General features: G+C 40.7%; 1 protein-coding gene, 1 non-coding gene and 1 pseudogene across 3 annotated transcripts; 1 reads left to right on the top strand and 2 right to left on the bottom strand.

The window, feature by feature from the left end:
* Positions 1–40,259: 40,259 nt before the first annotated feature.
* TRNAD-GUC (transfer RNA aspartic acid (anticodon GUC)) lies at positions 40,260–40,331 on the bottom strand. The gene has a single exon. It is a non-coding gene; the product is annotated as a tRNA-Asp (tRNA).
* A 2,400-nt stretch (positions 40,332–42,731) lies between these two features.
* On the bottom strand, positions 42,732–44,952 carry LOC147432482 (glycine-rich RNA-binding protein RZ1C-like). 2 transcript variants are annotated; one of them, XM_086492411.1, is made up of 4 exons: positions 44,841–44,952; positions 44,449–44,504; positions 43,968–44,160; positions 42,732–43,575 (listed from the first exon to the last, which is right to left on the bottom strand). In XM_086492411.1, the coding sequence occupies exon 4, from the start codon at positions 43,567–43,569 to the stop codon at positions 42,973–42,975; it is 597 nt and encodes a 198-aa protein (XP_086348537.1). In that variant the 5' UTR covers positions 43,570–43,575; positions 43,968–44,160; positions 44,449–44,504; positions 44,841–44,952; the 3' UTR covers positions 42,732–42,972. The 2 variants fall into 2 exon arrangements, with proteins under 2 accessions (XP_086348537.1, XP_086348536.1); XM_086492410.1 differs by having other exon boundaries at positions 44,039–44,160; positions 44,841–44,941.
* A 1,995-nt stretch (positions 44,953–46,947) lies between these two features.
* LOC147432481 (chaperone protein dnaJ 15 pseudogene) lies at positions 46,948–48,460 on the top strand (annotated as a pseudogene).
* Positions 48,461–72,089: the final 23,629 nt, after the last annotated feature.

Here is a 72,089-nt window from a genome sequence, read left to right as displayed (position 1 = left end):
CACCATTACTTGTGGTGTATAGGAAATTGTCTTTGAGCTAGTTGTAGCAATCCAAGGGAGTGAGGGATTCATAACTTCCAATCAAAGTTTTACCTGCTCTTTTACATCAATTGAATCAATAAGTTGGGTGCAAACGTGGTTCAAAACTCTCTTTTGAGTCTCTCCAATTCACGCTTGGGAATTTCATCTCATTTGGTTTAAGGTGACACATTTTCATTTTAAGATTCTTTTTTAGTATTTGCTTGTATGTGACTCAAGGGCTCTTGTGTTCATTTTGTTGCTTGGTAAAACATTATAATAGGGTTGTATGGTGAGATGTTTCCCATAACCCTAAGATAATGTGTATATCACAACATCACCAAATTTAATTGTGTTTCTTAACTCTCTTCCAAGCTGTTTAAACACCTGTGTCAATCATTAAAATTGAAGCTAGATCTTTGCACAAAATCTCTCTCTCTCTCTAGGTGTTTGGTGTGTGTATTTGTAGCATTGATATTAGTGTTAGTGTCTTCTCACTTGTGTTGCTCAGGGACTCTCCTCTTTTGCATCCTAGTTCACTCTCTAACTAGGTGGCACCCCTTCACTTGTTTGTTGACTATGGGTTTGTTGTTGTTTCTCTTGTTTGTAGTTGCCACAACCTCAATTGAGTAGCACATGAGGCTTGAGGGGTGTTTAGAGGTCTCCTCTCTTGTTTCTTTCCCTGGACCGTTTCACTAGTATTTGCAGTTTGGAAGCTATTGAAGTTTTCCTAGTGAAGGTTAAAGATTCTTTTTTGTATTTGAGGATTCCATTATCACGGGAGTGATGGTGCTCTCAATCCATCAACTAATACATTTTGCATGTAGAATCACACTTGCTTATGCTTTCTAAAGTTTTGATTTACGTGATGATTTGATCAATTCATGTATGTGTTTCTTCTATTAGTTTGATTTCTATGATGGTTTGATCAATTCGTATATGTGCTTGCAGTTGACGTTTGTTCCACGCTACCAGGGATCTAAAGGAGAAACTTTGAATTGTGTTTGAGCCAAACGTTGTTCTACACAAGTGAAGCCTCTTCCTTTCACTCTCTAGGAAAATTGATCTTTTCCAGATATTAGTGTTGAATTGGCACATAGGTAAACGAATTAAAGTGAACCACGTCCATCTTGTATTCTATTGGGTCTTGTGAAACATCGTTGTGTTGCAAACTAGTGGAGCTACTATCTTTAAATTTTATTCTTGAAGTCTAGTTCAATTTTTAGGTGTGAGCAAGGTCTCCTTTCATTTCTTTTTTTAGATCTTTCATTATAAATTTATTATCTTTGTGTTGCACGCATGCAATTTCTTTTCATTCTCCCACTATATTTGAAAAATATAGTGGTTTCAAGTCTCAACCACTATATTTGAAAAATTTACCAATATTTGAAAAATTTGTCAATTGACCCATGATAGTAAACAATGTAAATTTGAATCCATGACCTCATCATTCGCTTGTCTTGACCCTATGAATCGCTTTACATTCATTACAAGTGAGTGTGCATGTTTTGTGATTGAAACGTGTATATCAATTGTGTCTTTGTGAGATGGTATTTTTATTGTTGAACTACTCTGAGACAATAACATTTGGTGCACTAAATATGATTAAGATTGTCTTCATTGATTGGTACTTTTTACTTTAACAATAATGATGCCTTGACTACATCATGATCATGTTTACTGCAATGGCATGGGGTAGGTAGCAAAAACCATCTCTTCATGAGGCTCAAGAGAGCATGCTTGAAAAATACCTAGTGTCAAAATTTGCAGGTGGGATTTGTTTTTCTTTAGCATTGCCATTACACTAAGGACCTTGTCACACACATAGACACCCGGACAAGTGGTCTTGGTTTTTAGCGGGCAACATCCCAAGCACCTTCACAAATTGGGAAACCACACGAGGCGTCGCACGCAAGTGAACAATGTATGGGAAATAAATGGCGCCAACTAGATTTCAACTAAAGAGCCTTAATATGTAGCAACCAACAAATTCATGCTTCACACAAAAAGGTTTTCTTCCTGTTGATCTTGAAGAGGAGAAAAAGAGAGAGAAGAAGATCAACATTAATAAAGAAACATGAGTATCATCAACATTAGTAAAAACATGGCAAGATGTCAAATCCACAGCCAAATACCATCTCCAAGCTTGAGATGAGAGAAATTTGCAGCTGTTGAGATGATCACATTAGTTCTCCCCAATTTGGATGGTTGCAACAAACAATTAGATTGATTTGGCGACCTTAAACTTGCCAAGATAGATATTTTTTGCAACCCTGACATAGATGAATAGGTATAACACAACCAAAAATAGGTATAATTGTTTAGCCAATGCAATTGAGACAAGCACCTTCCTAGTTGATCAAACCTTGTCAAGACAGTTTTTAATGTAATTCATTCTATATTTTTTTTTAAACCTTGTAATTGAGTCCACGTATACATTGAGCTATATTATTTGATTATGAACTGAAAACCATCTGAGCCAGCCATTGGCCATTTCAAAAAGCCATCGGTATACATCTCAGCACTTGTAGCTCTAACACACCATTGTAACCTTATCTTTTCAGTTTTGAAGAGCTTTTGGATTATGACTCTAAGCGGCTACTTAGCTATAGCTTCTAATCCATTTTTCTCATGATCTGATAATCCAAATTTGATTATGAAAAGTGTATTGTGTTTCTCGTCTCTTGATCTTTCAATTAAGTATAAGAATTTCAAGTCTCCTTGTCATTCACGATATGCGTTTGTGAGTATTATATGCATATTTGAGTGCTTAAAACATTGTTTTTTGACATTTTGACCACATGAGAGTGTTATTAGACCTTAGGCCGACCTACCTTGGCTATTGTGTTGTAGTTGTTTTGAACTTGGATGCATGATGCATTGGGATTTTGGTACCTTCTTAGATGACCATTAGGCTTGGTAGACTTGTATCCCTATACCTAGTTTAGCTTCCCTTAAAGTTTCGTGACAATCCAAGTTTGTTTAGTAAAAAACATGGCGTAATGATCTAGAGTAGCAAGACAAGACATGGGTAGAAATTCAAATCAAAGAGTGATGGTTTGCTGGACACCCTCAAAGACACTACAAGGGTTCTTAAGGCTTGTGAACGCCCTTAGTGACAAAAATAAATGGGGATATTTTTATCCCCCATGTTGCTAAGGTCGAGCTATGAGCATCGCAACAAAATCGCTATGGGTGTCATTATAGGCATCTCTATATAGCAAAGCCCTATAGAAATGCCCATAGCAATTCTACAAGCTCCAAATATAGCAACGCTCTAGATCCCAAAATAGTGATGCTTATAGCTACGTCCGAGGATAAGAAAGTTTACTGAACATATTACATCCAAAAATGAGATGCAAAATTGACAAAAATGAACAAAAGTGAGTTAATAAAATCATAGCGTAATGAGTAGTAAATCATGGGCAAAAAAACTTGAATACATTGATTGATTGTTAAATGGATCAAAATGTACGAGTTAAATACAGTTTCCATTATGAAAAAATGTAGAACTAAATTACATTGTTGTGAATCATTTTTAAAATTTACGTATGCATGTCATATCCTAATACTCAGGGAGCTCATCATTCAGTACCCTTCTATATAACGTGCGTTCACAGGGCATTAAAAAAACCTTTCTTTTAACATGTTTGAAAGAATAAAATGACCCCCTATTTAAGGATTTTTTTTAAAGTTGAATATAAAAACCACTCATTTTAATGTATCTATGTTAAATTGCCTAGTTTTTTTTCATTTTAAAACCCCTCCTTTCGAGCTCTTGTTATACATTAACACGATTACATAGTGCACCCCCCGAGTCCTAATACTTGCTATATAGAAGTAAGACTAGTGCTAGCTAGGGCTAGTCTGACGTCGGCTAATTTGAACTCTCATCGCGTGTCAACGATGTATTTATTGGATTTTGGAAAGAAAACAATAAGAATTTCTATAAGTATAAACATACAAATGTATAAAAATCTAGTAGCTTATTATTAAAATACAATAAATGTTAGAGCATAAAGTTAAGTAATTACCAAGTCGGGTCGAGAGCTTAGAATGTCTATAAGAGAATTTAAGCCCTTTTTGCCCCCATACTCAGGCTCGTATGGTATGGGGTCACGTCCGTTCAATCAACCATTGTTCATGACATACAAAGAAAACATTGTGTTAAAATTTAAGACTACAAATACCCAAAACTACTAAACCTAGAGAGAAATATAACAACACTTACAAAGTTGGCCCAAATGACGCCCATCGGCCAAGTGGTGCAAGCTCCATGCCTCTACTAGCACTCTGGCCACGTCCCTTTGTTGCTTCCACTTGTCCGGATCTTATGTGCTTCTCTCTCATAGAGTTTTTCTTGTGTCACATTGAGACTTTAAAAGAGGACTACAAATAATGTTCTATATGTCCAAGTTTTTCATCGTTGTCCACAGATTTAATCACCTTGACTCTACATTAACCAAACCCAAATTAAACAAATTAACTATTTAAACTTACCACCTCTAGAGATCCGACTATTGAGTCGAATTGCTCGCGAGAGATGCGATGGTTCTCCAAGAACCATAGCCAAGTATCAAATTCTATGTTCCCCACCAGATGGTCTCTCATCTGACATCTACATTAAAGGTTGATAAGTATCAAGACCTAGCATTATATCTAATCTGCATACCTCTACATGTCTACATCTAATCCTCTCTCTACACCTAAACTTACAAGTATACCTAAACCTAGACATATGTATTCATCTACCTCTTTATATCTCTCTCTATATCTACCCCTTTCCTCTCTCTCTCTCTTGATCTAATGTATAGAGAAGGTAGAGACAGATAGAGAATAAAGCTTCAGTTACTAATTCTCTTAGCATCCAAAAAAATGTACTCAAGTAACTCCACCCGTGGTTTAGAATATTTTTTATTGAAAAGAGTAGAGGAGTGGGTTTAACACTGTTAAGTTGGCACCGGTTCCTATCAAGCTTGTTAAAAGCTCAATAATGGTTAAGCCATCGCCAAGTCTAAAAAGACTCCATTATTAAGACCATAGTTTTTGACAGTGTCCCTCGAACCCTAGAAACAGGCATGCCAACTGCGACCGAGAAAATAAATCTCTCTCCCACTTATGCTATTGCAATGAACAACTTTAAACTTTCATAGATTAGAGACGTGCATCTCTGCTCAGGTAGAGAAGAAATAAACCTAAGCTCTAATCATTAACTATCTTTCTCTACACTCTCTTTATGGGTTTAAGCATGTATTGGTGGTACCACTATTTCACTTTTTGGGGTACTACCAAGAGACTAATTTGAGAAGGAATTTGGGGTACTACCAAGAGACTAATTTGAGAAGGAATTTGTGATAAATTCAAAAAAGAAAAGGGGAATTTTAAAATGTTAATGGCCTTAGTAGTTGGAAGGGGCCATTTATTGTAGGGAGGGGAGTCTCAGTCATCATTCCAAGGTATGCGTGATGTGACTTGTCATATGAAGACGTTGACGTCAACTTTTTCCCTCTTGCCAGGTTATCTCCCTGAGCTTCGACACAAATGCTAGTCTCATTCACTATCGCCCTTATTCTGCCTAACTAAGAAGGTAAACCCTACTGCTAAGGTTTGCAGACATCTCATTCACTCTTGCCTCTACTCTGGTAGACTGAGAAGGTTAATCTACTGCCGTTTTGATCTCCTGAGGTTTCCATGTCTTCATGTGTCATTTTTCTGCTGCTTTTGAAGTGAAGCTTTGCATGCATCATGAATACTGCACTTGGACCTACAGGTACAAAAGCATTAATCTTTCTCCTTGTGATCATAACACATGCATTGTTTTTGCAAACAGAGGTCACCAGCCGTGCTCATAAATAGTTTGCATGTCCCGTTTTGCCTATCTGCTTTACCAAAGTCAAGCTTTGCATGCATCATATTGTAGCACTTGGAATTGTAGGCATTAGTCTTTCTCTGCATGCTCATAAGCTCATCCTCTTTACTGTACAGTCAAGCTATATGTTGCAAGATGAAGTCACCTGCATGCGGTTTACAAAGGCACAAGACTGGGAAGGGCACAATGTCTGAACCTAAACTTCAACATCAAACCCCTCCAACCAATGAGCTGGCGACGCAAAGAAGTGCATCAAAAGTGGGGGTAAAGGCTCTACCTGGCACTCTAAAATGCGTTGCATCCAACTCGAAGCTATCAAAAATGAATTCATCAAAAGGTATGCATGTGTATGTTTTGCATTGTTTTTTTCCATTACTTCAGTGTTTGCAAAGCTGGGATTTCAACAAACTCTATTTTTTGGTGTTTACAGCAATGGATTACCCACGGCTATCAAGATTTTGCTTCTCTGCGGAGGAACTGAATGAGGAGTACGGGCTCAGCCTAGAGGGGAAGCTACCTAGAGAGCTCACAGATAAAGATATCCTCAATGAGGAGTGGCTGAGTGTCTTCAAGTGTAGGCACAAGAAAAGCACAAAGCTATTTCTCAACCATGTGAGGTATGAGTCTGTTGACGAGTGTCGGGTTTTGTACCAAAAGGTGTATCAAGCAACCCCATCCAATGGTGAGCTGCTAGCTAAAATTTACACGAGGTTTCGTGTATGAGAGGTGTCTAGCAGTAGCAGAGAGTGATCCGACTGGATATTGGAATGCATGGGCAAGGTTTGGTGGCAGTGTCCTTGAAAACTGCAAAAAAAGAGGGTTTGGAGCGGATGATCAACAATTTACGCACCGATTATGGCTTGACAGGTGTCATTCACATAGAAGCATCTATATGTGACGGTGCCTTGTCATCAATACCAACAATGTCAGCAAGAAAGCTGCAGCCATTTCAGAAAGTAGAGACACGAATGTATATTTAGCTGGTGCTTAGCATGGCGGAGGGACTTAGTGGCCAGGATAATGAGCAAAAAAGGCTATTGGGCGAGGTGAAAGTGCAGTTGCAACAAATGAAGGGCATTTTTATGCTTTCAATGACTTCTACTGGGAATTGGACAAACTAAACAAGGAGTTGGAGGTGCTCAAGACCTCACCTGATTCAGATCCACGGGAGGTAGACTACAAAGAGGTAGAGGTCACAACTATCACCAAGATGTTGTCCAACGTAGGTGTAAATCCTGATTCAGGGCGGGTTAAAGAAGATTTGGACTCCTTGCAGGTCAGCTTACTGCTAAAAGTGACTAGAAGTGCTTTGTGATAAATTCAAATTGCTTAATAGAAAGGAGATTGTGTTGACCAATTGGTTGGAGTTGAGACTAGATATTCCTCATGTTATGAAGTGCTTTGAGATAGGTCTAAACTGCTTACTTGTAGTAGGAATTGCTGACCAAGTGGTTAGAAAAGGCTTCAGAGTGCCTAGAAGGTGCTAATAAATGCCTTAAAAGCAGCTAAAAGTGCTTTGAAGTGCTCAATGGTGCCTACAATATGCTTGAAAATTCTTGATATAGGTGGTAAGAAAGTGTTTCAAAGTGGTGAAAGGGTCCTTAAAAGTACTTTGAAGTGCTTTGATATAGAGCTATACTGTTTTCTACGTGGTTATGAAGTTTTCACCAAGTGGTAAGTTTTTCTTTATGGTTCAAAGAAAGTGGTAGTAGCCAGGTGGTTAGAAAGTGATCCACAATACTGAATGGTGCGCTTAGAAAGTACTTCAAAGTGCTTTCAAGTAACCAATCTACAATCTAAATCACTTTAACTTCTCACAAGGAGTAAAAGTGGTGTCCAGGTGGTAAGAAAGTGCTTTGAGGTGCTTATTGTTGATCAATAGGTGGTCAGAAAGTGATTTGAAATTATTTTTAGCTAAGAAAGTGGTAACCTGCGCCTTCTACCTGCATGTCTTTGTAAAGCCTTTCTTTGACTTGGAGCATTTATGCATTCATTTGATTGGGAGTGAGTTGTGTGACATTAAGTAAAGAACTCTCAACTCCCAATCCATCGCTGCCTTCCACTGCTCATCTACCTCTTGAGTAATATTTTCTTTCAGTTCATCTTTCTCAGTCTTTGATAGCTAGAGCATTGCCACACTGTATCCGTTTTTGTTATTTGTACTTGAAATTCGTGACCGCAACCTAGCTCTACAACTGGCTGTGTCTCCATCTCAATGAAAGAAACTGAGGGAATCTCTATGTGTGGCTGCTCTGAAGATCATGCCTCTTCTTGTGTTTCTGGCCATCCGTCTCTCAATAGCTGGTTGACTCTTTTAAGCTCAACTATTTCTTTTAGCAGCTCGTCTTGTCTTTGCACCCGTATTAAAGCGAGGTCTCTGTGTTGAGACTGCTCTAGTTTTAGCTCTAGTTCAAAAAATGTATTCTTTTTCTCTAATGCTTTGTAGACCTTGTACGTTCCTTTGATTGAGGCCACTACAGGATTTTCTCTTATTTGCTACAAGAAAATTACCTGATCATTTATTCTCTGCTCTAAGTATTGCAGGGAGGCGTTTGCTACATCTAACTATACTTGCATCTTTTGAAGTGACAGGTTTGTAGTTAGAATTTCGTTGGTAACTTCTGTTAGTTGTTCATCTTTTGCTTTGCAAGCGTCTGACAACTTTGTAAGAAGATCACCGAGCTCCTCCATCTCTTTCTGTTGTTTATCTGTTGCTAGATGATGTTGTTCAACTTCAGCTTTCAATTCCTACACTTGCCTTTGTAGGTCACTGCTAACATTTAATATGTCGTCTAGCTCTCCTTGGAGAGCGTCAATCACCATCTCTAATTATTTAGCCTTTGTGTTGCAGCTAAGTGCTGTTGTTCAGAGTCTTTCTGTCATGTCCTGCATTTTCTTGGCATACCCGTTGACTTGTAGGATTACTTCATTGTTTGATTGCCAATATTCATTTCATGCTAACTGCCTTGATGTTTCTACAGTCCCTTGTGTATCTTTTGGGTGCATCATGGCGGCTGGTTGTTGTTGCCCTTGAGGTTGTGGCTAATCTTCTTTTGTTGTGTCATCCTGAGGCTTCGTGGATGCCTTGGTCTTTTCTTGTTGTGTTGAGGTAGAAGGTGTTTTTTCGGCCTCTTGTTCTCATGTTTGCTCAAACTTTGTGGTGACCTCTGGTGTAGGACTCGCTGTTGTTTCTAGCTCTGGCTCTTGCTCTTTGTGTTGCTCTTGCGTAGTAGCAGCTGCTCATTGTGCAGATTCAGCTACTTCTCTTTGTTCAGGCTCTATCTCCTTTGTGGGTTCAGTTTGTGTGGCTTTATTTGCTGGTGATGGTGGTGGGCTAGGCATGGGGTGATCATGCTATTCTGAAGTAGGTGAAGAAAGTTGGGGAGACATATCACCTTGATCATAATGTGCTTCTTCTTGTGTAGTTTCTTCTTTGCTTGCTTTTGCTACTCTGCTGCCTCTTGAACCTTCCCTTCTGCTTCTTGGGCTTCTTCCAACTTCAAAGCTTCGGCTTCCTCATACATTTTTTCTAGAAACTCGGTGGGATCTTTTGCTTGTTTCCTAGCATGGTGCTTTGTTCTTTCCCCTTTGAGTTCGATGGGTATCCACTTTGCTGGGTCCTTGCCTTGTGCTTGGTGATTGCATTTGTAAGAGTGCTTTTCTCTTTCAAACCTTGCCTGTTTCCGTACCAGTTCCTCCTGGTGTGCTGCCACAACTTTTCTCTTCATTTCTTTGATCTGTGCTCTTCTTTCAAGGTTGTGGCAACCACATGATTGGGTGTTGTATACCTTGGCGGTGGTGGTACAATCTTGCGGTCTATTCCACCTATTTTTGGATGAGATCGACAAACATGGAAGTAGTGGTTTTTTTGGTGAAGGTTTGCGCCGTCTTTCTATCTCTTGCCCTCATTGTCATTCCTTCTTCGCTCTTGAATCTTCCTGTGAACACTATGGTGTTATGCTATTCAATCTATTCTCTTCACAGATAGGTGGCTTTGGCAGTTTTGACTGAACTAGGGTCCAGGTGGGATGGTGGCAAGTCTTGCAGCTTCTCCTTTTGTAAGAGCTTCTTCTTGGCTCTCTCTGGCTCCTGTTCAGTGAATAGGGTGTCAAAGTTAGCAAATTTGACAGATTTTCTCTGAAATGTCCTTCAGTCTAAAATGCTGACAAATTTGGTTCAATATGCTTCAAATCAATTTTTGAATATGCATAGATGCATAAAAACATGTCAAGATCAAAATTATGAAGCCCAAACAAAAAATTTCAACAAAAGTAAATAATCTCGATTATTTATACCTGAGTAATTTTTTCAACTTTTTGCATAGTTGGCCTTATAGGCTTGAAGTATATTCCAAATAGTGAAATATGGGCTCATTTGGATGCACTAGGTAAAAATGGTGCCAGATTTTGAATTTAAGTCTTTAAAACAGTAGATGTAAAGAGATTTTGAGATTTTGAGCTCCAAAATTGTTCAAACTTGGCTAGTGGGCTTAGGACATCATGTACTTTGGATCTATGATGGGAAAGTTGCAAAGTTCCTCCATCTTGACCAAAAAGTAAATAATCACAATTATTAACTTTTTCATCAAAATGAACATTTTTTGGTGCAACTTGGTTCTAGGCATGGTGTAGACCCTGTGTATGTGATATGAAGTGATTTGGATCAAAATGTGACTCATAACTCAGAATTTGGCTTGCAAGGACTTCTTTGCATTTTTTTGGTAATTTTCTAAGTTATATTTGATCATTTTGGCTCATACTTGAAATTTGGCATGTAACAGGTGTGTACAAGTGATAGGTGAGGTGATGATGCAATTTTCAAGCCAAAATAGTGCAAAAGTAAATAATCACAATTATTTACAGCAGTCAACTTTTTCTTGCAAAACTTAAAAGTTTTGACCTGAACACATTCTATACACCTAAAACAAGCCCTAAATTGAGTTTTGGTAGAGTTTGGTCTTGTCGGCATCACTTTGTGCTTTTTCGACTCTGAAATCACCGCTTTCTGTGACTACATTGCCTATAGAGTTGGTTAGTCACATTTGAGGCTATGGATTTGTCTGCAACATAGTTGTGAAGCAACTCATCCAATTTTGGCCCATTTGGAGTCAATTTGACATCGTATGTCGAATTTGACGCTTTGTAACCTTCAAGCCGTTTTCTGCTTTTTGAGGACTTGGCTTGATTGATTTCATGAAACCAATCATATACATTGTGTATAAACCTTGTAGGTAAGCTGTCTGTGGAGTCAGAATCCAGTTTTGGTATCTGTCAAAAACCTAGCTTTTCTATTTGGGACCCCTTGACCCTTGCCGAAAGTTCAACTATTGATATAGATGTGTTCTATTATGTTGGGGCATGCTACAGTTCAAATCTCATCCGATTTGGTTGAGCTGACAAGCCGCTATGGTCGATTTTTGATCGTAGGTCTTCATGCACTACTCGGATTCTAGGGTTTTTTCTAGGGGTTTAGACTAGCTACCGGCCATACAAAATGGATCATTGATGAGTATAGAACTTACCCGTCATGTCTTGTATGAGACGGCACTAAAAATAGGTGACTATGGACTCCGAACAATACACGCGAAGAGGGTCAAAAGGCTCTCCACTACAAGGGGTACCTCACATTAGTGACACTCGCAGTGTGACACTCAAAAGTGAAAATCACGGCGCCGCTATCATCATCCGTATGGGCGTCACTATTTTCTTTGTTGCATAGCGACGACTATAGCAATGCTCATAGCGATGCCGACAGGGGTAAAAAATAAACTGAGAGCGCCAAACACTCAGATTGCAGTTTCGTCGCTTAAGAGAAAGAGGTAAACCTGCGCTCTAACTCTCTCTCTTCCCCCCCCCCCCCCACACACACACACACACACACAAACATACGTGACGAGAGGAAGGAGACCCAGGTATGCTCCTTCCCTCTCCTCTCTCTCATGTTCCCTTTCCCTCTTTCTCTCTCTCTTCCTCTCTCTCTCTCTCACACACACACATTGTGTCTTTGAAAGAGAGAGAGAGAGAGAGAGAGAGAGAGAGAGAGTTTACACATGCATAAACAAAAAACACAATACACACACACACACACACACACACACACATGCATAAACAAAGAATGCATACACACATAGTGAGAGAGAGAGAGAGAATGCACACACACATAGTGAGAGAGAGAGAGAGAGAGATAAAGTAAAGAGAGAGAGAGTGATATATAAAGCAAAGAGAAAGAGAGAGAGAGAGAGAGAGAGAGAGAGAGAGAAATAAACCAAATAGAGAGAGAGGGAGAGAAGACGAAAAGAGAGGTAAGGGGAGAAAATAAAGAGAGAGAGAGAGAGAGAGAGAGAGAGAGAGAGAGAGAGAGAGAGAGATAGATACAAAAAGTAGAGAAAATATGAAATGACATGTTATATTAAGATTTAGGGTTAGTTTAGATTTACATTTAATTAAAATTAGGTTAGATTACATTTAAATTATATTTAAAATTTATGCTAAATTTAAAATAAGGTTAGACTTAAGATTAGGTTAAGATTTAAATTAGATTTAAGATAAGGTTAGATTACATTTAGACTTATATTTATGTTGAGTTTAAGGTTAGGTTAGATTTAAAATTAGGACAAGATTTAAGATTATCTAGGTTAGATTTAAGCTAGATTACATTTAGGTTTAGGATTTAAGATTGGATTAGATTTAGGTTTATGTTGAGTTTAAGATTAGATTAGATTTAGATTTAGATTTAAGCTAGATTACATTTAGGTTTAGATTAAATTAGATTTATGCTTATGTTGAGTTTAAGATTAGATAAGATCTAGATTTATGTTCTATTTAAGATTGGATTAGATTTATTTTAGATTTTAGGGCATGTCAATGAAGGCTTTGCCCAAAGAGAAAACACTAGTTACATAACAATATGTATATTCCCATCAAAATCTGACACCTATTAACTCACTCACTAACCATGTTCAATTAGTTAAAAATCATCATATGTTCAATTAGGGTAGATTTAAGATTAGATTTTGGATTTAGTTTTTATATTAAAGTCTACCTTCGGGATTACGGAAAAAAAATTAGAGTTAGGTGAACGGTGATCCCTCTCTTCCTCACTACGGATGTGACCTTAAGTTGGAAATCTTTCAACGGCATGATACTCAAATTGGAGGTCAACATGTAATGTGCTAAGTAATCCCTCAAACAAAGATCTGTTGTAAAGAGATGTTAAGATGTTGTGAACTGCTACAGCTAGAGAAGAGGCAAAGGGGTTTTGTTCACTACATGCACTATCATGTAGACGTGGGTGTGTAGATTTCTTGTACCCACAAATATAGGCATTGATCAATAAAGAGGAGATTATAACCTGTGGTTCTGATCTCCGTGCACCTCTAGACCGAGGTGTGTGGGGACAGGACATGACTAGAGAATTTGTGTGAGAGAGAGAGAGAGAGAGAGAGAGAGAGAGAGAGAGAAGACGGAGGATGCCACTAGAAGATTAAATTTATGAGGTTTTTACATTCATTATGATTAGTGACAAGGATGTGGGGCCGTCCAACCGAAATACCTATCTCTCAACAAGGATCTTATGTCCTTGTTATCAATGCAATCATGATGTGCGACGGACAAGACGCGTTTCTTTGCAGCGCATTCGCAAATTTGGCAAGTTTGATCCATCTTTTATAGATTGAGTTGTTGCCAATTATAACTCATCCGCCTCTAACACTGGCCAACAGGCAACAATCTTGCAACCCAATAGACGTGTTCGCAGGTGCTTTGGTCAAGCAACATATGTGAGGCCACAAGATGTAGCCTCTGACAGCTCGGAGGATGATCATGCAGATGACATTCCCAAAGAGGAAATGTTTGAGCCCGAGATCAATGAAATGATCAAGACAATCATGGATTCAGAAAGGCTTATCTATGATGATATGAAAAGTGAAGCCGATACGCCATTGTATGATGCAGCACGTGTGTCTCAACTGAAGGCGCTCCTGGTTCTTCTCAACATGCAGGCAAAGTTTTGATGGAGTGACACGCTTCACAATGCTTTTTAGGTGATCTATTACAATGTGTTTACTTCAATAAAAAACTCTAGATGTATAATGATCTAGATAGATTACTTACACAAGTGTACCATATTTTTTTTGCTATGTAGATTGCTCAAAGAGCACATACTTCTAGATGATAATGTGATGCCAGATTCCAGAGAGGAAGCAAAAAAGATCTTGCAAAACTTGGGGATTGATTACAATTCGATTTGTGTTTGTCCTAACGACTACATTCTTTTTAGAGAGGAATACATAGACATGGAGAAGTGTCTGAAATGTGATTCTGAGAGATATTTCTGAAGTGGAATATATCATAGTGGGAATTGTGTAACAAATTCGTGCGTGGACTTTAATATCATTGCTAGACGTGTTTTGCAGTTTATTTTACCGGTGGCCATTGAGGGATGTTTGTCTCCTGATGTCCGTAACACAATCTACAAACATGAAAAGCTAGTGCAATGGGACTCACAAAAGAAGATCAATGTAGACTCCATACCATTCGCCAAACTAAACGTTGTGGAGGTTGTGTGCATGTTTGAGAAACACTTTCCTACTACAATGCTAACTATTCAGGTGCATCTTCTTGTTCACATAGTTGATGAGGTGGAAATAGCTAGCACAATACATTCCAGATGGATGTTCATTTTAGAACGTTTCATGAAAACACTCAAAGGATATGTGCGTCAGAAGGCACGTCCGGAGGGTAGCATGGCAGAAGGTTGTCTGGTATCAGAGTCCCTAGTTTACATTGGAGAGTAGCTAGATGGAGGTGGTATCAGGAGCGTCATCGCTCTAGAGAACCATCACGTCATTTGACTCCTTCAGCTTCTCCCTCTATTTCAGAGCATTCAGCGTGCTCCAAATCTTCGGTGTCAAGGAGACGATCTTCACACTTGTCTAGGCACTGATGCTCTAGTGGTGGCGGTGGCGGTGGCGGTTGCTATGGGGATACCGCCATTGATGCCTCGACACCACCTCGTGTTTGACAAGGCCCCTTACCTTCCCCTTCATTTCCTGCCCCCAGACCAGCCACAACATCGCCATCTACGCCAGGTTTTGCACAGCTATTGCCCTATCCTGGCTACACTCCACTAGCTACTACTCCAGGAGTCACCCCAATTGAGACTCCTCGCTTCGGGACCCAGAGTCCTGTGGATACACCTGACATCCGTACCGCCATCAAGACGCCACCAGAGACCCCTTCCGAGACATCCAGGTTCACACATCACAGGTGAGAGGGTTTGCCGTACTCGATCGACATCAGTGGCGGCATCATCTTGGATGATGAAGGCAAGAAGGTGATCTCGCGCATGCACGGTCTTTGCTCTCAAGTGTTTAGACACTACATACTAAACACCTGGATTGAAGTGCCAAGTGAATTAAAAGACAGAGTCATCAGCATGCTGCATGATAAGTTTCCCGCGTCAAATCGGGATAAGCGCTTCAATGACGACCTAATGAAGGTTGGAATGTGCGAATACTACAAGCACAAGCTTTTTGAAGTACAAAAAGTAATAAAGTATGCATAGGTGGAACAGACCAGATTGGCTGGCCAAAGAAGATTGGAAGAATGCAAAGCGAGCAGCGTGTAAGAATCCTTACAAGTGGAAGCAACAAAAGGAGGCCGCCAAAGCGCACGTAGAGGTAGGGAGCTCGCACCACTTCGGGAGCGGCGGGTGGGCATCATTTGAGGCCGATTTTGTCAGTGTTTGTTCATTGCTCTTTATGTTTGATAGTTACATCTATTTGTACTTTTAAATTCTAACATAATAGATTCTTTGTATGTTTTGAACAGTGGTTGATGACAAGACGTGACCCCACACAGTACGAGCGCAAGTACGCAGGCAGAAAGGGCTTAAGCACATTGATGGCCATTCTAAGTTCTCGCAGCGACATGGTAAGTATTTCACTTTAATCTTTTACATTTGTTGTATTTCAATGATAAGCTAAGAAAATAGATTGTTTTCTAAATTATATGTTTATACTTATTAAAATAAGGAAAACTTCAAACCGAGTGAGTCTTGCGAGAAAAAAGGGGTAGAGATATAAAGGGTTGGGGGGGGAGGGGGGTGGTAGAATTAAAAAACACCAGTTTTACACCAAACGCATTTCGCTTGAATGAGCTCATCTTGGATGGAGTGACACACGTCAGAATGCTTTTTAGGTGATCTATTACAATGTGTTTGCTTCAATAAAGAACTCTAGATGTATAATGATCTAGATAGATTACTTACACAAGTGTACCGCATTTTTTTTGTTGTGTAGATTGCTCAAAGAGCACATACTTCTAGATGATAATGTGATGCCAGATTCCAGAGAGGAAGTAAGAAAGATCTTGGGAAACTTGGGGAAGGATTACAATTCGATTCGCGTTTTTCCTAACGATTACATTCTTAATTTTTAGAGGGGAATACATATACATGGGGAAGTGCCTGAAATGTGATTCTGAGATATATTTCTGAAGTGGAATATATCATAGTGAGAATTGTGAAACAAATTCGTGTGTGGACTTTAATATCATTGCTAGACGTGTTTGCAGTTTATTTTACCGGTGGCCATTGAGGGATGTTTGTCTCCTGATGTCCGTAACACAATCTACAAACTTGAAAAGTTAGTGCAATGGATCTCACAAAAGAAGATCAATGTAGACTCCATACCATTCGCCAAACTAAACGCTGTGGAGGTTGTGTGCATGCTTGAGAAACACTTTCCTACTACAATGCTAACTATTCAGGTGCATCTTCTTGTTCACATAGTTGATGAGGTGGAAATAGCTGGCACAATACATTCTAGATAGATGGTCTTTTTAGAACGTTGCATGAAAATGCTTGAGCGATATGTGCGTCAGAAGGCACGTCCGGAGGATATCATGGCACAAGGTTGGCTGGTATCAGAGTCCCTAGTTTACATTGGAGAGTGGCTAGATGGAGGTGTTATGACGAGTTTCATCGCTCTAGAGCACCATCACGTCATTCAACTCCTTCACCATCTCCCTCTATTTCCGAGCATTCAGCGTGCTCCGAAGCTTCGGTGTCAAGGAGACGATCTTCACACTCGTCTAGGCACTTACGCTCTAGTGGTGGCGGTGGTGGTTGTTGTGGGGATATCGCCACTGATTCCTCGACACCACCTCGTGTTCGATGAGTCCCCTTACCTTCCCCTTCTATGCCCGCCCCCAGACCAGCCACGATATGACTATCTACGCCAGGTTTTGCATGGCTATTGCCCTATCCTGGCTACACACCACTAGCTACTCCTCAAGAAGTCACCCCTATTGACACTCCTCGCTTCGGGGCCCAGACTCCTGTGGAGACACCTGACATCCATACCCCCATTGAGACACCACCATAGACCCCTGCCGAGACACCCAGGTTCACGCATCACAGGTGAGAGGGCTTGTCGTACACGATCAACATCAATGGCGGCATCATCTTGGATGACAAAGGCAAGAAGGTGATCTTCCACATGCACGGTCTTTGCTCTCAAGTGTTTAGACACTACTGAGGCGGTCCGGGGCGGGCAACAAGAGAGGCGACCTCTAAACACCCCTCAAGGCTCCCGTGCTGCTCAATTGGGGCTGGGGCAACCACAAGCACAACACAACAACAAACCCAAACAAGATAGGGGCACCACCTAGTTATGGTACGCGAACTAGGACGCAAGAGAGATTTTGGCACAACCAAGAAGATGCACCACACAACACACACAAACAACCTCACACCAAGACACACACAAACTGGACAAGAGAGAGCTAGAGCAAAGGGAAGAGAGAGAGAAAAGGATCTTGCGTAACACCTTATTTGTGACTTGCAAATGGAGATGGTTCGTTATGATGCTATCGTAGAACTTGTATAAACTCACTCAATGCTTAGTGATTGCTAAAACATTGCCAAAACACACACACACTGTCTTAGGGTGTGGGAGACCTCTCACCACAATACCCTCTTACAATGGACACAAAACTGGCAATGAAAAAACGCACTAAAACACTTTCTAAAATCAAGATCAACCGATAAAAACTCAAATACACAAGTCACCTTGAATTCACCAAACCTTATTGCACAAATAGAAGGACGAAGATTTGAACGTCGAATCACGCCTTTGATGCACCAAACCTCAATTTATTGATGATGAAGGAGCATATACAATAGTGGTTTTGAGGTTTGTGGAACTCACGCTCTCTCACTTGCAATGTGTAGCTTGAAGGCTTCTCTCACACCAAGAGTGAAGCTCACAAGTGGTTGCTACACCTAAGTCTCTCCTCACGCATAGAGTGTTGGGGTGCTATGTGAGATGTTGGAGGTTGTTTTACAAGAAGAAAAGGGACCTATTTATAGGTTGGAGACCCCTCATTAAGATTATTGGAAATCCTAATTTACAAAATAACAAATCAGGATTATGATTTTTTTGAATATCAAAACATTGCGGGCCTTCTTTGTCTGCTTGAGTCATGGGTGTGGGCTCAAAAGAGAGCATTATTGATGGTAGATAAGGTGAAAGTAAGTAAAGAGAGAGAGAGAGAGAGAGAGAGAGAGAGAGAGAGAGAGAGGGTTACTATACACATGTCTTGAGGCGAGGTGTCTTTTATGGTTAGGTCAAAGGCTATTTTGTGTTAGTATGTTAGTGGTTAGTAATCACTAGAAAGTTAATGTTACATTTACAATGGGTAGAATGAGGTGGATGGTTGAATGAAGTGAGAAAATCCTTGTGATGGTGAAGCTTGAAGATGTTTTGGACTTACTTGTGTAGGTTCTCAAAATGACTATCGATCTTCTTCTTCGTCTTCTCTTCTTTACGCCACCGCCGCCAAGGTTGATTATCGTGATGAAAATGGTAATTTCGTTGATGAGATCTCTTGATTTGCAGAGGTTAATCATGGTACACATGCTGAATTTATGTATATATATAAGGGTTAAGATGGAATTGTACTTTGGAGATAATAGAGAGAGGCATAGAGATGGTGTATATATGTAGAGGTTCATAAAAGAACTATAGGGATGAGAGAGAAGGGTAATGGTGAAGAGGGTGGGAGAAGCCATGGAAATTGCAGGTTTGAGTGAGGGAAGGAGAGGGAGGGATGTGTAAGAGTGAGTAGGTGTGTGGAAGGGTGAGAGAAGACTAAAAGCTACTTGTGAGAAAAGTGGGCAGACTGGGGTCCACTCAAAAAATCATAGCTCACCGCTGGTAGCTCCAAAAATCATGAAAAAATTTGAGGTGATTATTCAGAGCGTGGGCTACATTTTCTCTTTGACCACCGCTCCAAATTCAGAGTGGAGATAGGTGCCAAAATTCTCACCAAAAAACCTGTTTTTTATGCCTGCAAAAGTCTTTTAGTGGCCCCCTCCTTTGTTGAATTTGTACAATGCATCCAAGAGTGAGCCCCTCCTTTGTCATATTATAATACAAAGCATCCAAGTTGCCCTTGACCCATGCATGGAGGAGGATTATTGGTGAATAAATAAATATATACATGGTGGGACTAGTGTATGGACTATTCATGGACTTTAGCTCAATGAGCACATGGTGTTAGAATAATGAGTAAAAATAATAATAAAAATATGGAGGAGTTATGGATATGGAAAGATATTGGAATCATATGATATGGTCCCTCCTTGAATTATTTTGGGTGAAAGAGGAAAAGGTATGCAAGTAAATAATATAATAAAAGTAACCAATGAGTAGAAATCAATTTTTTGTTTTCACGAGGGTGAGGGTGAAAATGTGGGAGTGATTTGTATAAAGGAAACATATGAGGTTAGAGTATGTACAATATTGGCAAAAAATATAATTATGGTGTAAGATAATGAAAGAAGGTGTACATAGGTTTAATAAAACACACACCTAAGTAGAATATTTAAATAAAATACCAAAATAATTATAAAAAATCCTTATATTTAGGCCATATATACAATGAAATATTTACACACAAAGAGGCTATAATATACTTTTATTTTTTTATTTTTTTTATTTTTTTGGCTCAACTAGCCCAGTGACTAGCTAGCTGAGGGTTTTTACGAAGATATGGGAAAAGCCCCCTAACTCACACACGCCTATGTACAGTGAAATGGTAGGGATAGCCATAGCGTTTGGGTGAATTTGGTAGGGTGGAGTAACTTACTGTGGCAATTATGGAGAGCCAAAAAACGGCTATCATTAGCCCCCCCCTTAGATAATGGTACATTCATGTACCATTTATCCGATCATACAACATGTAGATTGTGTAACGTTTGTCTTTGTCTGCTCTTATCTTTGAAGAACCTTGGTTGTATGATTAAAAAACCTTGTGTGATATGAAAATTTCTCGGAGACAATAGCAGGATGAAATGAAGTGACGGAGTAAACCTCCTCCATCAAGAAAGTTTCCGTAAGCACCCCCCAGGATCAAAGATCTTGAAATATGTTTCCCAAAGCGAGATGTATGGTATGGAATCACTTACTGATTTTGATTGAAGAAACTTGTAGATTTTACTGTTGTCCATCATTGCATCTATCACTATGAATGTGATATAAAAGATTGGTTGCTCTTCCTCCTGTATAAAGTTGATGTATCTGCTACGATCTTCAAGAGCTTGTATGAGCGAATTCCTGAACTGTAGCTCATAAAATTCATTCAACCTGGGTAGGCTCACCAAGTCAAAAATTATATGGCCTTCATGATTTAGGAAAGCTTGATCCATGCTTCCAGCTGCTATTGGAAGGTATTGCAAATAGTTTACCACATAGGTAGATAACAGAGGAAGGTTTCTATTGCCTCCAACACATTGGAAGAGAATAGATTTTGGTACTGATTGATGAAATATCCACATGTAGCAATCAACAAGTTTTTCATCTATGATGAAGACCAGAAGCATCACAATGTGCGACCTCCATACACCAAAGAACCAAGTGAAGAAGATTTGGAAACATACGTTTATCACCAAGTATTCATGTCCTCTTCCACTTAAGAAGGTATAGTGTCCCCGATGAAAGGTATATGTGAAGAGAGGAGAAGTTGACCTTGAAGAGGTGAAACCCAATGTGAAGATGATTGGGGCTTCAAAAGCTTGGATTTTCTTGGTAAGAGATTGTCCCATGAATGAAGAGCCACCCACTAAAACACCATTGGAGAGAATGATACCCTTCTGATAGTTTCCTTTTATGATTTTATTTTTTACTACTCTCCCATGTTCTTCATCCCCTTCTAAGCCCCCCCTTTGGCAAGGTTGTAACTCCTCACATCGTACCACCTCAAAGGTTGATGGATTACTGTTTGATTTTGTGAAAACTTTGGCTTCTTGCATGATAGGTTCCTCCATGCTTAACATACATGGGTCATACCAATGCTTTTCAACATCCTCAAACACTTCTTCAAGATTATCCTCACATGGATTCAACTGACACTCTTCTACTTTGTTTTGGAGTGGGAATTCCATGTACACAATCATCTCTTTATTATCAATGTGGTCTATGATCTCTCCACCTATGATTTCATCCTCTTCTTCACTCTCTTCTTTTAGACAAGATACACTCTCAGAACATTCCATAAGATCAAGGTTACCTTCAAGGTCTTCATTCTCCATAGAGTCATGTTGCACAAAACCTTCGTCTGCTCGGACTAGAAATTGATCCTCTGCCAAAAGGTTGGATGTATCCATTATTGAATCATCAATGCCATTTGAGATATCTTGTGTCGATTTTTGCATGCTTGTGATAAAGGTAGAAGAAAGAGATTCCACATTTGAATCTTGGCCACACACTTTAGCACTTGAATAATCAGTTGGCATGTAAGTAACTTCTTCAACATTTTTCGGAGTAGAAGGAGACAAGTATGGCAAAGGAGATGACTCCTTGATAGAAAAACTTTCATGATGGTTGGTTCTTCCAGCATGATGGAAACCATTTTTGATGTAGAAGTACTTGTGAAACTTCCTTCGGGCAATAGTGACCGCTTCTTCAAAGGTAGAGGGTCCACTACAAGTAACCTTAGTCTTTAGGAAAGGAGACAAACCCGAAATAAATTGATCCATTTTTACATAATCTGGAAATGTAGAACTAAATCCACATCCTTCCCATTGACGAGAAAAAATACCCTCATAAGCATAGTAGTCTTCACCATGTTGTTGAAGTCTCCCTAGTGAAGCCCATGCTTTCTCCGTTGTTGGAACTTTAGAGAATCTGGCCTTCAAAGCTTTGGAAATTTGGCTATATCCATCTTCAATCTGAGAAGAAATACTCCAAAACCATTGCTCAGCGTTGCCTCTAAGGCATAGCAATAGAAAATCCCCTTTTTCAATGTCATCCCTTTTACCAAGGATATGACAAACCATTCTAAAATCAGCAAGAAAATCATCAACATCTTCGTCTGGATTTCCGAAGAAGATTGGGATATGATCAAAGGTATATCGTGTCATAGTCTCTCAATGCTAGAACCACATAAAGATTAGTTCCAAACAATCATCAACTAACTACACAAAGTTTTGAAAGGTCTTTCAGCATGAATTCTAGATTCTTATGTGGATATGTTTTTTTCCTTTCTTATGTTATGCATAATCCGAACCATATTCTAGATCAATTTTTGTTTCCTTGAAATTAAACTCGATCATACATGTTTTCATGATTCATATAATATACTTGATTATGCTGAAATTCAAGGATTCATGCAATACAACAACAATAAGCACACAATCGCTCCTCAGTGGGGGCACCAAAATTGAGGCGGTCCGGGGCGGGCAACAAGAGAGGCGACCTCTAAACACCCCTCAAGGCTCCCGTGCTGCTCAATTGGGGCTGGGGCAACCACAAGCATAACACAACAACAAACCCATAGCCAAACCCAAACAAGATAGGGGCACCACCTAGTTATGGTATGTGAACTAGGACGCAAGAGAGATTTTGGCACAACCAAGAAGATGCACCACACAACACACACAAACAACCTCACACCAAGACACACACAAACTGGACCAGAGAGAGCTAGAGCAAAGGGAAGAGAGAGAGAAAAGGATCCTGCGTAATACCTTATTTGTGACTTGCAAATGGAGATGGTTCGTTATGATGCTATCGTAGAACTTGTATAAACTCACTCAATGCTTAGTGATTGCTAAAACATTGCCAAAACACACACACACTGTCTTAGGGTGTGGGAGACCTCTCACCACAATACCCTCTTACAATGGACACAAAACTGGCAATGAAAAAACACACTAAAACACTTTCTAAAATCAAGATCAACCGATGAAAACTCAAATACACAAGTCACCTTGAATTCACCAAACCGTATTGCACAAATAGAAGGACGAAGATTTGAACGTCGAATCACACCTTTGATGCACCAAACCTCAATTTATTGATGATGAAGGAGCATATACAATAGTGGTTTTGAGGTTTGTGGAACTCACGCTCTCTCACTTGCAATGTGTAGCTTGAAGGCTTCTCTCACACCAAGAGTGAAGCTCACAAGTGGTTGCTACACCTAAGTCTCTCCTCACGCATAGAGTGTTGGGGTGCTATGTGAGATGTTGGAGGTTGTTTTACAAGAAGAAAAGGGACCTATTTATAGGTTGGAGACCCCTCATTAAGATTATTGGAAATCTTAATTTACAAGCTAACAAATCAGGATTATGATTTTTTTGAATATCAAAACATTGCGGGCCTTCTTTGTCTGCTTGAGTCATGGGTGTGGGCTCAAAAGAGAGCATTATTGATGGTAGATAAGGTGAAAGTAAGTAAAGAGAGAGAGAGAGAGAGAGAGAGAGGGTTACTATACACATGTCTTGAGGCGAGGTGTCTTTTATGGTTAGGTCAAAGGCTATTTTATGTTAGTATGTTAGTGGTTAGTAATCACTAGAAAGTTAATGTTACATTTACAATGGGTAGAATGAGGTGGATGGTTGAATGAAGTGAGAAAATCCTTGTGATGGTGAAGCTTGAAGATGTTTTGGACTTACTTGTGTAGGTTCTCAAAATGACTATCGATCTTCTTCTTCGTCTTCTCTTCTTTACGCCATCGCCGCCAAGGTTGATTATCGTGATGAAAATGGTAATTTCGTTGATGAGATCTCTTGATTTGCAGAGGTTAATCATGGTACACATGCTGAATTTATGTATATATATAAGGGTTAAGATGGAATTGTACTTTGGAGATAATAGAGAGAGGCATAGAGATGGTGTATATATGTAGAGGTTCATAAAAGAACTATAGGGATGAGAGAGAAGGGTAATGGTGAAGAGGGTGGGAGAAGCCATGGAAATTGCAGGTTTGAGTGAGGGAAGGAGAGGGAGGGATGTGTAAGAGTGAGTAGGTGTGTGGAAGGGTGAGAGAAGACTAAAAGCTACTTGTGAGAAAAGTGGGCAGACTGGGGTCCACTCAAAAAATCATAGCTCACCGCTGGTAGCTCCAAAAATCATGAAAAAATTTGAGGTGATTATTCAGAGCGTGGGCTACATTTTCTCTTTGACCACCGCTCCAAATTCGGAGTGGAGATAGGTGCCAAAATTCTCACCAAAAAACTTGTTTTTTATGCCTGCAAAAGTCTTTTAGTGGCCCCCTCCTTTGTTGAATTTGTACAATGCATCCAAGAGTGAGCCCCTCCTTTGTCATATTATAATACAAAGCATCCAAGTTGCCCTTGACCCATGCATGGAGGAGGATTATTGGTGAATAAATAAATATATACATGGTGGGACTAGTGTATGGACTATTCATGGACTTTAGCTCAATGAGCACATGGTGTTAGAATAATGAGTAAAAATAATAATAATAATATAGAGGAGTTATGGATATGGAAAGATATTGGAATCATATGATATGGTCCCTCCTTGAATTATTTTGGGTGAAAGAGGAAAAGGTATGCAAGTAAATAATATAATAAAAGTAACCAATGAGTAGAAATCAATTTTTTGTTTTCACGAGGGTGAGGGTGAAAATGTGGGAGTGATTTGTATAAAGGAAAAATATGAGGTTAGAGTATGTACAATATTGGCAAAAAATATAATTATGGTGTAAGAGAATGAAAGAAGGTGTACATAGGTTTAATAAAACACACACCTAAGTAGAATATTTAAATAAAATACCAAAATAATTATAAAAAATCCTTATATTTAGGCCATACATACAATGAAATATTTACACACAAAGAGACCATAATATACTTTTATTTTTTTATTTTTTTTATTTTTTTGGCTCAACTAGCCTAGTGACTAGCTAGTTGAGGGTTTTTACGAAGATATGGGAAAAGCCCCCTAACTCACACACGCCTATGTACAGTGAAATGGTAGGGATAGCCATAGCGTTTGGGTGAATTTGGTAGGGTGGAGTAACTTACTATGGCAATTATGGAGAGCCAGAAAACGGCTATCACTACATACTAAACACCTGGATTGAAGTGCCAAGTGAATTAAAAGACAGAGTCATCAACATGTTGCATGATAAGTTTCCAGTGTCAAGTCGGGATGAGCGCTTCAATGAAGACCTGATGAAGGTTCGAATGTGCGAATACTATAAGCACAAGCGTTTTGAAGTACAAAAATTAATAAAGCATGGGTGGAACAGACCAGATTGGCTGTCCAAAGAAGATTGGAAGAATGCAAAGCGAGTAGCGTGTAAGAATCCTTACAAGTGGAAGCAACAAAAGGAGGCCGCCAAAGCGCGCGTAGAGGTAGGGAGCTCGCACCACTTCGGGAGCGGCGGGTGGACATCATTTGAGGCCGATTTTGTAAGTGTTTTTTCATTGCTCTTTATGTTTGATAGTTACATCTATTTGCACTTTTAAATTCTAACATAATGGATTCTTTGTATGTTTTGAACAGTGTGGCTGATGACAAGACGTGATCCCACACCGTATGAGCGCAAGTACGCAGGCAGAAAGGGCTTAAGCACCTTGATGGACATTCTGAGTTCTCACGGTGGCATGGTTAGTATTTCACTTTACTCTTTTACATTTGTTGTATTTCAATGATAAGCTAAGAAAATAGATTGTTTTCTAAATTATATGTTTATACTTACAGAAAGTCTTAGTGTTTTTTTCTGCAGAATCCGACAGATACGCCGCTTAGATGCGATGAGACGTCTGATTAGACGACATCAATCTAGCCGTAGCCAGATAGCATTAGTTTCCTTTTGTCATAGCATGTATAATGAGATGACGTGTATACGTCTTTTTGTAACTATTAGAAAACCATGTATTTTCTCAATAATGACAATGGTGTTGTAACTATTACATTTGCATAGCTTAACAATTAAGTGATTTTTGCCTATGATGTGTAGAATTGTCATTGATTTACTTTTGTTATTTTTGTATCTCTATTCTACAAACAATACTATGCATGATGGAGTTAATGGTTATATTTTCTTATGGGTGACTACTTTGGGTCTATACCTTGTACTTTCTTTCAAAGATGAATCTGGGCTTATCTTGGATTCATTTAGGTTTACTCTATTATTGAAACATTCAATATGGTTGATGGGTGGCAGGGCATTCAATGCCCTGTCACCCAAAAAATTTTACTCTCGACCGTCGCCATAAGCGTTGCTATATAAGGCTCTGCAACTTTGCTAAGAGCGTCTCTATAGAAGGCCTTTAATTGTCACTATGACAGTCACTATATTGCAACGCAGATAGCAACGCGTATAGCGACGCTTATAGCGACGTTCCCGTAGGGACGCTATTAGCGACTGTCTTAGCGACACCAGGGAGTATAAAAACCCAATGTATTTTCGTCGCCAAAAACGTCACAAGTGCACACAACCTCTTGTAGTGCTCTCTTCCAAGGCAACAAGTGAAAATGAGGTGATTTTAACCTACCTTGGGTATCTATACTCGGACTTCCCGAACCAATTTTTTGCAGATTCCGCTGCTGGTCCTACTAGGCCGTGAAATCTATGTTAGACTCAAAAATTTCCCTAATCGGATTTCTATAGCTCATTCTGCAAGAATTCTGCAAAAGTAGGTCTGGCCGCCTAATTTAGGCTTCCCGCTTCTATTTGCCAGTTTGATTGAAATTTTTTGTGCTTGTGTGCCTTGTCTTTCTGATCACCACCGTTTCTTCAGTTTTTCCATCTGAGCTTTGTTGCTGTTTATTATTAATTTTTGACTTGTTTATTAGAAAAGAAACAACAAAATGCGCTAAAAAAGCAAAGTAAAAATCAAATAATTAAGAAAATCCATTGAAAAATACATCTTTATTGTTTTTTGTTGGAATCCTCTATTTTTAAGTCTCAATATCAAGTAAAATGATGAAAAATAACCAAAAAATACTTTTTTTTTATGGTTTTTTGATAGTATATACACTATTTACACTCATCGGGGAGATATTATCAGTTAAATTTTCCCTGTTGATGATCTATAAGGGTATTATTAGGTAATTTTGCAAAAAATCACACATTAACATCAAACGTTTTTCCTCCCTCCTCAAACATTGCCCTTAATTACTTAGTACTCTTCCACCCCTCCTAGATGGCGTACTCCGAGACGACGGTGTTCATTGGTTGAGCAATCGTGTCTATACATAGGCATGGTTGGCTCTACTATTCTTTGAAGATCAATGCAGTTCAAACCATTATGTTGTGCAAGAGTTGGGTCTTGAGTAATTAACTCAAGGGTTTTTGATGTCGAGGCTTTCTGATGCTGTCTTCCAAATAGCAAATCTTGTACCCTGTGTGCTCTTTGCTTGATTGTGCCAACAAGATACTTTAGCATGTTGATTTCTTGAGCTTTTGGTATCAAGAATGACTATTATTGAGGTTTTACTCGCCATTGATATCTTGGTTTGTCTTGGTCAGAATGATGTGGTTGAGGTTCTAAGACTTAACTCTCCATTATTGAGGTTCTAAGACTTAACTCTCCATTGCTTGATTTGTTTTCTAGTTTGTGGAGAAGATAAGTGTTGCTTTTTCTTCCAAATCCATTTCGTGCTAGGTTCCTTTCTCAGAGATGCTTGTCTATGTGTTTTGACCCTTGGAACCTTCTTTGGTATTGTCGATGATGTTTTGGGCAACCAGATTTGAATTGGCTTGTCTATAAGTTGTGATTTCGGTGCCCAAATTTGCATGACTCCTTGCATGCTATTTGTAGCATTTGCTTGTCGATAGGATGGAGAAGATTGATTACTTTGTGGTTTTCTCTACTAATTGTGTCCTTTCCATTCCTCCTTGCTTGGTGCAATTGGAACAATGAGTTGTCCGCCTTTAGTTCATAGCTTGAGCTGATTTGTATCCCAATCTGGTATTGCCTTGTATGTCCGCATCGAGGAAATTCCAAGAATTATTGTCTCATTCATGTGTTCATCTGATAAGCATACAAACTGATGAGGACATGAACATCCATGTACTATCACATTCAAGTTGACTACTCTCAATGTTGATGTTGGGTTCTTGTTGCATCCTTTAATAATCACTATTCCTGCTATCAATGACTGACTTGTTGCTTTCTTGTATGTGGAATAACTGACTCCATTCACTCTAGCTTCTGTATCAACCAATGCATTTGTAAATTTTTCTATGGTTATTGAGCTGTACTTTGATGTGAAGATCCATTCCATCTAACCATTCTTCATCCGTTGACACTGCATCTTTCTGCAATTCCCATTGTCGATTATCTATTTCCAGTGTGTTGATGGGAATAGGTATTTGTTGATTCTTGAGAGCATCTTTCCTTTTAAGTACCTAAAGCCGAGCTTCCTCTTGGACTTCATTAATAACATGCTGTCGTTTTATCTTCCTTCGCTTGGCTGCATGCATTCTTTCTAGCACTTCATTGGTTAGCGGCAAATTTTACGTCTTTAAATGACATCCACTAATCCAATTAGCCATCTAGGGTGGACAACTTAACTGCTCCACTTGGAGATACATCTTCAATGATAAACGATCCATTTTTCTATTTCTTAAATTTGGAAATGTGTTGCTTAAGGGAATAGATTAAAACTAAGTCCTCTTTTTTAAAGATTTTTGTAATTAGATGGGAATCAAAAGCTTGTTTTTGTTTCTGCTTTTGTGCATAGATGTGAGCTTGTTTTTGTTTCTGCTTTTGTGCATAGATGTGAGCTACAGCTCTTAGCCTTTGCTCATCTAGCTTCTCTAATTCTTCAAGTCTCTCTGACAATTCATGTCCAGTACACTCAAGATCCTTAGCTACCCTTAGTGTCAGCAATAGAAATTCTATTGGCAGTATGGCATCAAGACCATAAACAAGGTTAAAGGGTGTAGCATTTAAAGCTGTTTTGAATGAAACTCGATAAGCTCATAGAGCTGCATGGAGATTCATTTCCCATACTATCCTTCCTGAACTAACCACTTTAGTCAACACCGAGCTAAGAAAATTATTCGTATGCATAGCTTGTCAGTTTACTTGTGGGTGATAGAGAGCTGATTTGTTATGGATGTCCATGAATTCATTAAGAACATACTCGATTACCTCATTGACAAAATGAGTTCCCCTATCACTGAAAATTTCTATTGGCAGTCCATATCTTGTGAATACGTACTCATATAAGAATGCGGCAGTGGTTCTAGCATCATTCTTTTGAGTTGCTTTAGCCTCGGTCCTCGGTCCACTTAGTCAAATAATCTGTATCTACAATGATATATTGAGCCTAGGTTCTATAAGCACGTGGCTGTATTGGCCCAACAAAGTCTATACCCCATTTTACGAAAGCTATGGCTCCCATCATTGGTCTTAAGGGCATGCTATATACACGTGTTGGCATTTTTTCTCGTTGACAAGCATCACATCTCCAAACGTATTCTTTGGCATCTGCAAAAAGTGTTGGCCACAATATGCTTGCCATTAAGATTTCTCTTGTGGTGGTCTCACTAGAAAATTGACCTCCAGCTAATCAAGCATGTGCTTGTTCTATAATAGGAATGTATTCGTTTTCATTTGCACAAAGACGCAATTGTTGATCCTTACCTCTCCGATATAATTGGTTTCCAATAAGAGCATAGTCTCTTGCTTCAGTTTCAATTTCTCTTTAACGATGTTTACTCATATCCTTAGGAAATGCTCAGCTCGATAAGTAAGTAACTAGATAGTTACTCCACTTAGGAACGTGTGACATTTGAAACAATGTTATATGAGGTATGGGTGCTTGTTTTTTACATTGAAGACAATCCTTTACAAAAGAGAGAACATCACTCCTCAAAGTTGGCCAAAATACTTCAAGTCTCAAGATCCTTTGCATAGTCTGGTCTTCCACAAAGTGAAGTGCTACTATGGTAATATGTGCTTGACTTAGGTATTGGGTTTTCTCTTCAGGATTAATGCATAAGAGCAATATTCCATCTCACTTTCTCTTGTATAGCCTACCAGCTAGTAGTTAATACATAGTCGATTGCTCAATTAATCCGATTGTAATAGGAAGTGGTATTTGCAAATCCACTTGAGCTATGGTCATCAATGATACCATATTTTTCGACCATCAAGGTATCATTTCCACGGAGAACAGATATTCATCTGGTAGATCATCATCTACTCCTTTAGGTGATTCTCCTGAAACAATTCTAGACAAATGATCTTCTCTTTGATAAGTAGTGCCCTTTTTCAGAACTACAGTGAAATCAAATTCTAGAAGAATGATGAACCATCTCCCTATTCTTCTTGTGTTGCATGGCTTGTTGACCAAGTACAATAAGGCTTGGTGGTCCACAAAGAACACAAATTTGTTTGCTAATAGGTAATGTCTATACTTTTTACGGCATAGATCGTTCCTAATCCTTCCCTTTCTGTGGTGGTATAATTCTTTTCTGCCATGTCCAACTGTCGGCTAGCATAAGAAATAGGAAAATCAATTTTTTCGTCTCCTGGTGGTTGAGCTAGTATACACCCTATCGAAAAATTGGAAGCATCTACATGTATGTGGAGTATTTTATTCCAATCTGGTGCTTTCAATATTGAAGCTGAAGTGAGAGCTTGCTTAAGCTTCATGAAGTTTTCTTCACACTCATCGGTCCATTCAAAGTGTGTAATCAAGCTATGCATGTGTTTTGCAATTATAGCCTACATGTAAATGAATCGTCTGTAATATCCATAATGTCCCATGAAGGCTTGACCTCCTTGACTATTGTTAGTCTAGGCAAATCCGCAATAACATGAATTTTATCCATATCAATAGCTATGCCATTTTTAGACACTATATGTCCAAGAATTTTTCCTTGTCTACCCATGAATGTGCACTTTTTAGGATTTAAGCAACTCTTATAAAGTCTACATTTTTCGAATATCTTTTTGAGATGTTCAAAATTATCGACCCGGATTGATGAATGTACGCATAGATCATCCATATATACTTCCAAGAATTTCCTTACATATTCTTTAAAAGCATGGCTCATCAATCTTTGAAATGTGGCAGGAGCATTAGTTAACCCCAATGGCACAACCCGATAGGCAAAAATACCCCATTCCATTGCAAAAGCAATTTTATGATGATCTTTTGGGTCAACCAAAAGTTGATTGTATCCCGAAAATCCATCTAAGAAGATGTAAGCTTCTTTTCCTGCAACTCGTTCTAAAACATGATCAGTGATTGGAAGAGAAAATTTGTCTCTAATGTTAGCTGCATTCACTTTCTTGAGGTTGACACACACTCGTAATTTTCCATTTTTCTTGGGTACTACCACAATTGCAGACACCCAATCTATGTGCTCAATTTCATAAATGAATTTGGCTTCCTTTAGTTTTTCAATCTCTTCCTTAATCTTCCTAGTAAATGTTTCATTGTATGTTTGTCTACTTGGCTTCGCATCATATGGCATGGATATGATATGTTGATAGAATTTTTGGATCAACACCCTCGAGATCCTTGTAAGATGAAGCAAATATATCTTGGTATTCTTTTAGTAAGCTTAGTAAAATCTCTTCTTCTTCTTCTATTAGGTCATTTGCAATGTAGGCAGGCCTAGGTTCTTCTCCTGGTTCAGCCAAATCTATCTTTTTAGCGTTTTCAGGCCCTTCGTAGGACTCGCCCTGCTTTCTTAGTTCTCTAACAGGTTGTTCGACTATGACTTTTTGGTCTTGGAGAGTATTATTTTTTGTAATGGGATGGAACACTCATTACATCTTTACCATCCTCTTCTGTGGTTTCCATTTTGGTTGTATATATCTCCTTTAGAACTTTTTTCAACTCTTGATATTTCTTTTTCCGCTCAACTCATGTCATAGTTGGCTCCTTGTCCTGTTTCTTTCGATTTGCTTGAATATCCTTTCTTGTTTTTCTCGATGTTTTCAATATTTCTCGATTTTCATTTGAAGGATATCTGCTAGTGATTAATTGGTTTGAGGTTTTTGTCAGGCTCTGGACGTTTGGAACATTGTGCAGGGCATTGATGTATGTCCTGGTTCTGAGGATACAGGCGACGTTGAGGATGTTGTAGGTCTTGCTACAAGGATTTCTACTGTTAGAGTTGTTTTGTCTATGGCTTAACAAGCTTGTTGGGATGTAAAAGATGCACAGGCTCATGCATTGATTGCGTTTTTTTGTGAAGCGCACTACCTTGTGTGCTTATGATTTTCGTATTCAATTGCCATTTTATTGTGCCTTCTCGAGGCCCATATATTCCAGAATCTTGCGTCAGTGTGTATTTGAGCGAGTGTATCCATCATCTGAGTGTTGTCAAAACAAGCTGCTATTTAGGATCTCCACAAAAAAGAGCTATATCTTGGGAAAAATAAAGTATTTTATTTGGAAGGTTACAACTACTCAGGGCCAACTTGTATTGTAAAAAACTTCTTTAAAACATAATCTTCTTATGGTATTCTTGCATAAAAAACAACTCGTACATTGTGTATTATCTCGGAATGTGTAAATATCTCTCTTATGCCATGGTATCCACCAAAAAAAACCTCGTTAGTTAGGATTTACGCACATTTATTCGATGATACTGATAATGAGGATTTGTTTATTAAATGGTTTGTACATTTGACTTCACTGAAAAGGAACGAAAAAATTGTTCCATGCCGGAGACGCTTTACAAAAAAAGAGCCATTCGGCTTATCTAAAAAAACTTCAATTGTGTACTGCTTGGAGCCACCCTTCGTCTTCAATCCCGTCCTTCATTATTCTGCTAGTGACGTAGTTACCTGTGCCATGTTTAAAGGATTAGTAGATTTCCTGGTATCATGTCTTCAATATTTGCATCTTTTTTTATCAAATGGTGCTATATTTTGTACGTGTGTGTGTGTGTGTGTGTGTGTGTGTGTGTGTGTGTGTGTGTGTGTGTGTGTGTAGCTATTACTTAAATAATTAAACATAAATGATCATTTACGTTCAAAGGACATCTTGCTTTAGAAAAGTGATAGTGATAAGCATAAAAACAACTCAGTTTTGTACATTGCTATAAGAATGAGGTCTCATGCTAAAGTACTAGTACAATGGTCGATCTAAGTTATTTATCCCATGAAGTGGCTTGAGTCTAATATATCAAGGATGGACAATCTCTACAATCTAAGTTAGTAGCCCCTTCCTACTGTATCAAACAAGACTTGCATTATATGTGAGAAAAATTGCAGTTTCCAGCCCGTTTTAGCCAAAACACGAGCCTGCAGATATTTCAAAAACCAACCCCAAGGGCCTTAAAACCCCACCTTATTTCTATATATAAGACAAAAAACCCTAAGAATGTGGTATATTAACCAGTCCATTGTGCAACATGGTCAAAATAGTAATACCAGTATGCAAACCACCCGATGGAAAAACAATTAATGCACTAGAGCCATTTGGGGATGGGTGTACTATAGCTTAACTCGGAAAACTAGTGCAAAGTTCCATTGCCTTGCATGTCAAAACCAGGGGTATCCCATTCTTAACCCCCCCTTGTTTTTACCACAAACTTGGGCCATCCTCTTTTTCCAAAAAAAAACATATCAAGACAGCTTATTTACGCCAAAAAAAATTTCAAAAAGCCCGTGGTTATCAACATAAAAACACCATTAGCTACCGACAATCAACAGAGGTAGGAACAAGCCTTATGTGCCTTTCAAACTTTTAACAGACCATAAGCCATTGCATGGAGTGAAACCAATAAAGTACCCTATACACTATGTAGAAAACCTCACAAAAAAACATTTTTAGAGTATAACATGAGCCAACCGTGATGGTGAACTACCTAATAGAACAAAATGCCAAGCCCACTATTCAAAAAATAATAATAGTTCTGTAACAATTCTTCTCTATGCAAACTTATCAGAGTCCTATCATAGTGCAAATATTACCAATCATTCAAATGAGTAGAAACAATTGTAGTAAATCAAGGACCATGCATTTTCCAGTAAGGTATCAATCTGAGAAGCACCCTTGTGTTCCATCAATTCCATAGCTACACAGTAAGCAGTTGATCAGAGAAAGCCCTCAAAAAAAACTCTCTTTCAATACACACACTATACGCAACAGACAGGCTAAGTGAGGGGCATATTCAATCCACACACTATAAGCAACAGACAAGGCTAAGTGAAGGGTATAGAGCAACCCTCACATGAAGCAAGTATTAAGTAGCACCAAGCATGGAAAATCCATCATCGATCTGTTCTTCAACGTGTTTGAATCACGAGGTTTAGTCAGCGGTGGCTGCCGCCCTTGTTACACCAGTGTGGGGGGAGGATCCTTATATGCAGATGGTGCACAGGTATAGTGAGAATCATTACAGTAGTCGGCAAAGGGATAGTGAGTGAGGCAGAGAGTGAGTCCGAGAGAAAGGCGTGATGCCATAGTAAAGTGTGCATGCCCTCCATGATGTATTAAAGTTAGAGCCTTATAGCTATTGGGAAATGGACCAAGCATCCCATTGGGAAATGGAGGCCAAAAAATCATATGCCAAGCGAGAGTCAGTAAGTGGGAAGGTTTCTCTCTACAAGGGGAATAGTCCCACGTACTTGGCAGTAGCCCTATCCCAAGGTCGTAGTCCTATACGAGGTTTTAAGTACACACAAACTCTTGTTGATTCTAATGAGAGTGAGTATCACAAACTGAACATGGATAGTTTTTTTAATTAAATAATCCAAATCAGTACCAAAATGTGTGTGTGTGTGTGCCTGCCCTTACCCATGCGCCATACACAATGAGTTGGCAGTATGCCCATTGTGCATGGGCCTACTGCCTAATCAAGGATATGAGATTAGAGCAACTAAACTTCAAGCCAGACCGATCATTTAGAGAGAGAGCCTTGATGACTGTATTGATTACGTCATTTCTCTTAAACCCATTGAGGCAAAATTTATGATGTCTTCCAAGCTAAGAAGCAGTTAGAGGAAGAATAAAGGATCAAATAGAGGAGGCTACTACATGTGTTAATAGTTGCCTTATGTGGTCGGTTACTCTTCTTCTTGATAAACTCAACGGGAGAGATGTTCAGTTGATCTCTTTCCAAATGAAAGGAGAGTCATGGCTGCCATTGCTGGGGTTATGTAACATAATTGTGAAGTTAAGGAATTGTATAGAGGTGGAAAAGAAGCCATAAGTTGTAGCAAAACCTTTAATGTAAGTTGGTTCAATCTTAATGCAGTCAGGGTAAATAAGGATAATCTCATCAAGGAACGATCTATTGCTGAGGCTTAGGATGTCATCCATATATTTGTATGTATGTTTAAATAGGGACAGCTTATGACTATTATTCTTATCTTTCATAGTTTCAAGAAACCATTTGTATTCAAAAAATGCTAAGTATATATTACACATAAGGGGTGAGCAAGAAAAGCCCATTGGGATGCCCAAGCTTTGATTAAAATATTGGCCACCAAAGTGGATAGAACAGTTGTCAAGAATCCAAGTTATATTGTCCATCAATTTTTTCTCATCAAAGTCGGAGGGGTTGGATGAGTAGGATCTTTTAATCCATCTAGGTTTATTAGCGAGGGAACTATAGACAAAACCTTTCATCATCGCATGTTTAAATGCCATATTAGTCATTTTCATAAGAATATTCTTCAGTCCCATTTCCCCATTCTGGGGTATATTTTCATAACACTGTGCAGTAAAAAGATGGAATACTTGATTGGGGAGAGTGACCTCAGTAAAGTTCTTAACCAACCAAAAGGGGTTATAATGTATCCTGAGGAAGTTTGAACAAACCCTTGTTTATCAACAGAAACAGATTCAAACTCTGAGAGTATAAGGTCAAGGCAAAGAGTGATGTCTTTAATGACACTGGTAAATATACCATTTGATGCATCAGATATCCAACAAAACTTGTGTTTGTGAGGTTTATATGTGGGAAAAATAACAGGAAGCCTTACTATCTCAAGGGAGTATCCAAGACCAGTGAGATGCTCAGCAACATTATTGGTAACCATATTAGGTGAAAGGTTAAGTAAAGTAAATTCCCTACCATAGAGCCAAGTGTGAGCTACTTTCCAAACCAATTTTTTGCATATAAGAGTAGGGAAATTAACGCTTTTATCAAGTGCTATAGCAAACCAATCATGTGCGAGTTTTTGAAACTTAAGTGCGAGGTCTGGTGTGATCCAAGTATTGTCTGTGGACAGCCAGTTGTATAGAAGGAGAGAGATCTTTTGAAGGAAACAACGTTAAACCAAATTAGTTAAGTCCAGTAGGACTGACTTCTAAAGTCGAAGGGAACTGACAAGGTCAATTAGACAGCTAAGTAAAGCTGATAGAGCGAGATATGGGTTTTTTGGGAAACTAGGGATGTGATTCAATCCTTTAGATACAAACAATCAATTTATAGTTTGAGTGATCCTGAAAGATTATAGAAATTCAAGGTTAGTATCATTGGATGGACCTGCACCCTTTAAACCAGCAAAGTCAAAAGACTACGATAGTCGTGAGCAGGTATCCAAAATTATAGTCTAAGAAGGACCACCTAGCACCAACCAACCTTAATAGGAATTATAGACAGTGGGTCCAACCTAGCTCTATAATTCAAGTAAAATCCCTAAAGCCAGCGTCCTGGCTTTCCCAAAGAACTAGGAAAGCCTTATGTATAGGACGTGTGTGTAGCTATTTTATTTAAATAATTAAACATAAATGAACAGTTACGTTCAAAGGACAACTGGCTTTAGGTAAGTGATAGTGATAAGCACAAAAACAACTCAATTTTTAGAATTATTTTTATACATTGCTATAAGAATGAGGTCTCATTCTAGAGTACTAGTACAATGGTCGATCTAAGCTCCCATGAAGTGCCTTGAGTTTGGTTCAAGGACGGACAATCGTTTTAAGCCAAAAAAAATCCAAGAAAGGATAAGAGTCCTCACCCCGTCCTCACCTGCATTCATTCAAACAAGACAACGTATATGTTAGCCTTGAATGCATTTTACAGGTGTCAATGGACTGTATCAATTGTTATCCATGTCCAACTTACAATCTTTTTAACATAAACCATCATCCAAAGTAATCATGTATTTTAGTTTTGCCAAGTAAAAAAGGTGTTTTTTTTTTCTTTTTAAGTTCACTTTATTGCTTCTCATCAAACAGGACATCACTCCTTTAAAATTATTGTAGGTTTTATAGATAAGGTTATTATAAAGCCCGATTTTTTGAAACCTTACATAGCATATTAGCATACATATCATTCTGATCGGAAGGCCACCACCCCTTCCGACCCGAGTGTTTTATTCCCAATTTCAGGCCCAAATTATTTTGTACCTTTACATCAGTCCTAACATACTGCATGAACTTTCAGAGCGCACTGAAATTAGTCCAAGAAATCAATACTAATCAAGTGTTTGTGGTTTCATTCTAAAAAATCTAACTCATTATCCCCCTCCTACTGTATCAAACAAGACTTGCATTATATGTGAGAAAAAATGTAGTTTCCAGTCCGTTTTAGTCAAAACACCAGCCTGCAGATACTTCAAAAACCAACCCCCAAGGGCCTTAAAATCCCGCCTTATTTCTTTATATAAGACAAACAACCCTAATAATGCGGTATATCAACCAGTCCATTGTGCAGCATGGTCAAAATAGCGACACCAATATGCAAAACCACCTGACAAAAAACAAGTAATGCAACTAGAGCCATTTGGGTTGGGTGTACTACAACTTAACTCGGAAAACTAGTACAAAGTTCCACTACCTTGCCTGTCAAAACCAGAGGTATCCCATTCTTAACACCCCCCCCCCCCCCCCCCCCTTTTTTCTTACTACAAACTCGCGCCACACCCTTTTTTCAAAAAAAATCATATCAAGAGAGCTGATCAATGCTAAAAAATAATCAAAAAACCTGTGGTTATCAACATAAAAACGCCATTAGCTGACAACAATCGGCACCGACAGAAACAAGCCCTATGTGCCTTTTAAACGTTTAACATACCATAAGCCATTGCATGGAGTGAAACCAGTAAAGTACCTTATACACTATGTAGAAAACCACACAAAAAATAGTTGTAGAGTATAACCTGAGCCAACCGTGATGGTGACCTACCTAATAGAACAAGATGCCAAGCCCACTATTCAAAATATAATAATAGTTTTGTAACAATCATGCTCTACACAAACTTATCAGAGTCCTATCGTAGTGCAAATATTACCAATCATTCAAATGAGTAAAAACAATTGTAGTAAATCATGAACCCGGCATGTTCCAATAAGTTATCAACCTGAGAAGCACCCTTACGTTCCATCAATTCTGTAGCTACGCAGTAAGTAGCCAATCAGAGAAAGCCCTCAAAAAAACTCTCTTTAAGTACACGCACTATATGCAACAGACAAGGCTAAGTGAGGGGCACGGAGAAACCCTCACCTTGTTATTGCAGTGAAGCAAGTACTGAGTAGCACCAAGCATGGCGAATCCATCACCAATTCGCTCATCAACGCGTCCGAATCATGAGGTTTAGCCAGTGGTTGCCGCCCTTGTTACACCAGTGAGTGGGGAGAGGAGCCTTATACGCAGATGGTGCGTAGGTATCGGGGGAATCATTACAGCGATTGGCAAAGGGACTGGGTGTGAGGCAGAGAATGAAGCTGAGAGAAAGGCGTGATGCCATAGTAAAGTGTGCACGTCCGCCATGATGTATTAAAGTAAGAGCCTTATAGCTAGTGGGAAATGGGCCAAGCATCCCATTGGGAAATAGAGGCCAGGTAGTCATACGCCAAGCGAGAGTCAATAAGTGGAAAGGGAGCTGCCTACAAGGGGAATAGTCCCATGTACTTGGTAGTAGCCCTATCCCAAGGTCGTAGTCCTATAGGAGTCTTTAAGTACACACAAACTCTTGTTATTCTAATGAGAGTGAATATCACAAGCTAAATAGGGATAGTCTTTTAAATTAAATAATTCAAATCAATACCAAAGTGTGTGTGAGTGAGAGAGAGAGAGAGAGAGAGAATTTGTCTTTGTAGAGAAGAATAAATAGTAGAGTGAGATAGGGGGGAGGAGCCATGGGACAGATTGGCACTTCTATGGTTGGTCAACAGTAATTTTGAAAAGCCACTTTTTTGTGTATAAAAAATCGACAAGGATAAGAGCCGAGTTCCCCTAGGCATTAGTGACATTAATCAAATTTAAATAATATGACTAAATAAATGTCACACAACTCTCAATTCTTTTTAGTAACTAGTACGGTCGGCCGCCTTCGGCAGCCTCTCTCTCTCCCCCTCTCTCCCCTCTTTATCACGTGCAAGGGGGCTTTGTTTAGTTTTGGACTTTAGCCTTCAGGTCGCAGATTGTGACACGTGTAAAGGGCTCCCCCTTCCGCCATATTATGTTAGTAGGTACTTAGAAATAGTTGTAATACTGACACAGAGCTTGGAAAGGCTAACAAATGAGAATTCTCCCTTTTCTTTAGGTAGGGTAGAGGAGCCAATTTAGAGGCACCAAACTTGGGCGATCAATTCCTACCCATCTACTGCACCATTTCGATCGCAAAGAGGCGCAAATGGTAGATCTGTGCAACACCTCTTACCACCAAAAATCTGAGCACTAACAGCACTTCGACGACGAAGCACGACGCACCGTTCGAAACTGTGTAAAAAAAATGGGTACCTCTTAGAAGACTAGCGAGGGGGAATTTAGAGCCATTTCGCCAGCGAGGTTTGGACTGCATATCCGAGGGCGACGATTTTGCCACAAGTGAGATAACCACGCAGGCACTGAACGCTGCTTGTCTCAAAACTGGCTCAAAAGAGTATATTTTAAAGGGGGGGGATGGGTGTCTGCATTGGGGGCCGTCTTTTTACTGGCTCGCTTACCCTAGACTTGCACGTTCTCTCTTTCTTCATTATAGTAACTTCACTTTAAACCTCTTTCTTTCACACTTGAAGCGAGGACTAGGCTTAAGAAAATGGAGGCTTAAGAAAATTAATTTATGGGATAGGTTTCAATTCCTTCTCATTTTGATTTGAGAAGGAAAAACAATGACGTTTTGGTCCAAAAAGAAAGGATATATGGTCCACAGATAAGCGTAAGAGGAGCAAAATCGCCGTTGCCGGGGATCGAACCCGGGTCACCCGCGTGACAGGCGGGAATACTTACCACTATACTACAACGACCTGTTGCTAGATGTAGATGTTATAAATTTATTATAAAAAACACTTCATACTAAACCTGTAAGAAAATCGCCGTTGCCGGGATCACCCGCTACTCGGCACTACATTACGACGACCTGTGTTGTTGATCAAGGTTGTCTTATAATATTTAAATAAAGCAAAAAAGAGAGTGCAAAGTTAAGAACAAACAAGTTGCACAGAACAAAAACACCCTCAAAAGGTTTTCTATATAACACTTTCTACGCTACTTCTGTGTGTGTGTTTGGGGGTGGGGGTGGGGGTGTGTGTGTGTGTTTGGGGGTGGGGGTGGGGGTGGGCACACCGAGAGAGGAGCCCATCACATTCTCATTCAGCCTGATATTGCCTCGAAACTATGTGGCATCATGATGAGGGGGATATACTAGCATCAAAGAATTACTATACGGGTGTGGCCCTAGCAAAGAAGGCAAAAAGAACACCAAGTAGAAGAATGATCATGTGGATTATGTCTAAGCATGAAAACCCGTAATTGTGCATTATGTTGCAGATGTTGTCCACCTTATAGGGGCATGTAAAAAGTAATAGCAAAGCGACTAATTGCAATTGCACTATCTGTCTCGGAAGCACCCACCTATGCTTGCCAACAATTAATCTCAAGGAGTTCACTATATGTAAACCCTCCATATCATCTGCAATCAAGGCAGAATTAAGAACTTTTTTTCAAAAGGATCAGCCTCGCTCTAAGCTATATATGCCGAGACGATTCCAAGAAAAGCCCAGATTCTCATTTACAGAAAAGTGCATGTTAGTCATCCACAATAAAAGCAATTTAGCTATTAGTTTTACTATGCATTGTATTGACTAAATGCTTTAATGCCACCACTTAATGCACTCCAAATTTTAAACTTGGAAGGCGAGAACTACTATAAAAATTTAAAGAAATTTAGTGTAAAAGTTTCCACTATAGTCAATTTAGCACTATACATTACTCATATGTGGGTTTTCCAAGTTTTTAGAAAAAAAAAATTCTAGTTAAAAATACAGCTCCCGCATACAAACGCACACACCACACAAGCATACATCAATTGTGCACTGAGTTTCTACCGTGGCACTTAGAGAGGCAGTTGAGACAGATCCATAATGAAGCCAGCCTAGATGTCCCTGCATCTAAGCTAAACCCCTTTTAAAAGGTTTAAGGCCTAGTCTAGATCTTCCTCCTCTAGGCTATCAAACTTCAGAAACTATCAAAATTGAATTCAACTAGGTGCGAGTCTCGGTCTAACCTCCATGTGATGTAATAAAGCTTGAAGGACATGTGGGACAGAGTGCATGGTAAAGTGGACTCAGGATGCACTTCCATAGGAAAGCAGCATCACACAACATTCTGCATAAACAATGAACTGAAGAGTTACGAATAGACATGCATAAAACATGAGCTTTCAGGTGAAACAAACTTGCTACACAGCTTGGTGAAATGATCATCCACCAATAAGGATCAATAAGTATCTGACAATTAATATATTGAAACATAAGTCTTCAAATTTATCAGCGACCCACCATAATAAGCTTTCACCACAATATGTACAAATCAACTTGAGAGCTGGGCACATCCATCATTTCAGAAGAACCAGCGTACAAGCTTGAATGCTCGAGTCGACACACCATCTAAGCAGGGCTTACCCTGCTGGCTGCCTCATCATCAAATCCAAGGGCACCCCAAAGCTGCCCATTTCGCCATTCACTCAACCAAAATGCTTGAGCCTTCAGGAGTATTTTAGGGCAATGAGTAAAGAATGCTTCCATATCCCTGCCCACCATGGTGAGAATTGCTGCCATAGTATAGGAGGCCAGGTTTTTCACAATCAGCGATGTGAGGACACCCTTAGTACCCAGGGTGAGAACAAACCTGCAGCAACAAGTTCTCATGCTTCTAGCAGGCGAAGATAAGCATGCAACCACAAACACTACTCAAAGATCATGTTACATCGAGAGCAGAGTTTGCCTTGCACAAACTCACACTAGAAGCATCGCCAACTTCAAGAAACCGAACGGTCCAATCCCCAGCCATTTCAACCTCAAAACTTTATTAGGTCAGCACTATGACAAGGTGCCATAATATTGAAGCCCAGAAAAACTCATCGAAAAGAGGGCAATCAAGCGAAAAAAATTATTGACCGGCCTTCTCCACTCCTCACCCTAAAGCAATCATGCAGTAAAAGTACAGTCCAATCAGCAAAAGAGCCAGTATCAAGTAACACCAACAGGTAGCACCTCGCATGTTAAAACCACATTAGAAGACTGCATCAGAATACTTTGATCGTGTCGCCACAAAAACAGCATAAATGCAAATCGAAGTCTAGGGCAGCACAAATCCCCACTCTTCTTAAACACAAAAACCACTTGAATCAGCGGTCCACACCAATAGGAACCAAAAAGTGTCAATATTTCCATCATGAGAACCTGGAATATGTCATGTTTTACAAAACATAGCCCCACTTTGGCTAAATGCAGGAGTTTGTGATGCAAAAATGTATAAGATTGCAACTGCCTTAGAAACCTTTAATAACAACGACATCCTAACTGTTTTGTGCATCCTTCCAGTGCAGAGATTAACGAGAACATCCTATCCCAAAACCGTTGATTGTTGCAAACCAAAGCATCTGAGTTAATCACGATCATCGTAAGAGCTACGATGACCTCCACCACCACCACCACCATATTTACCCCCTGATTCACGATCATAAGGGCCTGACCGATCTCTGTACCCACCACCATCACTTCTTGAGGGGCCACCACTGCTATAGCGATCACGGTTGCCACCATCACGGTTAGAGCTGGGACGCCCCCCACCATACCGGTCGCCACTGCGATCACCGCCACCATATCGATCACCATTGCGCTCACCGCCATAGCGACTTCCTCCACCCCCTCCATAACGGTCACTTCTGCTGTCCCGATCCCCACGTCCACCGCCACGATAACCACCTCCTCCCCCACCTGGACAATCTCTTGCCCAATGCCCAGTCTGTCCACATTTGAAACACCCATCACCACCGCCTCCACCTCCACCTCCACCTCCACCCCCACCCCTGCCTCCACCTCCACCTCCACCCCCGCCTGCTTTTCCTTGTGCTTTGTCTACAGTGATGGGCCTGCCATCCAGTTTCATGCCATGCATCTGATCAATGGCCTCCTGCATCTCGCGGGCTTCGCGAAATGTGACAAAGCCGAAACCCTTTGAGCGACCTGTGTCTCTGTTCATCACAACCTGCAAAAACGGTAAAAATACTGGCCACCTTAGCTATAACCACCAAGACACAAAGAAACCAATTAACAGATGTTTGCAAGAAGACCTAGGAAGGCCCTGACATGCACCATGTCCTTATAAACAATGCCACTTCTTGCAGTCATATGTAGCTTCCTCAAAATTTGCTGACTCTGTGCCTACATGTCAGCCGCACATACTAGAATAGTAATGCACCAAAGCTTCTAAATGAAACCTATCGTAGGAAGTTTAAAACACATTATTGCTACCTTCTATCTAGAACTAATCCCTAGGACCTAAGCTTATATCACATGCTTCGACCCCTAAAACTTAAATCACCCATTCCTTGGATGCAGATTCCGACACAGCCAGCTACTAAGTCAAAAGAAAGCTACCTTTGCCAACAAAGACCGTTAATCAGAGAACCATATATCCAAAAAGAACCAGCACGACGACTGTCAAGAACCTTTGCTTCGAGAATGTTGCCAAAAGGTCGGAATGCATCTTCGAGATCCCTGTCTGTTGTTTCCCAAGAAAGACCTCCAATAAAACACCTATACTCAGCTTCAGTAGCCATGGGATGACAAGCTGCCCAAAAGAAACACGAGGTATGATTCAAACACACGGCATGTAAAATGACTGCAAACACATCTGTGCGTAGCTTCAGTAGAGCTATTGAGGAGACCCACAATCCAGCACAAACACCTTGTAGCTTTCACAAATGTGCTAAATGCAACAGACAAACGTCTTTCATGTGTTGAGTGCAATGGGCATTTATTAAAACCCCAAAAACCCAGCCTATTCAGACAGTCCTCATACAGCTATATCTAGCTTTTTAGCTGTCTTCAGCAAGAACCGGGCTCAGATATAGCACACCTTTCACAACCAGTCTGAACAAGTCCTTTCAAGACAACTGCTGCACGGGAGCAAACCTGTCAATCAAAGGCAAACCATGTCTCTCACGCATGTTCGACAAATAATCAGAATCCTACAGTTCATATCAAAAGACAACACAAGAGTACATCGTCAAGATAAGCCAACACAACGCCATCACAGCACAGTCGCTACTCTAATATTAGAACCACGAAAAGCAGAAGGAAGAACATCGCAAAGGACGCAAAGAAACCCTAAACGTGGCAAACTGCAACTCTCGATACCCGCAGAAAACGGAAAGAAGAACATCGCAAAGGATGGTGTACCCCAGACGTGGTAAGCTGTCGCACACACACAGACAAGGGCGGGAAACTTGAAGACACAGACAAACTCACCTTCAGGGGAGACGACCCTCGCGTTTCAGGGGGCTGAACTCTCCAAGACAAACGAAACTGTTAGGTTTATATATACTGTCATATATTGAATCTTGCTAGAATGTTTTGTTACCAAGTGAATGGAGCTAAGGTGAGCCGGAGCTGAGGTGAGCCAAAGCACAAGGATCTACAATAGAGAACTAAACACCCGCATTGATGAATGGCTTGGAAAAAATTGGGTCACCCAACATTGTCGTGCCGTTTTGTGGGCACGGTTAGAAAAATGGAAATCGGAATTTGTTTGTGAAATTTTGTAAATTTGGTGCAATACAGTGCTTGATGTCCTTGCCATATGTGCATAGGAGTGATGGTTCCAATTAAATTATATGGTGCAGTTTAGTGATTGATGTGCTTGCCATATGTGGATAGGAGTGATGGTTCTCAAGGGTAGAGTAAAAATGTTTTACAAGATACACGTCTCAAAAGATGGACGCTCTTTTTTTTTCCAAAACTCTTTATTACGTCCAAAAAATTACATATAGGGGAATAATTATCGGTGCAAGCTTACACTTCTTTGGTATTTATCAAATTCCAAGTTCATCCATTTCATTTTTTGACAGGTGTGTCCTTAAAATTCTAGGGCTACCAGTGATCAAAAATACGATATTATTGACTCAGTTGGAAATTTAGTTGTGAACAAATATAGCATCGTCAATTTGTTTCCAAGGGGTATGTCGAAAGGGTCAATTAAGCACATCCATTCGTGGGTAGATACACACTTCTCATAGGAAAGATTAATTATTAATAGAAAAGGCTTGCTTTCATAGGTTGGGTCACAAGATCTGACAATATAGTAGTGCTTAGGACCTAGTCCCAACTTTTCTTTCACCATTGTCAGCAGAGATTATTCAGAACGTGGTTGTGGCCCCAAAGAGTTATTTGAGTTATATTGCATTGTGTCTTCAACATTTGTGAGCTCGCCGATGGTTCCTTCTGCAAGAAAGATAAGGTGGACAAAGTGTTCTAACATGGCCTCCTTTTCTTTTAGAATTGCTACTTTCATTTGCTCTTGCACAATTCCGAAAACTCCTTCTTCTTGAGAGTTCGACCCTATCTGGAAAAAAAATCATCTTCTTTTTTGTCAGTACCTCCCTCTCTTCCTACAAAAGCTCTACTAAAATCTTTATCTGACCTCTAGTACCACTTGTGGGGGCCATGCTAGGGACCCCGACTCCACAGTCATCAAATGCTGCACCGTGATTCCTGACATTCCTCTCGCTCAAGACCAATACCAAAACAGGACTCCACTTGCTCTATGATGTTAGCTCAAGGAGATGATAACGTTCCATTTTTCTTACGCGGGTCCCTTAACCCCAAGAAATCTTCCCAAATAGAATCGACCTTCGAATCAAAGTCATCATATTAATTTGAACTCGACCTTCCAGGCTCAACTGGTGGAAGTTCTCTAATTCACCCTTATTCAAAGTCATCGACACTTTTTTTCTTGACCATGGCTAAGCACAGTCGTCAATGCATTCCTCTAAGATGAGTATTATTACCAATCACACATATCACACGTTCCCATAATCTCTGCTTAAATTGGAGATCCTACATAAAAATTATGGTAGGCCAAAAATCATAAAATTGTCCATTGATCACAAGTCATATCAGAATAGAACTCCTATTGTTAGAGACCAGTCAAGTCATATTTAGAGCCAATTTTAGAGGAAAGTCTTTCTGATACTTCATCAATGAGATCTTATACCGATATGGTGAGTTTCAAGGACGAAACCAAAATGGAAGTGGGACCATCCCAAACAGCACCAAACACGAAACTTTTGTACCTACAGTACCAATTTGAAAATGAAGAGGGTGCTAAAATATATAAAGATAGTATGGATCGTACTACGTGAAAATAGAAGAGAGAGCTAGTGAGCTCAAGCTTATAGTGCCAGTACACTATAGTAGTGATCGATACTTTGATGAGGAAGGAAACATATATTTAGTTGTGCACAATCCCTTTATTGTGGACAAGTGGGGATTGACAGGTATGAAGGAAAAGGTTGTGTCGAGCCTCAGGAAAGGCCACCAAAGCTAGACAATCTTAGTGAAAAACTTAGGCGAGTGAATGTTGTTAGGTTTCAAGCCCGAATTCAGTGGCATCAGCCCGTGGGAACATCTTCCCCGCATGCAGTTAAGAGAAGCAGTTTGCATGGCACAACTTTTGCTATATATTGTAAGTTTTTACAAAGGAAATATAATTAAGTATAGCGTGTTTTTGGCTTGATGTGTCTACTATATCTCTCTCTCTTGTTCAATCTCTTCTGCAGCTCTTCTCTCTCACCATGACTTGCAGTCGGTGGCACCCACCATAGTTAAGAGCCCAACACTGGTATCAGAGCTTGGCGCTCGCAAGAACAAAGAATGTTTCCGTAGAAGAGCAAGGGCGAAGCGGCTACTACGACACCTATACCGCAAAGAAGAGATCCTTATGAAGTTTTAAATGTGGCTAAAGATGCTTCCGAGCAAGAGATCAAGGCGGCCTACAAAAAAAATGGCTCTCAAGTTTCATCCAGACAAGAATGTTGACAACCCAGAGAAAGTGGCTAAAGATGTGGCCGAGCAAGAGATCAAGGCGGCCTACAAAAAAACTGGCTCTCAAGTTTCATCCAGACAAGAATGTTGACAACCCAGAAGCAGTCAAAGAGTTCAAAGAGATTGCTTATTCTTATGGTATTTTGTCAGACGCAGAAAAATGGTGGCAATATGACCTAGCTGGTTTCCAGGCTGTAGATATGACTGGCCTTGATGTGGAGCTTGACCTTTCAAACCTAGGCACTGTAAATACTATGTTTGTGGCTCTATTCAGCAAGCTTGAGGTTCCCATCAAAACCACAATATCTCCTGTGGTCCTTCAGGAAGTCATCAATGGAAATGTAACAGTTAGACCACTTCGTTTGGGTAGACCTATTAATGACAGGGTTGAAAGGCAAGTAGCCCATTTTATGGAGTTACCATTTTGAGGGAGGAGGCGATGGCAGGGATTGTAGTATGTGCAATATCACAAGCTCAAAGTAATCTTAAGCTTCTTTACTTTGAGCAAGAGGAGACTGGTGGTTTGAGTTTGACTTTGCAGGAGGATAGTATGAAGACAGGAAAAGTCACATCTGTCGGAATGAATTTCGAGATTTATAGGCTAGACTTGAGAATGAATGCATTGGCAATGGCAAAAGATCCTAAGCAGCCTTTTTCAGAAAGCTTGATGGTCTTCAGCCATGTGAAGTATCATAGTTGAAAGCTTGGACATAATTGCTATTTATGGTGACATTTTTTTCCAAAATGCAACTTACACAATTGAAGCTATATCAACCAAGTCCTTCAAAGATTTTGCGGAGCAGCTGAGGAATATAGAAACACATCTGCTTAAAAAGAGAAGCAAATTATAGTAGTTTGAGACCGAGTACAAAGAGACACTTTACCATGAAGCATTTGAAGTTGAAGATTCACACATGGCATCAAATATTGACAAGTTTGACAATGGTGAACAATTTCAATTTACAGCATCAGGTAGAGAGTTTTTTGCTATCAAGCCTCTAGAAGCTTTTGGCATTCCAAAGAATTTGCAATCTAGATCTTCTTGAGTGCAACCACAAATCATCTCGCAAAATTCAAATTTGTTTTTCCTTGTTAAATGACATAGGTTTGTTCAAAGTTTGTCTGTTGTCAACACAATCACATATTTTCACTCAAAGCTTTCTTTTAGCTTGTTTGTTGTCAGTTACTACGATGGTAAAAACTTGTACGGGTTAGACAACTGCCACACATACATAAGTGGTAAGACCTCCCAAAAACATTTGTTCTCATCCCATTTTTGTCCCGCTACTACTCATAAGGTCATTGGGTAACCTTAAACCCAAGGTTTGGCAGTGAACCAACAACTCCATTTTTGGTAGCTAAATTTTTACCCTACGCCCTATTTGTTCAAGGGGGGGTTTACTATCATAGCACCAGGTTATGGATACACTAGAAATCCTTGGTTGTGAGAGAACCTAAAACTCACGGTTGCCAAGTATACCAAAAACTCAAGGTATCATGAGAGTGATGTTTGGGCTTGAGGGGGGGGGGGGGGATTGTTAGGTTTCAAGCCCGAGTTCAGTGGCATCAACCCGTGGGAACATCTTCCCCGCATGCAGTTAAGAGAAGCAGTTTGCATGGCACAACTTTTGCTATATATTGTAAGTTTTTACAAAGGAAATATAATTAAGTATAGCGTGTTTTTGGCTTGTTATGTCAACTCTCTCTCTCTCTCTCTCTCTCTCTCTCTCTCTCTCTCTCTCTCTCTCTCTCTCTCTCTCTCTCTCTCTCTCTCTTTCAATCTTTCTGCAGCTCTTCTCTCTCGCCATGACCTGCAGTCGGTGGCACCCACCATAGCTAAGAGCCTAACAAATGTAGCTACTTGAGTTAACACTGACAACACGCATGTGGGCTTGTATAAGTATGATAATGGAGAAAAAATGCTCTATTATAGGTGTGATGAACCCAATGTAAGAGAGTTAATGGAGCAAAAATTCTTTGTATGTATTCACATACAAATTGGAAAGAGATATTGAGGTGATCATTCTTGACAATTATGGTCGAAGATACTCCACCAGTAAACCACAAAGAGCTTGAGGGATATACGAACTTCGAGGGACCACTCCACCAATACTATGTCACCCCCATCATGCATAGACCAACTGTCTCTGAACCAACAAGGCCAAAAACTACGAGAGTGAGTCCACTGAGAACTTGAATGGAAGATTCTTTTAGTCGGCCACATTTTTCCAAACTTAGACCGATGGGATCCTTGAGATCAAGGGTTCCTATGTCCATGCATCGAGGTAGTGATATTCCAGACACCATTTTCAGCACAAGGGTTCCTGATACTAGAACTAAGGGTAGAGACATGCGACTTGAGGAGAGAGTAACCGAACGAACTCCCTCCAGAGCCCCTATCAGTGGATATGTGACGAGCGATGTTATGGTAGGAGAGCCTAGAATGATGAGAATGGTAGCATAAATGTGGAGAATGCAACCTTCTCAAGTGGCGAAGTGTGTGTCCAAAAAGTATAGTAGATTGGGAGATCCATATGTATGTGTTTCCATATTTAAACAAGTCTTAAGAGCGGAACAAGTCACGGATTTCCATATGCAGTACGATGGATTTGGATTGACATTGGAAGGGATGGCATTGACTTGGTTTCAACCACTAAACATTTGAGATTTCCTAAACATTTATTGAACCCTTGCAAGTGTTTGCCAAGGAATTCTCCAAACTAGAGATCAAGCACAACACGGTTCCCAAATCTATACTTTTAAGTAGAAGGAGAACGAAAAGGTGAAGGAAGCTTTGCTTTGCTTGAAACAATACATTGAGAGATGTCCAGTGTGAGAGATACCGCAAGCCAATAGATTCTCAGTTCTCTTCATAGGGCTTGAGAAACAAAACTCTCAGAAAGGACTTACACTTGAAGGCATGCACCACATTCGAACAAGTCACTAGAGAAGCGTTGTATCTAGTCGGCAATGCAAGATGTATGGAGAGGTAACGAGAGACGTGGACACAAACATTAGCATTTCCTCTTCTACAACCAGCGAGCTAGCTACAAAATGTAGTGCTCCTACGTCATCACACAAAATGTGGACCAAGTGGTCGAAGAAGTGATTCGATGGATGAACCAAACATATAGAGAGAATTGCAACCTGAGACCGTACCAGCCACAAGTAGTTAATGCTCCAAGATTGTTAAGTGGCGTTTCATAGAGCAGAAATACACCCATCGTCATACAAATGAGTGCTTCTACAATCCAAACCATGTGAGAGAAAGGCCGTATGGACCTTTAGCGGTGCAACAATTTCCACCACCTCCGAGGTATAAGATTGGACCCAATAATGCAGCACAAGGAGGAGACAAACAGTAGCCTATGTTGGGCCAACATCCGCCTTTTCCTCATGACAATCAAGCTATTGTTCGATATGTACAATCAACAGAACCACTCATAAGCCAGTTAATGATGCCACCAACGATTTATTATGTGGAACCTGTACAAACCCATGTGAGAGAACCCGAGGGTGTGCCATATGCTACCCAGGATAGTCCATTTTGGGCAAGCACAGATGATGCTACAAAACCTTCGTATGTGGATCAAACAACTAGAAACCAATTCATGATGGATGAAAATACACTCATATTTATAGCAAATCAAAATTACAAATCTAGAGGATATCCTCCTAGGACAGGACAACCAATGGGATCACCACCAGTTGCCCAACAGGAAGGTCCATGTTATGAATGTGGAGGTGACCATTGGGCTTGAGGTTATCCACACAAGGGTCAATGAACAAAAATCTTTGGATTCTGTGATGGTTATGGGAAGGATCACCTACTTCAACACTGTGCTAAGAATCCAGACAACACAAAAAAAGTGAGTATGAATGTCATTGGAGTTTTACCTTGTTTGAGCATATCCGAATCGGAGCCAACAATTCTTGTCAAAGTGACGACTAGAGCTCAAGCTCAGGAAGTAGCCCAAAATAAGTCAGTGGCAATCAAAACAAACCGAGTTTGAAAGCGAGTCAGTGAGGACTCAACAAAAATCATGGAAAGCAAAAGAGACAAAATGAAAACAAAGAGGCTGAAGGAGAAGACGGCCTTTGAAACTGAACTAAACCACACCAAGGAACAACTCAAACATGAACAAGAGAATAAGGAAAACGCAACGGGAGGGAAAGAGTCAAAGATTGTATTAGGCGGATCTGTGGCGTACTGATCGACCATATCCTCTAAGCTTCTAGGATGTATCGCAGAAATAGCCAAGACCAACGGCTTCCGGGACAAAGCATCTGGCACCAAGTTCTTTCCTGCACATGGACAATCTAAAAGTGAAATTGTGACAAGATGTTCACCCACCACATCTTCTTTTCCAATAGCTGCTTTTGTGACAAGAAGTAGCATAAACTCTGGTGGTCTGTGAAGACCATAAAATTGGCTCCGAGTAGGTAATGTCACCACTTGAGTAAGAGCATGGATAACCGCCAAAAGCTCTTTCTCATATATCTGTGTTGTCAATTCGGGAGATTTTGCCAACGTAGACTCCACTACACTAGAAGCCACTTTGCTATCTTTCCCTGAGTCACTATCACAGCTTTCCTTCTGATGCTTGATTTTAACTTTGTCCTTTGTAGAATCTCTATCTTTGCCTTTGGATTTGCAATCCTTGGCCAAATGACCATGCTTTCCACAATTGTAACAACGATTATTGGTCCTCCTTCTAGAATTCAAAGCAGCAAGTGATTCCTCATCTGTCATCTCAAAAATATGAATTTTGCCTCGAGTTATCGACACGGATTCCTCCTCAATGAGAAAAGAGATGAAATCATCAAATTCCAGCTTTTTCTTCGTGACTTGTAGCCAAAGTGTCCTAGACACCATTTCGTACTCCTTAAGCAACTTCGTGAGACCCAAAGCGACTAACTGAGTACTTGTCAGTGCACTTTTCATAGGCGATTGTTGATCATGAATAACTTTAGCTTTCATAAGAAATGATTCCATGGAACTTCCTTGTGGAAGCTGGATGGCAAATAACTATCCAAGAAAGGTGACTGCTTACATCGTAGAATCCCGATCAAGCATTCCTACAAGCTTGAACCACATATTGTTGGCAGTCTTCACAGTCTGAATGGTTGGAGACAAGTCCTTTGTAAGAGATTCTGCAATGGCTGACATTGCATTCGCATTAGCCGCATCCCAATCAAAACATGATTTGAGATATTCATCATCTTGAAGGCGGGTGTACATTTTGTGCGGATCCCTCGTGGGACAGGGCTCCAAGCCATCGACAACATCCCATAAGCCTTTTCTTGAGAACCAGAGTCGCATGATCAAATTCCAATGAGTTTAGTTATTGCCATTCAGTTTGTCGATGCGCTGTCGGGGGTTTAAGGTTTCGTAAGGTGAGCGAGGACAACACTGGGCTGCTAGTTGTGGGAGAAGAGAGAGGGAAGAGATGTACCACACCGCACAAGTGCCTAATATCCTCTCCAAAATGAAATCAATAGAATTTAAATAATGTTGGCAAAAAGTCGACGCACAATTGCTAAGGTGGTGTCATTAACAACATTGTTAAGCTGATTAATTGTAGATTAAAGAGTTTAAGCTCTCGTTTACAAAGCTAGGCCAAATTAGTTTAGCCTGCATTGATTTAGAATGTTTGTCGGTGATCGGTGTTGATGAATGTAAGGCTAATCATGATGATTTGCTCAAAAAAATAATTCCTTGTGTTGCCAAATCCACCTCTTATTGCTTATACTCTTGATTGGATATGGCTTACTCAGAGAGAGAGAGAGAGAGAGAGAGAGAGAGAGAGAGAGAGAGAGAGAGAGAGAGAGAGAGAGAGAGAGAGAGAGAGAGAGAGAGAGAGAGAGAGAGAGAGAGAGAGAGAGAGAGAGAGTCAAAGGGAGAGCTCGGTCTCCTTCCTCTCCCTTGCTTCAATCTCTCCTTGCCAATCACGTTCATGCCAAAAAAACAACTCCCTCCTCAACCCTTCTTGATTTTGCCTCCTTTTTGCCTCATGCCCATCAGTCATGGCATTGTGATTGATGGCATGCGAACCCTCTTTGATGACGTGGTAGTTGGCGGATTGTGGTGGACAACGCCGAACCTGGTGGAAGTGGAGCCAAAAATGGGTGCCAAGGGCCACTGAATCTTTTTTGCTTCTTAGCCGGGCTCTTATGAGCACTACCCAATGCACCATGAGCGCCTTCGTCCCCTTCTATGCCTCTACTCACTGGATACGCCCTGCTGTTATTTGTTTTTCCTCATCTTCACACTATAATCCCCTTACCAATGTAATTAGGGTGGCCATCCCACCTTGGATGGCCACTTACTCTTTTAAAAGGCCATATGGACTTGCTCGCTAATGGGCGGCCCTCCTTGAGGTACATCATATTGGGCATACCAATCAACCAAAGCATTGCCTTGCACCAATTTCGTTTTCAATAGCCCTGACTGACAATATTATTGTGAATTTTGTTGCCCATATTAATGTCTTGTGAAGCCACTCACCTTCAAGGTGCAAGCTTAGAAGAAAGCATTTCGCAAAGGCCTTCCTTTTGCATTCGGTTAAAACCACCCACAACTTCCTCGCTACATTCATAATGGCTTATCCAATAATCAACGTGTTCCAATAAATGATGTTTTGAACTGAAACCTCATAAAGAACCTTGTGTGCTTTTGTAAGGGAACCACATCTGACATACATTTCTCCCAGAGCATAGTCAACTACAACATTTGTTATACATACCAATCAAGGCATTACCAAAGCATGACGTTTGACTGTCTAGGATTAGTGTTAAACAATCCAAAGCTCCTCAAGCACTTGTTGCACTCTTAAGTGCAGATTATCTGGAATCCATACCATTTAGAGCATTGCCCAGTGCATGATGTTTGGCCGAGATATCAACCAAAGCAGTGCCGAGCATAGCTCTGCCATCATACCCCGCTATGAATGCACTGCATGAGATGACATTCCGAACAAGATGCTCCTTGACCGCTTATTGACCTATTACATGCACCACATTCCAAAACCTGGTCAAAACCCAAAAACTCCCAGTTGGCACACTCACTGAGGCGACCAAACTAGTACGAAACTGGCCCCCATGGAAAATTGCTAATGTCTCAGCAACCAGAGCTCCGATTGACGATCTGAAAAGATTGACACTCTCCACAAAGTGAACACTTTGGGCCCATGCATTCACTTCTTCCTTGATCCCATATTTGTAGCCCAATCCAGTACAGATCTACAATCAACCCCAACTTCAAACTAGCATACCTTCTTCACCATAGCTCCAATTTGCAAGCCATAAAGACAAGATCACCTTGAGCACTACAATTTTAATCCATAAATTCCCATAGTTTGTGACTTTAGATATATCCACTTTTAGCATTAAAAACATAGGCTTTGGCCCCTTAAAGCCGTAATCTAGCATACATAAAGCTTAAAACTAGCTTGTTATCAAGCGATGATCATTGATCAATAATTGAGTAGACTTCAATCAAGCACAATGTGCATCCTTCTAATAATTTTCCCATCATGGAAGAAGATCTGCATGACATCCACCCCCTCTGAGCCTGCACGGCCTCCGGTCTGTGCCAACCGGTCTTCACTTAATCGACGTTATCAAAAGCATCATCAGACACATCGTCGGTGCATACATATCCTTGTCTTTTGGAGGTTGATCTGACTGAGAACTTCAAGAACAATCTCACCTTCTTGCTTCTTGAAAAACTTAACCCTTTTTCCTACAATATGCACCTTGACCATAGTGCCGTCAAGCTCACATAACTTATATCGGTGTGCGTATGTCGCACGTGTCAATGCAAGGAACTTGCCGATACACCACGTGTGAGCCACAAATGGCTCCAAGCACACAACAAGCCTAAACTAGTAAGCTCAAAGATGATGATGGTGTGTCACTCACCGCTCTACGCTTCCTTTGTGGAGGATTCCTTGCCGCGAAGAAGAGGGAGACGCCGCTACGCCGTGCTCAACCGCCTCGCCGCCGTCGTGCTGCCGCAATGCTCGATCGCACACTCTCTCTCTCTCTTACGCATACACACACACACACACACACAAGGAGATGAAGAAGAAGAAGATGGAGATGGAGCAAGAGCACTCTTCAATTGCAAAAATGAGAGAATGAGTGAATTTTAGGTATAGTTGACTTTTATATGAGCTCTCCCCATTCACACTTGGGCGCCCATGCTTAGCCAACTAATCCCTTGAATGTTCCAGTTAGAGTGCACCTCTCATCGGCGATCACTCTTACCCTTTTCCTATTGGACCGACAAGCCCGGTACCTGACTCTACAAGTAAATAATACAACGTCCGTCGTAGGTGACAGGGTGTCCATGAGCCGTGAGGGTTAACATGCCCCCCTTTCTGATGTAGATTTCGTCCTCGGAAGCTATTGAGTTGAAGCTCGTTTGTCGAGGTGGAAGAGCATTGATGAATGCCCTTAGCCTTCTTCAGTCACTGCAAAATCAAACAACATTGGCACAGTAATTGCATTCTCATATAGAATTAAAAAGCATATGCAGTTGTAGACAGACAATGTGATTGGTAACATAATTTTAAACCATTTGTCAGCAATAAACATTAAATTGTAATATAATCAAATGCATAAACAGATGTAAAGGTAAAAAATTAAATAAGGATGGGGTCGCTAATTTAACAGTCGAAAGGCACTAGAGATCGACTATTAATACCATGGGTAAGCTTCTTAATTTTCTCTGGTCAATTAAGTTGTTTAATCGCGAGAGCCAAGTATTTCATGTTCGAGGGTTGGACTAGAGGCTAAACCTAGAAGAACTTGTAGTTAAGCTACAATAAAAGGAATTTCTCATGAAATCATCGCCTGACTGATTATCTTTTCTTTGACCCCCCAAAGTCTTTTCGCAGTGATTCAATTTTGATGTGTGTGCTTATATTGTATGCCTTGGGTTTTTTGCTTTTCAAGGAAAAGCGCCCACACTAGGAACCTCTAGGGCTCTAGTACCATAGGCGATACATGTGAGTGAAGTACCAAATCAAGTTGAGATTTCTCTTCCAACTTAAGATTTTACATTGTGGCACTTTGAACTTTTGTTTGTTCGTTTTCAGCATTTTAATTTTGTAACTTTGGGGGGTCATATAACACTGTTACACCTCCCCAGGCTCATCACACTAGTAAACTCCCTTTATAATACTTAAGCTAAAGGTCAATAGGGTCAAGCCCACTAGAAAGCCCTAGTACATTTCACACAATGCTGCCTAAATCGGATTAAGAACCTAAGTAACCATTGATTATTAGGAAGGCATTCCCCATGGTATTAAGAGAAGATCTCTAATGCCTAGCTTGGTCAAACTAGCTTAGTCGGACTGCTTAATTTCTAAACCTAGACAAGTGATTATGACAAAAAATTACATTGAAATAAATGTTTGATACTAAGAAAATGTGATGAATATTATGATACCAATCACAATCAAAGCAGACAAACATAGATGCAAAAAAGATAAGGGGAAATGCTAATTGACAAGAAACACCTGTTTGTGTTGATGGTCGCGCTTGATTTGAAGAGTGAGTCGAGATAAAGATTCCATGAAGGTCCAAATCCTAACAACAGCAACACGCTCCTGTACACACTATGAAACACAAAGAATACCTCTAGGAGGCACATCAGTGGGAAAAAAAAACTTTGCTAATCACTCAACTCTAAAACAGAAACACTCCTATTGTAATAATCCTACCTACCCTCCATCACTTGAGTGATGAGGATCAAAGGTGTTTGATGAAATAATTTTCTGTTTCAGTGTACCGGATGTGAATGTGTAGGTCTGGACAATATTTTGACTTTTATTGTGCATACTCGTTTGCTAATTGCTCTTGCTCTTTATTATTTTTGTTTTTTTATGAGTATAAGGCTTTATATATACATTCCCTAAGATTGGTGATTGAGAGGTCAGGGAAACAAGGTTGAGAGGGGAGTGAGTGAATGATGACTATCAGCAAACACTCCCCCCTTCCTTGGGTAGATCATATCATTTGAAATGTGCTCGTCACCCTTTGAAACCAATTGTTCCAGCCGGTAATAGGTGAGGATTTTTGCCAGTATTTTTCTATTACCTTAGGTGCCTCATCGAGTTGCAAGGGTGGTAAGTGACGAAGGAAATTTGGAATGGCGGCCTCTACACCAAAACAAACTCCATTGCGTCACAAGGGGAATGAGATGAGGGCACCACCTAGTCTTGGAAGCGTGGACTAGGACCGCTACACAAAGAGAGAGAGAGAGAGAGAGAGAGAGAGAGAGAGAGAGAGAGAGAGAGAGAGAGAGAGAGATCACTATGAATGAAGCATTAACCGTGGTGTGTGTACAAAGAATGGATGACTTCAAACACTCCCAACACAAATAGCATATAAATTACCAAACAATCACTCAAGGATTAGCCAAGATCACATCAAGCACTCTCACACGCATATAAAACATTTCTCTTAATTAACATAAGTAAGAGGAGGAGAGGTTACTAGCATGAAACAATTTGCACTCTAGGATGTGCAAGAATAGAGTGAATGAATGAGCTTATGGGCTCATGGTGAGTGATACAAAGGCTCAATGGGCTGAGGGAGGCTTGAAATTACAAAGGGGAAGGCCTCTTTATATAGGAAAGAGAGTGATTAGGAGTGAGGTTAAGATACAAGTGTAATTTGTACAAATGAAGCTTGATTAGGGACATTCAACCAATGAAGAAGTTCCTTCCAAGTGATTTGTTGACCAATTAGCTCTATCATCACTTGTGTTGTCTTCACTCCTTCCTCCATAGCTTGAGTCCAAGAGCTTCGTTATTTTAAAATGTAAAGAATCTACATAAAATCAATACATATCTAGTAATAATAGAAAGGGGTTGAATGAGAACTTATGAATTACAACAAGATTAAGCATGACTTGAGAGGTGATTAGAAGAGGAACTTTGATGGGTTTTTGAGCTTGAGAGAGAGGAGGAAGGAGAGGAGGGTGAGAAGACTAATGGCTGATTTTTAAGAAGGTCTCAATGTGGAAAAGGAAGGGTGTGTGTGTGTAAAGGTAGGGGGGTGGTCTCCACCACAGTTGAAAAAACTAGCGTCCACCATTTTGGCCATATCTCCTAGACCGTAGATGCAAAAATTATAAAAAAAATATGGCCAGAATCTTCAGCTTGTCAGTTACAACTTTGATGAAGACAACTTTTCTTGGATCGGAGTGGAAGTATTTTTTAAAAATTCAACAAAACCATGTGCCTGGTTTCTTCCTTTACCAAGTCTTCCACTTGGGTCCCATTTGTTTGAATCATCATATGGCTCCAAATCCATGATGATATGAGCCACTCATGACCCTTGAATCATGGGTGCATGGCTCCACAACCACATCATACCTTTTCTTTTCACATTTACATATTTTCCCTTCCCTTTACCACTAGGTTCTCCCTCTACCTTTCACCTCCGGTGAACTAGTCAAGAAAAAATCATTTTTTTAAAAATTTTTCCAAGAGGTTGTTCTCACTCTTTCTTTTATTGTAAACCTCTAGAAGCAAGGAAAACCAACAAAATATGATAAACAAAAATTTGTGATAGGCTCGGATCATAGCCCCCCCAAACCTGGCTAGGGGTATTTATGCCTCTAGCCTACTTTCTTTGATCTTGAGCTGACCTTATCCTGATGTGATAAGGCTTTAGACGCCATCCATTTGTCCTGGTCTTGTGCACTTTACCATCAATGTCTTGAAGTCTGTAAGAGCCATTTTTGAACTTTTTGGTGACCAAGAACGGGCCTTCCCATCGGAAAAGAAACTTTCCATCCTTACGAGTGTCGAAGCGATTGTCATATCGAAGCACCAGAGATCCCTTTTTGATGTCTTTGGATGCTAGCTTTTTGTTGAACTTTTCTCTGCGCTTCTCTGCTTCTTGAGAATAGTGGTTGATGGCTTCTTCACGATCCAATTGTAGCCTCTCTAGATCCATGATCCTTTGATGTACTTTCTCCTTTCGAGAGCCTACCTGGCTACCCAATATTCGAAGACTTGTTAACTTCACTTCAATGGGCAAAAGCGCCTCCTTTCCATAAACCAAATGAAAGGGTGTGTACCCTAATGTGGTTTTGAAGGAGGTTCTATAGGCCCATAGAGCTCCATTCAGGTGTTTGTCCCAATCTTGGCGCCTGGCATGTACCTGTTTGGTGAGAATTTTGCAAATGATTCCATTTACCTTTTCCACCAAACCATTGCACTGAGGGTAGTAAGGAGTAGAGTGTTGATGCTGAATATTTAGCTTCTTCATGAGTTCTCCTACCAAGTCTGCTCTAAACCCTGGTCCTCTATCAGATAGTATTTCAAGAGGGGTGCCAAACCGGCAACAGATGTGGTCAAAGATGAACTGACTCACATCCTTAGCAGTAATTCTATTGGTCGGCATAGCCTCAGCCCCATCTAGTCATGTAGTCTACTCCCATGATGATGTACTCTTTACCTGACTGAGTGCGTGGTAGAGGCCCTATGGCATCAATTCCCCACTTCTCAAAGGGCCCATATACCTTTATTGGGTTCTGAGGTTCAGCTATGAGCCGTCGTGGTCCTGCTTTCTGACATTCATCACATGTTTGACACCAATATTTGACATCACGATGAAGACTTGGCCAAGTAAACCCAGCTTGTAGAACCTTTCTACTAGTGACATCATGTGCAAAGTGTCCTCCGCACATATCATCGTGACAAGCCTTTAAAATCTCTTCAATTTCATTCTTCAAAGGAACTCTCCTAAGCACACTATCCTTACCAAGACAATACAAGTCATCATTTACTATGCGATACCTGGTAGCCTTCCTAGCTAACCATCGCCTTTCCCCTGCATTCAAGTGTTTAGGAGCCTCTCCTTGCTCCAGAATGTGCATAATATCTTCCAAGTCCTCCTTGCCTTGCTGAAGTGGAAGTTTGATGGCCACTGCTCCCACTATTGACTCATTTAACTTTGATGATGCTAGGTGGTCTGCATCCTTGTTCTGGTCTCTTGGTACATGATGTACTTGTGCCTCCCTAAATCTCCTCATAAGAGCTTTTGCTTCTCTCATTTTAGTAGAGAGGCGGGCATTTTTGCAAGCCCATGTACCTTGCATTTGCCTTACCAAAAGCATGGAGTCACCAAAAGCGTTTAATCTCTTAATTGAATTATCGAGGCACCAACAAAGGCCATGAATTAGAGCATGATATTCTGCTTCATTGTTGGAGTGGACATCTTCTAGAGTGATCCCTTCACCATGGATCCTCTCTCCCAATGGGGATAAGACCACGATGCCTGCAGCCGCCTTATCCTTGGTTCTCTTGTATGCTCCATCAAAGTAGAGGCTATAAGCATTGACCAAAGCCTCTAGAGCTGGAGGTGGTGGAAGTTCCTTTCTCTTCGAATGGAAAACTTTTTCATAGCACTTGTTTGTTAAAATGTCGGCTAAGCATGCTCGAGTTGTTCTTTCAACCTGTATTGTATAATCAAACTCTTGAAGTCGCACCACCCACTTTGCTATTTTTTCAGAGATTTCCATATGTTGTAGTGCATAGGGAAACATATCCTCCACAGTGATAATTACAAACCTCTTCGGCAGCAAGTATGGCCGAAATTTGGTTACCGCAAACATGAGAGCTAACACTAGCTGTTCCATTAGGGTGTAGGCCTTCTCTGTGTTTTCCATGAGGCGGCTAGCAAAATACACAGGCCTCATAAAGGAGGTTTTTGGATCTTTTTATAGGAGGGCAGCACCAATGGCTTCTTCTCCCACACTAGGGTTTACAAAGAATGTTTCTTCCCAACAAGGTTGGAGGATTACAGGGAGTGACCCTAACATTTTTTTAATCTCTCTTAAATGCCCTTCACTTTCTTCACTCCAAACAAGCGTCTCTTGACGAGTCAGCTGTTGTAGAGGAAATATCACTTGGGAGAGTAAGTGTATGAATCTACTCAAATATCTTAGCTTTTGCAAGAAGGAGATTAATTGTTTGATGGAAGTTGGGGAAGGTAGATTTAACAATGTTTCTATCTTTTCAGGGTCTACCTCGATTCCATCAATGGACACTACATGCCCTAATAGTGTAACCTTGCTTTCCCCAATGTGACATTTGTCCTTGTTTAGTTGTCCACCCAGCTTAGCTAAACGAGTAAATCCTTCATCAATCTTGCCGAGATGCATACTTTTGGAGCTGTAAATACAAAAGTCATCTATGAAAACCCTTATGGACTTACCAAAGTAAGGTTGGAAGACCATGTTCATGAATCGTTGAAAGGTGGCTGGAGCGTTGGTGAGACCAAAAGGCATGACTCGAAATGCAAAACATCCCCATGGTGTGATGAAAGTAGTCTTTTTCTGGTCCTCCTCTGCAATATTGCGTATTTGAAAGTAGCCAGAGTAGCCATCACACACTGTGTATCTCTCATGGCCTGCTACTTCATTTAGAATCTCATCTTGAAATGGGAGAGGGAAGTGGTTCCTCTTTGTTGCAGCATTTAGTGGCTTGTAATCCACGCACACTCGCCATTTACCATTCTTCTTTGGCCTCACCACTACTGGGGAGACCCATTCTGAATCTTCTACTGGGTATATGAATCCTGCTTCTAAGAGTCTCTTCACCTCAGACAACAGTGCATTTTGTTGCACAACTCCTAATCTTCTTAGTTTTTGTACTACTGGCTTGCTCCCTTCTTTTAGATGGATATGATGCTTCACTGCCGTGACACCTGTAATGTGAGTGTAATCAGAAATAAACAATGATGCATGCTTCTTGAGAACATTTACATAACCCTCCTTTTCTTCTTCCTTTATATCCTTGGATAACATCTCCTCTAGGCTGGCATCCCACACATTCTCCATTTGGATCCTTGGGTTGTCTTCTGATGAGGTAGTTTCCTTTATGGTGACGCCCATGACTTCGAGAGTGCTATCACTCTCTTCACTTGAACTCTCTTCCTCGTCCATGGATGAGGAGCATCCACTTGAGCTCCACTCATCAGCTGACGTCTCTAGTTCAAGGTTCTCTTGTCGCCCATTCTTTAGGTTATAAACCACCTTCCGACTATGGCCACCCATGCGAGGCCTCAACTCCAAGTCTCCTGTTGCCCAATCTTGCCTAGCTCCTATACCCATGAGCCAAGGTCGTCCTAAAATAAGGGGGTATCCTTCTCCCTTTACTGGCATCACATAAGCATCAACCTCTGCAGTGATTCCAAAAACAGAAACTCTCAAAGCTTTCACTACACCCACACAAGTGACAGAGACATTATTGGCCATTTTTGCCCTAAAGTTTGATGATTCCATTACCTCTAAACCCAATTGATGCATTAGCTTTTCTGTCATGACACAAACCTCTGCTCCACTGTCAATGTAAGTTTTTGGAATCCGTTGTCCCTTGATTTGAGCCTCCACCAAAGGCACTATATCCTTGAGACCATATGCTTTGATTACACTTACTAGCTTACTTCGCTTTGCCCTCGTGCTCACCATTTTTGACCATTGTCGTCGAAGCTTTGGGGAGATATGAAGTAGTTGTGGCCAAGTAATCTTTGGTCCTTGAGAACTCACATCAGCTGTCAAGTCATAAGGTTGTGTCCGAGATCCCATAGGGAAATCAGAGATGTCAATTTGAGACCTAGTACGGGTCTTTCTCTTCTTGGCTTCATCTTTAGTTGCCCGAAATGTACTTGCTTCATTGCTTGCATCCTTGCTTATTTCTTTACCTACTTCATCTTGGACACACACACGTTTGATAGGCATTGTAGCCACTTCATCTATCTTCATCTTCCCTTTAGCTATTTCTTCCTGGTTGCTTCTGCCCTTGAGGACCTCCTCCATCCTTATGATGCTCACATTTGGTTGAGTAGCAGGGGCTTGAGCTTGAGCACGAGGTGGCTGCAAAATTTGAGGTTGCGGTTGCTCTTGTGCTTGAGCTCTAGCACGGGGTGGACTTACTTGTTGTCGAGGACCTCTGACAGGGTAGTCATATCTTCTGGGATGAGGGCAATTATACATGCCGTGGCCAATTTCCCCACAATTGTAACACAACATTTCCCTTGCTTGACGTCGCATTGGTGGCCGATTCCCACCATTTCCCTCAATAGGCCTTCTTGCACCCTGCACAAGATTTACTCTCAACCCCTCTAGCTGGTTTGTGAGATTGTTTATTTGTTGGAGCATATCTTCTTGTTGACCTCTATTGAGGTCTGGTGCATTAGGCACATTTGGAGGTATGTGAGAAGCTTCCATAGTTGTGATATTGCCTCCCAAAGCTAGCTGGCCAGCTTGGGCTTGATAGAGAATCTTTCTATTCTTTTCCCTAGCAATTCTTAAAGCATCTTCAAAAGCATTTGGAAATTTGCCCTTTACCTTCTCCCTTAGCAAGGGGTACAAACTTGAGATAAATCGATCCTTTTGGAGGCAATTGGGAGCTCGCTCACCAAGGTTTAGTGAGTCTGACCATTGCCCCCAAAGTTTCAAAAAACCTTCCTCATAGGTTGCATAACCATGAGGGTCAACTTGATGAAGGGACAGAAGCCGTTGCCATAGTTCTTCTGCCGAATTGGCTCGTTGAAATCTTCGTAGGAAAGCCACCTTCAATCCCTCCCAATCAATTCTTTGGGTTGGATCTAGAGCCTGGAACCATACCCTAGCTTCTTCTTTGAGCACCAAAGGAAAAGCTCTCAATTTCAATGCTTCGTCATCCCTCCCGGAGACAAGGAAAGCCATCTCCAAGTTATCCAAAAAATCCCCAGCATTTTCCCCACTACGCCCGAAAAAATTTGGGAAAGCCATCATAAAAGTGGGTTGCCTTCCTCTCAATACAGCACAAAGATGAAAACGTCTAGGCCCAAATCATATCTTATTAAGGGTAGAATAAATGGATTGATAGATGCATTAATCTCAGCTAGACGACGAGGGCCTAGTAAGTCCCTTATGATGTTTTGGAACCTAAGCTTTGTGCTAGCTATTATATGCACAGTTTGTCTAGCAAGAGGTTGGAAAGGTCCATATAAATCCCTATGATTCAAGGAGTATGCTTAAAGCAATATGAAGATGTGAACATCAAAAGATACATTATACTCCAAAATAGGAAATATTATAGGGTCAGGGGACAACAATATCTCTCTCAACCTCTCAGCTCCAAAATAGAAGACCAATCTTTGTTGGAAAAAAATATTTCTATCAATGCGCACATTCACCCTAATATTCTGAACTGATTGAAAGTTGTGGAAAATGGGATTGTTCATTGGTGCATTAATTACAAACTTCCATGAAGCACTTCATTGAAGTTGAGCTCTCTTGGATCCCACCATTTGAGAGATGCGAAGAATTTGCTCACCAGTGATTAGCCTAGCTTTGGTGTGACCATCTTTAGCTTTGTAGAGTTCATAGGGTTCGATGGCTACCCTCTCAACCACCTTGAGCCTTCTTGCTAGTAGTAGTTGGAGTGCATCACCATATGTAGCCTCTTGCCAATACCGCACCCCATTGATGTGTAGCTCCCCCTCCAAAAACTTGTTAATACCCGAGTTTGAGAGTGCTTTCACCACCTGAAGTCGAGGCTTCAAAGGAAGTGTCTTCACACTAGCCACAAAGCACTCCACACAATTTTTTGACCTAGGGACTTGATGACTACAAGATTTTCCTTGAAGCAAAGAAGGGTGTGTGTAGCTAACTCTCTTTACCCGCATACGTGCCGTTTGTCGATAAAGACGCTTCTTTTCTCGAGCTTCTTGGGGAGACCACAGTGGAAGTCTCGGAGAATTTGGTGGATCTTCCTTCATAGGATTGATAGAGCGCTGCTTGAGAACTCCTCCGTGGGGGCACCAATTTATGACGAAGGAAATTTGGAATGGCGGCCTCTACACCAAAACAAACTCCATTGCGCCACAAGGGGAAGGAGATGAGGGCACCACCTAGTCTTGGAAGCGTGGACTAGGACCGCTACACAAAGAGAGAGAGAGAGAGAGAGAGAGAGAGAGAGAGAGAGAGAGAGAGAGAGAGAGAGAGAGAGAGAGAGAGAGAGAGATCACTATGAATGAAGCATTAACCGTGGTGTGTGTACAAAGAATGGATGACTTCAAACACTCCCAACACAAATAGCATATAAATTACCAAACAATCACTCAAGGATTAGCCAAGATCACATCAAGCACTCTCACACGCATATAAAACATTTCTCTTAATTAACATAAGTAAGAGGAGGAGAGGTTACTAGCATGAAACAATTTGCACTCTAGGATGTGCAAGAATAGAGTGAATGAATGAGCTTATGGGCTCATGGTGAGTGATACAAAGGCTCAATGGGCTGAGGGAGGCTTGAAATTACAAAGGGGAAGGCCTCTTTATATAGGAAAGAGAGTGATTAGGAGTGAGGTTAAGATACAAGTGTAATTTGTACAAATGAAGCTTGATTAGGGACATTCAACCAATGAAGAAGTTCCTTCCAAGTGATTTGTTGACCAATTAGCTCTATCATCACTTGTGTTGTCTTCACTCCTTCCTCCATAGCTTGAGTCCAAGAGCTTCGTTATTTTAAAATGTAAAGAATCTACATAAAATCAATACATATCTAGTAATAATAGAAAGGGGTTGAATGAGAACTTATGAATTACAACAAGATTAAGCATGACTTGAGAGGTGATTAGAAGAGGAACTTTGATGGGTTTTTGAGCTTGAGAGAGAGGAGGAAGGAGAGGAGGGTGAGAAGACTAATGGCTGATTTTTAAGAAGGTCTCAATGTGAAAAAGGAAGGGTGTGTGTGTGTAAAGGTAGGGGGGTGGTCTCCACCACAGTTGAAAAAACTAGCGTCCACCATTTTGGCCATATCTCCTAGACCGTAGATGCAAAAATTATAAAAAAAATATGGCCAGAATCTTCAGCTCGTCAGTTACAACTTTGATGAAGACAACTTTTCTTGGATCGGAGTGGAAGTATTTTTTAAAAATTCAACAAAACCATGTGCCTGGTTTCTTCCTTTACCAAGTCTTCCACTTGGGTCCCATTTGTTTGAATCATCATATGGCTCCAAAGCCATGATGATATGAGCCACTCATGACCCTTGAATCATGGGTGCATGGCTCCACAACCACATCATATCTTTTCTTTTCACATTTACATATTTTTCCTTCCCTTTACCACTAGGTTCTCCCTCTACCTTTCACCTCCGGTGAACTAGTCAAAAAATCATTTTTTTTAAATTTTTCCAAGAGGTTGTTCTCACTCTTTCTTTTATTGTAAACCTCTAGAAGCAAGGAAAACCAACAAAATATGATAAACAAAAATTTGTGATAGGCTCGGATTAGTAAGGTACTCTCCCAGGATCGAACTTGAAGTGGTTCATCAGGTGATTCTTGAACACTGGGAGGTGTGGATTGCTTTGTAGCTTTATGGAGGTCCACTATTGTAGGTGGAGGCTGTGGAGAAGCTTTTACCTTTATGGATGCATTACATGAGGAGCTAGAAGCTTCGTGGCACTCCCCTCTTCCTGAGCTAGGTGGAACAAATCGTTCTTTCTTCGGTACCCAAACTAGCTTTGGAGCGGATGTGTAGCATTCTGTGATTTTTTTCTTTCCACGATCGTCAATTTGTTTTGGAGCTACAAGATTGGGCGCACATAGGTCAGGTGACAGGTAAGAACACAATCTACATTTTGGCACCCAGATTTGATCATTTTCTTGATAGTAGCCTTGGGCTTCCAATAGTCTTTTAGGAATCCATCACAACATTTTCTTACATTTCTTGGGGCGAGTGGGACATTTCTTACAAGGCTTCTGTTTTTTTAGCACTAGCTATGGTTGCTAAAGAAGATTTAGGGACCCACTTGTATGTTTTCTTTGTTATATGAGGATGAGTCTTGCCAGAAGCTATATGCATTGATTCTAGCATATTTAAGGGTACGAGCCGTGGCATTTCATCCCCCTCAGGTGTTACCCAGGTCGTCCCCCTATTTCCCCAAGTGTCTATGGTTGCTACTAGGTGGACCCAATCCACATTGTCCGACTCACTCATCCCAGGTAGTACATCCATATAAGGAGAATCTTCCCCAACATCAGTGTCCGCTTTACACGTGTAACAATACTGCAATGGGGCCGAGTGAACTGTGGTGTCAGATCTATGATCAATTATAAACCTGTTTCCTAGAGGATGTGCTCAACCCGTCATAAAATCCACTCGAATGACAGAATCTTGGAACTGCAGGTAGACATGGTTTTTAGACCAGTCATGCACCATTTTTGCTTCCCTCATGAAAGGACGTCCTAAGATCATCTCCGATGCCATAGTGTGTTTGGAGAAATCCATAACAATAAAGGTAATATTTATTTTATGTCCAAAGACCTTGATCTTGAGATCTTCTAGCATCCCAATAGGTTTAAGAATAGACCGATTGGCCATCTTCACTACTATGGTCGTGGTCGCAAAGTGAGGTCTCCCCATAGTTTCCCAACAATTTTTATTCACAATGCTAACCCCAGCGCCACCATCAAGGATTCCCTTCACAGTTAATCCCTTACTAGTGATTGGTATGGTCGCATTGGATTCATCACCCTCAAAGTATTGTCCCAACTTGTTAACAGGTATTTCTATAACAAGGTTCTCATCTAGGTTGGGTTGTGGATCTAAGTGTTCCTCCTCTATTGGCATCTCCCCAGCTCCATCCATCTGTGCAAATTGTGGTAGCCCAAACTTTAGTTCTCCATTGAGGAAGGCTCGAAGAGCTGAGACTAGCTCAGGGTCTTTATATAGTTTGGACATGATGGTGGTTCTAACTTCTGAAGACATGAAATCCATCAATTTGGCAATGTTTAACGGCATCTTTTGGCCTTGAGTCCCTTGACGTGGGGAAGATGGGATCTCCATTTCTTCGATAGGATCAAGTAGTCCCTCTGTAAACATTCTTTCCATCAAGAAGTGAGTACGCCCACTTTCCCATGACTTTAAGTCACTTTCTTCTTGGATGACACTAGGTATGGCTAAGGGTCTATGGTCTTGGTGAGGTTGTTGTTGCGTAGGGAACACGATGTCTGTAATCTGGATCTTCCTAGGTGTTGGTTCTAGATCCCTTTGGGTATCTTCTACCAAACTCCTTAATTGCTTAACTCGCTCAATCTCCTCTGTAGGGTTTGGATAAGTTCCTATCTTCTTCTTGGATCCTGGCCATTGTGGCTCATGAAGATCTTCCTTGTTGGTTTCTATCTTAGTGGTCGTTTTGGTCTCCATGGATTCTCCTGAATCAAAATCCTCTTCAGCGTCATTCATATATACGGGGTCGTCACCAATCCCTATGTTGGTCTTTGAACTGGGGTCTGACTTCGCTGCTTTTTGCGATCTCTTTCTTCGTGTTTTCTTCTTTTTTTGAGATTGGGCAATTGATTCCGTGTCTCTTTCCTCAAGGATATAGTTTAGTTTTTGGAGCATTGATCGTGTGAGTACGTTTACTGGTACCACAGGTGTACTTTGTGATGGCTCCTCGGTAACTTCAATCAAGTTTAATGGTGTGCTATTTGGTGCATTTGGATTATTTGGACATTGGGCAATCAAATGATCTATGCCACATCGATTACACATGAGTATCGACATTGTAGACGTGCTCGCTTGATTGGTTTGCATAAGTGTGGCGTTCTTTTGTAGCCTAATAGGACACTCGGCTACACGATGTGGACCTCCACACTCATAGCATTGAAGAGGTGGTCTCTTAGCAGTGTAATTGATATTTTGGCCTCTTGCCACAAGAGCAGCTACTTGATATATAGGTTTGACTTGTCTGCAATAGTCCTCCATATAGTGTTGTGGAATTTCTTCAAGCACATCCATCCCATAGGCAATATTAGGATCTATATCTTCCTCACAACCTTCCAAACAAGCAATAGATGACTCACTACGCACTTGATTCACAGAAGTGATTCTCGGATGTGGTGGTTGCGGTCCTAGAGCTAGAGGTGGTAAGGGTGTTGTTTGGACAACATTTTGGGCCCTAGGGACCATGTGTTGTGCTGTTTGTTCAAGAGGTGGGGCTGGCATCAATGCAGGCACTTGAGGTGTGTCTGTCCATGCTAAGGTTGGCCTATTGGCCATCATGCGCTTAAATACTATGTAATCCTTAGCTTGATGACCATACCTCCCACAGGCATTGCAGTTCCCATTGAATTTTACTCTAAAAGTAGGGCATTCACTGGTACTATGCGGTCCATAGCATACTGAGCACCATTGTTGATCCCTTCTTGGATACATATGATTGTTCTGTGGAGCACGATTGTCTCTAAGACTCTCTTGAATAGCCTTGGTGAGATCTGCTAAAGTCATCTAAGATATCTTTGGCTCTTTAGCAATAGGCTTTAGGGTCATTGGCTGATGCCCTGATGCTTGCGAGCTAATAGATTTAGGCTCAACAGACACTCTTTCTCCTTGAATCATTAAATTATCCTCCAATTGGATCGCAGTGGTGGTGACTGCTTCCCAAGTGGTGATACCTCTAATGACTAGGCCATTGTAGATATCCTCATGTCATAATCCCCTAATGAATCTATCAAGCAATTGGTTATTGTTGAAGCGCTCATTTGGATTACATCAAGAATTCAAATGCTTCAATCGACTTATAAAGTCTCTCACCGACTCTCCTTCCTCTCGTTGGGCTTTCTGGAGCTGAGAGGCTACACCCCAAAGTACTCACTTTTGTATGTATTCTTTTAAGAATAGTCTCCTAAGAGTAGGGTAAATCGTTTTTTCTTCCACCCTTAGGGTTCTATACCAATCCCCAGCCTTTCCACTTAAGGTTAGGCTTAAAGCATTGCTCTTATGTAGGTCATTGTGTTCTCCTAGAGAATTGCATATTTGTTCAAACACTTCGATATGCTTTCTCACATCCCCGTCTCCACTGAATTTTTGTGTGAGCTTGGCTATTTGTACTGCCTTACTTCTAGGCTCTCTATCAGGCGCGCTACGCATATTCTTAGCAATAGATCGACCAATAGCTTGAGCAAATGTTGCCAAGTCACCTAAGTGAGCAGGCATCGTGGGTGAAGGCGCTCCAGAGACTACACGTGGAGTAGGTATTGGCATCGGGCTTGGCGCATAGGAAGCCCTTGGGTTCCACGCTGGGTACGATGTTGTGCCATGTGGTGGTCCATAGTTCATATGTGTGGCCCTAGGCATAGCAGACGTCGGATGTGACATGCTAATGCTAGCTGGTATAGTCCCATGGAAATAAGAACTTGGGTGTTGTGGTTGTGGAGCATAGGTAGTTGAAACAATGGGAGGGGTAGGGACTACATGAGTACGAGGACCCATGGGTGTATACGATTGGTACACACTTGTAGGTACTGTTGCAAGCATTGAGCTACCATGTATCGGTGCTTTACTAACAAATGAGGTCCATGGCATGTTTCTCGGCATGCCCATCATTGGGGTAGGCATGGTAGCCGTGGTGTCATCAAGGGAAAGATGAGCTAGACTTGGAAAGGTGAAGCTATCACTTGTGGGCTCAGATTGCACTGAGACCCCTGGCGAAACAACATATGGAGGATCCATCGGACTTACCGAGGGAGTCTCCATTTGCAATAAGGTCGGTTGTTTAGCATTTCCTGTATCCAAGAATCTCATGAAACCCGTTGAAGGCATGTTGATCCCCTTGTTCTGTCTCTCTAACTCAATGACCCTATGGATGACCTCACAAACTCTTTGTTGTTGATCCTCCACACTAGTAGCACCCATTGTGGATTGCAGGACATCTAACCAACCCACATGATAGGCGTGACCTGTGTATAGGTCGGTCAGAGTTTTCGTTTGTAGTTCGTACTCCCAGTTCTCATTTAGGAACACTCCATCTAGGATTGAAGTGCTAGGGGTGTCCTTTGAGCTAGATACAATGTTGCTTTCTAGGGGTTGGCCCTTAGCGGTTGCTAGGTCAGGAGCACTCGATTGCTCTCCTAGCAAAGATATTGACATAGGCCCTTTCGATTTTAACTCTCTTCGTTGCTCCACCTTACATAAGCTCTCAACTTCCTTTTCCCTCGCTGCAAGGATATATCGCTCAACCTCTTGCACTTTGGCAAGGCTTCTACCATCGGGTAATATGACCTCGGAGGGAAATAACTTTGAAGAGTCAAGAGGTGTAGTGAATGAAGTATTCACGTGCACATTCTCTAATGGTATAGGGTCTACGTTGGTCACGAATGGAGAATTTACTTCTCCACCCCCCTCATTTACATCATTAGCTCCATGTTCGGAGCGAGTGGCTCTACTAAAAGTTTCCTTCAGGCGGCTAAGCACGCTCGGTGCGGACCGAGGACCCATGGCATGCATGTCTTGGCTTGAGCTATCGGGATTAGGCATTGGGAAACCCTCCATGATGTCATAGTCAGAGGAAGAGTCACTAGCCGCCATGTTCAGGTCTTGGTTTGTACTACCTTGGGTCCCCGCCGAGGGCCCGGAACCTAAAGTAGGTGGATACTGAGAACTCGCGTAAGTCGAAATTCTCTCTAATTGCTCCGTCTCTAGCACACGACCAGAGCGCAGATGCATGTACCTTTGGCACCCTAGAAGCGTCGGCGAATAACCTCGAAGGTTAACCACTTACCTTTTCTTAAGCGTCCGTTTTCACTCGTGTTTTTAATGTTTTTAATGTTTTTTAATGTTTGATTTTTTTGATTAAAGTGTGTGATAGCTCG

Source organism: Adiantum capillus-veneris, chromosome 20, assembly GCF_014529385.1.
Source record: "Adiantum capillus-veneris isolate H3 chromosome 20, ASM1452938v2, whole genome shotgun sequence".
Lineage (NCBI taxonomy): Eukaryota > Viridiplantae > Streptophyta > Polypodiopsida > Polypodiales > Pteridaceae > Adiantum > Adiantum capillus-veneris.
Note: the sequence above shows the minus strand (reverse complement) of the source record. Positions and strands in the feature narration are given on the sequence as shown.

Bases quoted from the DNA above. Each gene is read 5' to 3' on its own strand.
- LOC147432482 (XM_086492410.1), bottom strand. From the start codon at position 44,149: ATGGCTACTGAAGCTGAGTATAGGTGTTTTATTGGAGGTCTTTCTTGG. The intron at 43,576-44,038 runs GTTCTTGACAGT...CCGTTTTTGCAG, and splicing joins GCAACATTCTCGAAGCAAAG to GTTGTGATGAACAGAGACAC.